Genomic DNA, 62475 nt, shown 5'->3' with positions numbered 1-62475 from the left:
CTACCCATGGGATCATATAACATGCTTTTTTGAAAAGTTGAAAGTCATTTAATGTAGCATTTAAAGCATTTCGTATGTAAAATAAAGATTTATTCTCATTGAAAAAATTACATTAAATGCTTTTGGGAATTAGACAGAAGTTATAACTTGTTATTTTGTTAATTCACTACTTTGATGGCAAGGTATTCCCTATATTTATATATAGGAAAAGAATGTTATCAGGATACATTGCAACACTTGCGCCTCCTTGTGTCTATTTCTCTCCTCCCTCATATGAAATAACATATCTGTCCACACTCTATCCAAAAAATGGATTGATTGGAGTAGAGTCATCCAAGCCAAGCCAATTTTGACTAGGGGTGTCAAATGGTCGGTTAAGCCCAGTTTTGATTGGGTTGAATCGGTTTCGGTTTGGGGATGAGTGAGACCAAAACAAAATAGTTAAAGAGCTTTGATTTTTGGTCGGTTCAGGTTTTAGTTTGGTATGGTTTCGATTTATTTCATTTTTTTTTTAATATCGGGTTAAGACCAATTCAGATCAGTTTGTTTTCAGACTTAAATCACAATGAAATATTATGTTCATAACCTGTACTAAGGAAACATTCGGTAGCAACACTTTAAATCAACTTCCCCAAGTCAAACAAGTAAACAACCAAGAATAGGGAAATTGATTTGATATGTTCATGCCATAATCGGAATAATGAAGAATAAATTGTAAGGGGAAGATGACTAATATTGAAATCAATGGATAACTAAACTGTGAAAAAATAACCAATATTGAAATAAAAAAATTAATCTTACTATCAAATCATTCATTCAATTATCCTACTAATTTTGTTAATGAACAAGAATATCAATAGAAACATTGATACAAATCAATTTCTTTATTCATAACTTCACACTCATTGATTTGTAACAATTCCCCTTAGAGCCAAATATCTTCTCACGTACATTGGGATCAATGAATAATCAACTCACCTATTCATAACCTCAAACTCAATGACTTTTTATTGGTTTCATTCAGTTTGATTTTCGATCTAGAAATCGATTGGTTCGTTGCGATCCGATTTTCAGCTGATCCCATCATACCCCAGTCCAAATTAGTCCGATAAGTATCAGTTCAATTTGATACTGGTTTTTTTAGTCGGTTTAATTCAGTCAGTTTTTACCAGTTCAGTTAGGTTTTAACATCCCTAATTTTGACCAATCCTGATTGGAATCAAATAGGAATCACCGACCTATTCTACTTACTAAAACCTTGTATGTCACATATGACCCAAAGTTTTGACACCAGAGGGAGATGGTTAGAAGTAATCTTACATTCGTTCTCTTGAAAAAGCTTCAAGCACCCCTGGACACAGCCATCCTAAGCATGGTTTTAAAAATCGGGAATTGGATCAGTGAATCGGCAGTGACCGATCCCAATTTCCATCTATCCAACATGGTCGATTCATATCAAAAAACCCTAAAATTCCTTATTTTTGGATATGAGGACCGATTCAGGGGTTCTTGAGCATCGATTCAGATTGATTCTGATCCGATCCAGATCGGAGTTGTCAATGACTTATTTTGTCCCCTATTCCGTGTTTAACCCTGACGTAACAGGTTCCACGGTTTTCATGGCCTAGATTTTTCCTGGTCCATGTGGGTTGTAGGGTCCTACAGGGCCGAAGGGTGTCCCCTCCAAGCTGGGTTTGTCAATAAATTAAAAAAAAGGAAAAAGGATTGTTCTGGAGTGTAGCTTCTACACCCATACACATAATGACACGAAATGACAGCCCCACCACCTATGAAAGGCAAAACTCCCACTTGCGTTGTTGCTTTCTCTTGTGCTCTTATTGGCTCCCACACTAGCACAAGGTTCAAGCTCCTAAATAGAAAACTCTTTCCCTTTAAAAAAAAGGAAAAGAGAATGCTATCAAGGCATGTGTAGTGTGTTGCCCCTGCGCCCAGACATAGGGGCGTGAGAAAATGACTGTTACATCCCCCAAATTTTCCACCTTTCCAGGGATGGGGCGATCATTTGTTGCACCCCTATGCCTAAGCTGGGCAAAATGGTAATGTATCACACATTCGCACATGCCTAAATAGTATTCTTTCTCCCAAAAAAAAAATGAAAAAATGAAAAAGAACCCTGTTTGAGAGCGGTGCCTACGCTAAACAGAAAAAGAATGTCAAAAATCCAAAAAAAATCTCATCCAATTCCCTACCCGGCCTAATTCTCTAGTTTCTCTAATAGAGAGGTGGTGCCGTGGTGGACCCTATTCGAACAGAGTATTCGAGCAAAAATAGATAGGTCATTCCACCCCTTATTAGTGGAACTGGGGAACTGGGACAGGCAGAAACTGGTGGGGATAAAGATCCCAAAAATCCCGTTCTTTTCCCATTCTGGCGAGTTACCGCCTACCGGACAGAGAACCCTCTCCCAAAAGCAAAGGGGACAAAATGCAAAAAACAAAAAAAATCCGGGATCTCGGAAATTCGTCCATACACGTCTCCGTCCACGTGGTGACAGAATGATATCTTACTCATTTCCCAAGAAGGATCTTCTCGCCCTGCAACTTATTCATCCACTTCTCTCACTCTCAGTCTTTCACACACTCGCTCTCCTCTGTATCCAGCGATTTTCTCGTCTTCTGAACTAAAAATATCTATGCTTCTCCTTTCCTAGCTCGCAAAAACTAATCTAACAATATTATGGCTTCTCTTCGTCTGCTCCACTTCTGTACCTGCAAAGACGATCAGTTTCAACTGCAACACTTTCACCAATGGCGAAACAACCTCTCCAGCATCTCCATTCACAAACGTCGAATCTCACTTCTTCATGATTCATTGTTTCTGGACAAATCCCGATCTCCTGACAGACAGTCATGTCGAATAGTTTGCCGTGTTTCTTCCCAAAGGTAATTAATTCCATTCCTTTTTTCCTCCTCTCTTCCCGAATCTCCTGAATTTTTTTCTCTCAATGTTATTTCATACTCGGGTATAAAGTATCTGCTAAATAGAGGGAATTTTACGAATTTGGCAGCATAGAGGAAGAGAAGAAGAAGATGGTGACGTTGACACCTGGACGAGGAAAAGTGTGGCTCTGTGTTCGATTGGATCACCAAGTTGAGTTTGGCGAGCACGTCGCTCTGTTAGGTTCGACCAAGGAGTTGGGATCATGGAAAAATAAAGTGAAGATGAATTGGACGGAGAATGGATGGGTATCTGAGTTGGAATTGAAAGGGGATCAATCAGTTGAATTCAAATTCATGATTGTGGGGAATAGTAATAAGAGTGTGGTTTGGGAAAATGGCGATAATCGTGCACTGAAGCTGCCCAAAGAAGGCGTTTTTAAGATGTTATGTCACTGGAATATGACTGGAGAGACTGTGAATTTATTGCCTTTGGAGGGAGAGGGTACTAGTAGCAATGGTTCTGTATTTGTCGATTCTGCTCCTGTGTCAGGAGGAGAGGGGAGTCCTTTCGTCAAGCAGTGGCAAGGGAGGGCTGCGTCGTTTATGCAATCGAATGTGCATAGAGACAGAGAATCAGAGAGGTCGTGGAACACTGAAGGTCTTGAGGGATTGACGTTAAAGTTAGTTGAAGGTGATCGGAGTGCCAGGAATTGGTGGCAGAAGGTACACAGTCTTGTGCTATCCTTATTAACTTTCACTTTCATGGCAATTGTTTGACACCTTGACTAGTATGGAAAATCTTTTCTTTCTGATAATACTTTTCTCTTCTTACCATTTCTTTATTACTGGTCTATAGTAGTATTTGAATATAATTCCTTGAAACCGCTGAGGTACTATTACAAGATTTTACTGAGTACTCGAATTCTGGCTGTTGAATTGGTCTTATTCAATGTCTTGATCCATATGGAACACCATTAATCTTATCATTGAATTCTTGTTTGTCTGTTTGATTTAATCATCCACACCCTTCATTAGGGAGGTGGAGAACCCTCGAGTCAAATTCCAACTTTAAAATTTTTTTTTCTGCAACTCAGTCACGTCGAAGTTAACATTGCTACTTCCAAACTTTTCTTGCTTTGACTTATTGTTGTTGAACCCTCCTTGTTGTAGTCCTTCTCAAACTTGGCCTTGTCCTTCACTCTTTACCAGAGCCATTGTTTCATTCGTTAACATACCCAAACAATTTTCTCTCTTTGATGAAATCCATGGTCAAATAATACTGTTAGGTATATTTCTGTTCTTTGCAATTTGATTTGTAATGGAAACACTGCGGTAATAAAACAATAGAGAGAGCAGGATCTAGCTAGAAAATCTCTCACCAATTTCAATAAATAATTCAGTAAAATGAAATATTTTAGTAGAAAAGGATAACCCATACTGACCTGTAGCCATCAGTCAAGAATCAAGCTTTGAAATCTATAATCGAGTTAGAACTGTAGTTATGAGTGCTACAGATGGCCTGATGAGGGGAATGGAAGTGATTGACACGGGAGCTCCTCTAAGTGTTCCAGTCGGTGGAGCGACTCTCGGATGAATTTTCAATGTTCTTGGAGAACCTGTTGATAATTTAGGTCCTGTAGATACCCGCACAATATCTCCTATACATATACATAGATCTGTGCCTACCTTTATACAGTTAGATATCAAATTATCTATTTTTGAAACAGGAATTAAGGTAGTGGATCTTTTAGCTCCCTATCACCGTGGAGGAAAAATCGGACTATTCGGGAGAGCTGGGGAAGAAGTTATGCACTTAACATACAAATAATAAAAGACAAAATGATCACATTGTGATAGCAGTAGCATGGTTTGAGAGTTCTCAATGTTTTAGTGGTCTCCTATGGCTGAAGCAACAAATTATGAACCACAACAAGATACATGAGTAAAACTTGATTGTTCTATCAAATAATGAGCTGTGGATATCTCCTAAAATGAAATATGTATTTCGTCACAAATTCAGACTCAAAACTGATTTGTGTATTGGAGATCAACAATAAATGTCTGAAAGTGAGTATAAACTTGGAATTAATGACTTATTACCGACATAATGGTGCAGTAGTACACTGACGCAGTTAACACTTCAATTGCTGGACCAACATAACCTAGTCTGGAAACCCAGACCACGAAGAACCAGGTTCAAAACTGGGTATGGTCAATTTAGGGATATTTAGGAATTTATTTTTATTTGGGTTACTTCTTTATTTTTTTTTATATATGCTTGTTTAGTCATCGATCAGCAGTTGGAGATTGAGTCCAATTTAAGTGTCAAATTCTGTTTTGAGATTTCGATTAGGCAGTTTTGAGTCTATATATGTAATGTAAGCCCTTGATTCTCAGATGATTGGAAGTAATTCAAGAATTTTTTTGGGTTTACCTGCTGATTGTCCGTTGTGAACTATGGTTTCTCTCCCTTCCCTCCATCTTGGTTCTATCCAGAACTGATTCTCCCTCTGTCTCTTTTTTCGTGTTTCTACTTCTCATTCTAAAATCCTTCCTGTTATTGTTGAAACTAATTACCTTTTTTTTCTTATTCTTCCTCGTTTTGGGCTGTAGTTGAAGCTTTATAGTTTGGGGTTCGATTTCCTTTGTCCATAATCTTTTTACCTTTAGATTTGGTACATTGGGAATGCTCTTTGGGGCGATTCTGCCTACAAAACTTGGAGTTAATGTCTTATTGGTCTGAGAATCACAACCTAAAACCAGGGCAAACTCTGAAGTACCGCCTGGTAGTACTTGCAGAGTTCTATCTGCTTTTCTGGTAACTACCATGACTGCTTGTTGTGTGTATTCAGCAGGTCATTTAGTTTCTGACCTTCCCTTAAAATTGCAATCTGATCAGAACCAAAGTCAGTTAAAATGTTTTTTAAACTCTGATTTTTTTTTTTTCTGTTTTCCGAATTGATTCCAATTATACGGAATAAAATGCCCAAAAAAGTAGGAAGTGTTTAAAACGCAGTTGCCGTTTTTTTTAGTAAAAAAACATTTAAAAAAAAATTAGTTTTTATTTTTTATTTTTAAAGAATTAATTTAATATTATATATACCTATAATTAGTACATAAAATCTTAATATATTTAATTAATAAGACAGGAGATGGTCCCACAATTTTATGCGATTTTTCTGTTGAATATTTTTCAAATCTAAACATTTAAAATTCATACCGTCCGCTTTTCGTTTTTGAAATGTTTGACCGTATTTTTGACCGGCCGGTTCAATTTCTAAACTCACTGTACCAATATTATTATTAGCAAACTATATTCAGAACCCATATGAGTGAGTTCCCATACCTACGGGTAAGTTGGTTTGCCACTGGTTAGGTTTTGCCATTTCAGTTGTGATGTAGGCTCTTATAAATTGCAACCAAGGACTATTTCCTCATAAAGCCATAAACGCCTCTTTTTTCAAATCTATTTTGTTCTATTCCCATCTTCCTTTAAAATTCCAGAAAACCCTTAGATTCATAATTTGATTATGTTTAACCCCATTCTGTTCCAAATTCTAATTTCGTCTATCTACCTCTTAGTTTTCTTTTTTTTGGATAGATAGCCCTCAAGGAGAGTTGAACTCATGACCTCTTAATTGTGAGGTGTTGGTCCTTGCCAACAGAGCTACCCCTTGGGGTTTACACCTTTAAATTTTAATTATTTTTACATACTTGATTTTTTTTCTTGTCCAAAAGAGGTCCTGAACTGTTCTGAAAATTTATGAACTTGTCAGTGTGTATTGTAATTGAGTTTGCCATTATTTTAGTGGGCCTATAGTTACCTGAATTAGGGTTTGAAACGCAGGATTGAATTATACACCTTACAGCCTATAACTTTAGTATATAACAGTTGTTGGAAATTATAGTTTTAGCATTTCTTGTATTCATATCTTTATTATGAAATTAAAATATTTGTGGTGGTATGAAGTTAGAATTTTGAAATCTTGTTGACCATGTATAAGTAGTGACACAACAGTGGTAGACTAATCTTATTCTCTAGGGGATTTTTCATATACCTTGTGATGGAATCTGGCTAGGTAACGAATACTTTTGTCTACATTATTATTTTGGGGAATGTTTCAACATGGCCAGTGGAGGAAGCCATTTCTAGATTGATGTTTCTTTCTGCTATGTATATGGTTTTTTTTTTTTTTTAGGGGGGGGGGGGGAATAGGGAGGGGGGAAGGTACCAGCCAGGAGACTCGAACTCGAGACATGCTATGTATATGGCTGATTTGGCCATTTCTGACTGTTGGATAGCTAAGTACCTTATGGATTCGTCCACATGTCAAATTTTGATACCATCCCAATTTTATAATCCATAAAATATTGGACTAATGTCCTTTGTAATTACAGCTTTTAATCACTTTTTTTCACCTCAAAGTTACTAACTTTTCAACCTTTCTTCAAAGTGTTATTCTGCCATGTTGTGGAGTTCTTCTTATCTAAAACTCACTGCCTGATAATTAGATTAGATTCATCTTCAAGTAAGATATATCTTTTTCCAAAAGAGAAAATTCTAAATTCAGAATCATAATTTCTTTCAGCTTTTCATAAATCATTCAACAAATTTTAATTGGAAAATGTTGTAAGTGTTTGCATCTGGTTGATGATGACCCATGCATTTGTGATATGCTGATCACAATCTCTATTGCTTCTGTATTTAAGGAAAAAAAAATTCAGTTTTCCTAAAACTTTAACTTTCCCTAGAAAGTGACAATAAATCCACATGTATTATTGTTATCATTATACTTATTATTACCTTTTTTATTATTAAATTTTCTCTTAGCATCATTGTCATCACCTTTTAATTGGTAACAGAAACAAATTTTTTAATAAGGTGAGAACTATAAAGGGGAGAAGTGTCACTCAAAATAGAAGGTACATGAGATATACAATTTTTTAATATTAATCGTCCCCCAATATTATCCCAATCTCTTCCAGCATCTGTATGCTGTAATTCTCCAAATTCCTCCAAAAGAAAAGCCCAACCAAATAGAAGAGATATGCCGTATGTTCAAATACTTTCCAAGGATCATCCCTTTCATTTTCTCTTTCAATACTTAATTGTAGGCATTAAACTGTATGCTACTAATCCAGGTGTAATAACGCCCGGAATTTCGGGCTACTCGCATGTTTTCTTTTTGTTCTATTAAAAAAGGCAAATTATATTTGCTTCATATTGAACCATAAATTATTGCTTTGTGTTTTTCCCTTAATACTTGTTGATTTTCCTAGAGCTCCATTTCTTTTCTTCTTCCCCTGAAAAGAGCACTCCTTTTTTTTTGTTTTATTACATTCTAGACCTTCTTCATAAATGCAGCAATAATATTTTAGCATGCTTATTTGATTCACCGTCTTCTGTTATCATCATTGTATCAATGATAATGTTAGCACTTGCGATTGACATGCTTCGTAGCAGAAACATCAGTGGTGTTGCATATTATTTAATTTTTCTGATATGTTTACTTCTTGACAGAATAGTTTCTGTCATTGGGATTCTTCTTGTTAGGGTAGAGATGGAGGGAATCCTGTAAGGCCAGGAAATCCTATAAGGCCTTCTTATGTTTCTGTTGTTGTTGCAGTTAGAAGTTGTTCGTGAGCTGCTCGTAGGAAGTCTGGAAAATGAGGATCGCTTAGACGCTCTCATATATTCTGCAATATATCTGAAGGTTATCTCAATCATGATTTTCTGTTCATGTAAAGTGGTGGTTCATATTAATTCTTTGTGGCCCTTAAACTTCTCACTCCTGGTTTTCCTACAGTGGATAAACACAGGACAGATTCCATGCTTTGAAGGTGGAGGTCATCATAGGCCAAACAAGCATGCCGAGATTTCTAGGCTCATATTTCGTGAACTTGAAATAATTTCTTTCAGGGAAGATGCATCACCTCAGGTAAGTTAGGATTTTTTCATGAAGATTTTTGGTTACATCAATTGCCATTACTTCTTCTTTAAAGCAGATATGAAAAGGACATCTCTAGGTGTCCTCTGCAATTCCTTTTATAGTTTTTTACTTTAAAATGGCTTTTGTTATGACCGCTTATCCTAAGAGCTCAAGCTGTTAAGGGAAATAACAATGTATATCAACACCCACCCCACACGTGCAGGCTAACACACAAACACGGCTCTGCACGTGACACCATCATGTGGCTTTGAGAGTACAAGGCATAGGGGCACAACAACACACAACACAAACCCTTTGCACTTAATAGGATTGAAGACCCAACCTCTTGGCTCTTATACCATGTTACAATTGTTATCCTAAAAGCTCTAGCTATTAAGTAAGGGAAACAACAATGTATATCAATAGCTTTTAACCTTTGATTTTGACCATGGTAATCTCTGACTTGACTGTCAGCAGTAAGGATTATTCCATGTATCAGTTTTTATTCTCATGCTGATAGCAAAAATACTATTTCTAATTCTCCTGAACTAAAAGGGTATCCTAAATTGTGGATGAGAAAACCGTTTTTTCAATTCTAGCTTTGCTTATCATGTGATATTTATGGGCATTTTGCCATTGGAAGTTGAAATTAATGGACCATTTTCTCATCAAGGTAGCATTTCCTTTGTCAGTCATTATAATTTTAAAAAATTGAAGTTAATCATCACTTCTTGATTGTGAATGTGGCAATATTTGTTCTTGAGCTTCACTTTTGTCATCCCCCATGTTTTTCTATATATGAAGTGAAGTAGTTACTTAGAAACTTATCCCTTTTTGTCTGGTAAATTTACCAAAAGACAGAAAAGAAAGTAAACCATTTTCATTCTTCTTGAGAGAAGATCACAAGACAGCTCACCCACCTAAGTTATTTAGATGGCATGCCTAATTGTGCCATGTGAAGGATGATGTGGCAATTCCAATTGTTGTATATCGCCACATGTCATTTATCGGACTCGAAGTTCAATCATGTACCCCTTCCATGTATGTCTATGCACACTCTCAGTTGTCCGTGCATGCTCTTGGTAGTCCTAGACTCTTTCATCATTTTGCTACTTGCCCAACTCTGTCTATGCTGAAACTTGACATGTGAGTGGGGAACTTTAGATCTACCAGCCCACCAAATTTCAGCCCTATCCGATCTGCTGCATGGCACAACTAGGTGTGCCATTCAGTGAACCTTTGTTCCTTTTGTTTTCTTTTTGATAGTGTTCCACTGCTAACAGCTTCTATTCAATTTTCTCATATTTTGTATGTTGTTGGGGCTCAAGTGCCATTCGGCCTTTTCCTTTGTAACCAAATCTATTCTATTAAATTATTTGCAGGAAGTTCTTGTCATTCGCAAGATTCATCCGTGTTTACCATCATTCAAGTCAGAATTCACTGCATCTGTTCCCCTGACTCGAATAAGAGATATTGCTCATCGGAATGACATCCCTCATGATCTTAAGGTTATATAGCTAATGGAGTGCTTGGTGACATCTATTAGTTTGGTAAGCAGTATCTGTGGACTGTGGTTTAACTTTTTGGTATAATTTCCAGCAAGAAATCAAGCATACAATTCAAAACAAGCTTCACCGTAATGCTGGCCCGGAAGATTTGATTGCTACGGAGGCAATGCTTGCAAGAATCACCAGGAACCCTGGCGAGTATAATGACGCTTTTGTGGAACAATTCAAGATTTTTTATTATGAACTCAAAGATTTCTTCAATGCTGGAAGGTGTGCTACATGAAATGTTGGACCCTTTATTGGCATCATTTACCTGATGTTACTCTCCTGGCTTAAATGTAGAGTTAATGAGACAATTTAGTTGAACTAGTTGTTAAATATGGTTCTTATCTGCCATTCATGAAATTTTAACATGTAAAATTTTCACACTCAAGCATCCCCTTGGAATTTCGTAGGTTGGCTAACAAAGTTTTCTCTAGGGGATGGTTGGTTAAAGAAGTCCATGTTTGTCATGAAATTTCTCTCCAGGGCTCAGGAATTCAGAATTGGTTACAATTTATTTGGATATTATCCTTATTTACTTCTCAGTGATATGGTCTCCTTGAAGGAATGTATATACATGAAATCCTTTTTCTCACCCAATGAACTGTCATAATACAATTTTCTCATTTCCATTCTATGCATGGCCTTACAATTAATTCATGTTGGCTTTGGAAATTACATAGATTGAATTTGAGAAAAAAAGACTGGATTCAAATGGAAGGTTGTGAAAGTTTTGAACTGGCTGCCAACCTGACTTAACCTTCCTCCATCTTTTGGGCTTGGGACTGGCCCGGGCAGCTATCCATTGTTGAGAAGCTCAGCAGTTATTTATGCATACATTTTCAACAGTAAAAGGCAATCATTACCATGGTTGACCTTCTTTGTCTGCAGTCAAAGCTTCAAGGTAAAGCCTAGTTTTTATGGCTTGATGAAACATCATGTTGGCATCTCACATAAGTGACGTGAAAATATATGATGCCAACAAGCCCACAGGATCCATATCACCAATTCAACTGTCCCCATTGCTCATGTTCCTTCTATACCATATCATCTATCTCTTCAAAGGAGGGAACCTGATTTGTTTACGCAGGTCGTGGGATGATTGGCCGTCCTGTTCCTTTCTTCTTTTTACTTTCCTTACATCCCCTTGTTTATCAACCGTTTTCAATTCTGTGCGAGTCAGCTAAACTTTTAACTAGTGCATATAGAATCCAAGATCTTACTATTAATTGCTGGTCTTACTTTCTAATTGTTGTTTTGCACTTATGCAGCCTTGCTGAACAACTCGAGTCAATCATGGTATCTATGGATGGTCAGGGCTTATCAGCTCTGACTTCATTTTTGGAGTGCAAGAAGGTAGGTATACATTTCTATTTTCTTGTTTTCATTGAAGGATACACTTCCATCATTATTTTATCAGTTTTCAATTATGGTTAGTTTACATCTTTGATGTTTGTAGGTTCTTTGTACTTAATAACATCAATTTAATTATAAAATAGTAAAATATCTGTCTCCAACTAGAGTTTGAATTGGCTTGTGGATTTTCAGGCTTTCTTTATGCATGCATTTTCCTTTTAAAGATGAACTGTATGTCATTTCTTATTTTACCTTTGCAGAGTCTAGACAAATTGGAAGAGTCTACCAATTTCTCAAAAGATGATGGTCTAGATCAATTGATGAAAACCTTGCAATCTTTGGCGTTTCTTAGAGCTGTCCTTTTAAAAGGCCTTGAAAGGGGTCTTCAGAATGATGCTCCTGATACTGCAATAGCGATGCATCAAAAAGTAAGATTCTATTTGTTAAAAAATTATTTATCCACCTGTGTCCCCCTTTGGATAGTCCACCATGTTAGGGCTCCTGTATGATATACTATTGTTTCCTCCCTTTCCTACAAGGTCAGCCTTTTAGAGGAAGCGGTTCCAACATGGTATCAAAGCAGGCAGGGGTTACGGTATCGAGGCCCCCTGAGAGCGGGCAGGTGTTATAAAATTATTTATCCATCCGTGTCCTCCTTTGGATAGTCCGCCGTGTTAGAGCTCTTGTATGATATACATATTGTTTCCTCCTTTTCCTACAAGGTCGGCCTTTTAGAGGAAGTGGTTCCAACACTATTCAATCTAGTACTTTCAATAACATATTCTCTTATTTATAGTATTTTTCAGTAACATATATAGTGGAATGTGTTTCTAAGGTAGACTGTATGATTTTGTTTCTCAATAAATTATTTTGTGCAGTGGCGGCTTTGTGAGATTGGCCTTGAGGATTACTCTTTCGTTCTTTTAAGCAGGTATCTTTAGCTCAGACCTACTTTAGATTCTTCTCTATCTCCTTTCAAGAATTTGGAATAATTTACACATCCTAATATGGTGTATCTTTTCTTATGAAAATGCTTTTGTGGATCACTATTGAATATTTACAAGATATAAAATCGAACTTATATGCTTTTGTCTAGCTTTTTTTTTTTTGTCATAGCTCGGATTAATGACTGAAAGAATTCCCCCCCCCCCCACCCACCCACCCACCTTGTTTATTTGTTTTAATATTTATCCTGCAGTTAGAATGAATGGGATGTATCGAACTTCATTGCCGAAAATGGACGAAGTTCCCCATGTGAGAGGGAATAAGAAAGAACAGCTCCTTTATGTACTTTTTCCCCCCTACATGTTTTGTTAAAAATTGTGTATTTTGAATGAATGGGGATACACCAACTCTTTACCATGAAACAAAATGGAAAACTTTCACCCATCGGAGGGAACACAAAAGAACAGTTTCGTTTATTTGCTTTTCCATTTTTTTTCCCTTATAATTGTTTTGGTATTAATGTATTTGGAATGAATGGGGAATATATCAAAATTTATAATTGAATAAAATGGACGAAGTTTCCTATGTGACAGGAATAGAAAGGAAGAGACATAGTGGAATAATCCTTCTCCCTTCAATGTGTTGATTCAGGACATTTGGGGGCTGCTCCTACTAGTCCTAGCCCAGGCCCAATTAGATACTCCAAGGGATACCATCTCAGGCCCAAGCCCAAGCCCTAGCAGCCCTGCATTTAGTTTTTATTTCAGTTATTGCTGTAGAAGTAGTTATTAAAGGACAGTTATTGCTGTAGAAGTAGTTGTTAGGGAGTTATTTTCTGCAATTTTTTTTGATTTTGAGTTTTTAAAAGACTGTATTTTGAGAAGGAATAGGGAACATAATTGAATAATGGAAAGAATGAATTGAGTTTCTGGCTGTGTGCATGTGCACTCTCCTTCCCCCCCCCCCTCCTTCTCACGGCTTCTTCTCTTTTCCCCCTGCAATTCTGATTTTCCCTCTTCTTCTTCTTTTTCTCACGGTTTCTCCTCTTTCCCCTGCAATTCTGATTTTCTTCCTGATTCTCTTTCTTCCTTACCCCTCCCCTCATTATGTGTATAAGTTGAATGGTGGATGGATGTAAAGAGAACGGTTGATGGGTGGAATTCTCCAATTTCTTTGTCTACAAAGTAGGGGTGCTGGGTGGGAGGACAGCAGTTTAATGTCGGACTATCTACCGAAGGCAACAGTCCCAAACAGTCCTCAAACTCCAAGGAACTCAGGAAGAACAAACTCAGATTTAAACAGAAGAAGTAATAAATAGAAGATAGGAAATAGAAACTGACTGAAAATAGAAGCTAACTGGAAATAGAAACTAACTGAAAATAGAAACTAATAAGGCTTTATAGAATCCAGCCTTCTAAACAAGCAAGGATACTAAAAAGGAAGGAAAACAAAATTAGCAACTAACTAAGCAGCAGCTGAAGTTTGACTAGTCAAAGGCCAGCTGTACCAAAATCGGTGCGGCAGATTTTGGGGCTTCTAGAAGCCCTGATAGGCTGGCTCGAAGGCTGCTTAGGCTGGCTTGACCTGGTCCAATTCTGGCCCCATTAAAACCTGGTTCGATGGGACTGTTGCTGCTGATCCTGGCCCTCAAGTTTGGTTCTTCTTCTCTTTCTTTGGTAGTGTAGGCCAGACATGGAATCTACATCACTGTTGCTAGCTTTCTAAATATATATTGATATACATTGTTATTTCCCTTACATATCAGCTCGAGCTTTTGGGATAAACGGTTGTAATATGGTATCAGAGTAGGGAGATCAAGTGTTCGATCCTTGGGAAGTGCAACGGGGTTCCTTGACATTTTCTCCCCTCGGTGCCACGTGATGTGTTTCCGTGTGTGTGTGTGTGTGTGTGTGTTGCAGGCTGTGTGTTGACAGGCCTGCACATGCGGGGGTGGGGTGTTGATATACATTGTTGTTTCCCTTAACAGCTCGAGCTTTTGGGATAAGCAGGTGTAACAATATAGCTGCTTCGTTTGGAGATTTCCCCCCTCAACATGGTCCTTCTGTTTTTCGTTTTTAGCTGGACCATCATTGCTGACATCTTGGGACTCAAGAATTTTGGACCTTGTTTTCTGTTACTAGATTCCTCAATGCACTTGAAGCCATGGGAGGATCATCTTGGCTTGCCCAAAGTGCAGGTTCAAAAAATGTAAGCTCTTGGAGTGATCCACTTCATGCCCTTATAGTTGGTATTCGCCAGTTGGGACTTTCCTGTTGGAAGCCGAAGGAATGTAATGCTATTGAAAGCGAACTCCTAGCATGGAAACAGAAAGGTCTATCTGAGAGAGAAGGTACCTCAGATTCTTATTTTGTGTTATAATTAACCTTTTGACTAGCATAGTTTCTGGAAAACTCTGATGGTTTTCTAAGCGTGCTTTCTCTCCTCTTGTTCTATTTAATTCTGGCCAGGAAGTGAGGATGGAAAAATCATTTGGGCGTTGAGGCTTAAGGCTACTCTTGATAGAGCACGTAGGTTGACAGAAGAATATTCTGAAGTACTACTGCAGATTTTCCCTCAGAAAGTCCAGGTTTCTGGTTTTTCCTCTCTTGTTGGAGTTTGAATCAGCCAAACTGTAGTGCTAAAATATTCTATTTCTTGCATTATATTTTTCTGCATGTAACATATGCTAGAGTCCAGGCTGCAATATCAAAAATATCCGAGTATTGTTTATTTGTTCCTTTTAGTGGGCCTAGTTTTTCTAGTGTCATGTGCTGCCACTAGGGGTTCGGATCCAAATAAGTTTTCCTGAGCCTTGTGCTTAAATCCAGTCTCTGGCTCCAATAACTGAAACTTATGAACTATAGTGGGTTTCTGAGTCCTAGTTTTGTTTATAAATACTATTATTCTAGATCCAGCTATCCTGGCTGAATCTGAGAACAAGAAGTGACAGTTCTGACATAGGATTTCCTGGGCCTTGCAGATACTAGGAAAAGGGCTTGGGATTCCAGAGAACACTGTAGGGACATATACCGAAGCTGAAATTCGAGCAGGGTATGGATCACTTTTGTTTAACTTGGCTCACTCTTAAGCCTATTGTAACTCATGACAGTTGATAGATCTTGTTGTTTTCGTATATCCTGTTTAAATATCAATATTTATTCAAAATAAAGGTCGTATTCTAAGTTTCTAACTATTTTACTTTCAAATGTCATGTACAGTGTTATTTTTCAGGTCTCGAAACTTTGTACACTGCTTTTAAAAGCTGTACGAAGTACTGTGGGATCTCAAGGTTGGGATGTTCTTGTTCCAGGAGCTGCAGTTGGTACTGTTGTACAGGTATTGCCAATTGCACAAAGTAAGAAACATAAAAAATTAGTATTAATGGGGAAAGAATTCTCCACATGTTTTGAAACATACATTGTAATTTAAAAATTCTGGAGTCGAAATATCCTAGCAAAATTCTTCGTCATGTAATCATTCTCAATCTCAAGAGATAGGATCATTTTCGAGGTAAATACTTTGGGATACCAGTCATTAATATTTTAGCACATCAAAGTCCATGATGGCATTTGCATGCAGAAGCGAGTCCAAACAAGGGCTGTATGAATGGGTTTAAAATGATGTTATTATCATACTCCAATGAAAGCCTGTCTCAGTGCACCCATATTATTATAGTTCGCCTCTAATCCATGTTTTAAGAGAAGGTCATTGAAAAGATATTTCTTCAACACACGATATTACCTTTAGCTAAAGGGTTTTTTGACTATGATCATAGTTGTCAAGGTGACTAGGTGACCCAAGGCGCCCACCTAGGCGTGCATTAATGATATATGTAATATAGCAATGATAATTTTATATAATTATATTTATATGTAACATAGAAGCCATATCAATGCAGCAATAGGATATAGTAATGCTAGTAATGATATTTCTCTCTTCCTCTCTCTATTCTTCTTCCTCCTCCCCCTTTCTCCACTTTTTCTTCCTACATTCGGTACCAACAATGCAGCTTGAAGCACTGTAGTCTCGGGTTGCTCGCTTTGTATGGTCGCCGCCTGGCAGGTCGCCTCTTCTGCTAGGCCTGCCGTTCCCTTGGTTGCCGGCCCTTCTTGTCTGTCACCCCGTTAGATCCCAGGCTCGTTTTGGCAGCACCCGCTCGGTAGCCGCTTCCCAAGCTTCTTCGTCAACTCCTCGTTTGGGTCGGCTTCTCCCTCGTTCATCAGCACCTTCACTGTCATCGTCTGCATCGCTAGTGGTCGCAACCTACCGCCGCTCGGTCGCCTGCCTGCTTGGCCTACTGCCTTGCGTCCGCCAGCCTCGCTTGGCCTCCCTCTTGCCTGTTTGGCTTGGCTCGCTCGGCCTTCGGCCGTTTCGCTGCCAGCTGCAAGGCCGCCTTCTTTGCTCTGCCGGCAGCCTCTTCGCCGTTGCCCTCCCTCATGGCGGTCTCCTTCGCTAGGCCAGCTGCCCGTTTTGGCCATGGCCCTCCGCAAGGCCAGCGCCCCTCCGCCTTGGTTGTCTATGGCCGGCGGTTCCCTGACTTTGTCGTGGCGGCTAGGAAGTTGTCGTGTTGAGATATGTTGTCTAGGGTTTTGGGGGACCCTATCTGGAAATGTCTTTGTTGCCCTTCTTCTTTCTTTGGGCTTCTTTGCTCTTGTTTTAGTCCATGTGGGCTTTGTGTTGCATTGGACATGCCCTTGTGGGCTTTTGTCACCTTGCTTCTTGCTGGCCTTATGGACTTGTGTTGTAGTCCTTAATGGACTTTTGTTTTCCCTTTTGGAGGCTTTAATACATTTTATAATCACCCAAACAAAATGCTAGTAATGGCATAATATGAGAAACCAACATATAATAAACAAAGCATAGAACATAAGTATCAACCAGGCATGTTGTCGCCTTGAACTTGAGAAAGAGCCTGGACATCTAGGGGACGCCTTGGCAACTATGGCTATGATAGAATAGCATAACAGTTGTGAATAGAGAGAAAAAGCAAAATAGCAGATAAAAAGGTCAGCAAAATCTATTCAATGGAAAAAGGGATTACAAGGCTTGTTGCTAAGGAGTCCCTCCACCCAACCCCGAAAAAGAAAACCTGGTAACAACCCATTCCTCAGACAAGTTGTCTGCCATCTTGTTCTAAGATTTGAAGTCTGGAGCAAGATGTTCATAGTAACTACTAATGAAGGGGCTAGTTAGTAATTCTTTTTGGCGGAAACCCAACTCAACTACTTTGGATTGGAATTACCCTCAATCTGGGGCTATATCTTGCGTTCAATCAAAGCACCTAGTATGTTAAAACAAAGAATTTTCAAGGTTCATATTCAAATAGTTAGGTTGAAGATTTTTTACAGAAAAACCATAGTTAAGGCGTTGCCTATGCGTCCAAGTACAGTCTAGGGTCCAAGGCGACAGCACGACTTATTTGATGTAGGTTAGGCGACTGCCTTGTTAACCTAGGCATCGCCTAGACATCACATTGGATGTTATGGCCTGCCTTGTGGCCTGGGCAAATGCCATATTGCATTGTGTGTTTTTATTTTTTATTTTTTACAATATATGAAATTGATTCTAATTCTAACCCCTTTTTTTGGGTGAATAATTCTAACCCTATTATTGGTATGTATACAGGATTATGAAGCACATGGAATCATACTTACATAGTTGCATGCTATACAGATCTGTTTCTTAATTATATGCTATTATGCTCTTAATATATTACTTTGCTTTTTAATGAACATGCTTATATTTTGGTTAGAGTTCATGTAAGAAGGGTACTTCGGATACTGGGATATATTATGTTGTATTGTGCTTTTACTTTTCTGCCTTTTTACCTCTCTTATCTACCTTATATTAGCATGAGGGGTAGGTGTGTAATTTTTCTTTTATTATTGGCTAAGTGAATCAATATAGGGGAGAAGAGACCAATCTTCTCCCACGACTTGCTACCGCCAACCTCTCTCCTTCTTCCTAGTCTCACTTTTTCCCTTGTCCCTTGTCCCTTGTCCCCTTTTTCTCTTACAACCCTTGGATTCCAACTTGGTAATAGAACAGGGAGGTCGATTGTTCGACTCTTGGGAAGTACCAAAATCAGGTACGGGCTAACACTTTTTCTCCCTTGGTGCTGCGCGAAGAAATGCCGTGTGAACTCCATGTGCAAGGACCATGGGATCTTGGCCTGCACATGCGGGGGAGTATTGATGTATACATTGATGCTGCTCTTCCATAACAGTTCAAGCTTTTAGGTGAAACGGTAGCGAACATGGTATCATCCATCTTTCAAAGACAACTTTTTTTGGTAGCATTTTACCATACTTTATTTACCGGGCAAGGTAATGGTACTATCACAGCCCCGATTGTCTATGTGGATGATATTATGGTGACAGGAGATGAAGTCCTACCTTGCTCAACAATTTAAAATCAAGTACCTTGGACCCTTGAAATATTTTTTGGGGATTGAAGTGTCTCGGTCACAAAAGGGAATAAACATCTGCTAAAAGAAGTTTGTGTTGTATTTGTTGAAAGAAACAGGAATGTTGGCTGTAAACCAGCAAACTCTTCTATTAAGCAAAACCACAGGTTAAGAGAAGAGTGGTCCACCTCTTATTGATGCAGGGAAGTACCCGAGACTTGTGGGAAGCTAATCTCTCTCTCTCTCTAACTCGCCCAGATATCACCTATGCAGTTGAGATGGTGAGTCAGTTTATGCTATGCCCCCAAGAGGTGGGCATTTGGATGTTGTATATCACACCAAGTACTTGATGTCCACCTCAGGAAAAAGGCTATTATATGCCAGATACAACCATTTTAGGATAGAAGGCTACACAAATGTCGATTGGGCTGGTTCAGTTTTTGACAGACGGTCTACATTAGGCTATTGTACATTTGTGGGTGGTAACCTGGTCACATGGAGGAGTAAAAAACAGCCAATTGTGGCCCGATCAAGTGCAGAGGCAGTATTCAGGGCTATGGCTCATGGAGTATGTGAACTCTTATACTTGAGAAAGCTGGTCCAAGAGTTGGGGTTTGATATTGAGGCACCTATGCCACTCTATTGCGATAACAAAGCTGCTATAAGCATAGCCCACAATCCTGTGCAACATGACCGGACAAAGCATATTGAGGTGGACAGACATTTCATTAAGAGAAGATTGACTCTGGCTACATATGCACACCTTTTGTGAGGAGAGGTGATCAGTTAACAGATATCTTCACCAAAGGACTCATCCATCATCAGTTCAGAACCCTTTTGTTAGAGTTCATATAATAAGGGTACTTTGGGTACTGGGACATATTATATTGTGTTGTGCTTTTACTTTTTTACCTTTCTACCTCTCTTAGCTTCTTTATATTAGCATGAGGGGTAGGTGTGTAATTTCCCTTTTATTATTGGCTAAGTGAATCAATATAAGGGAGAAGAGACCAATCTTCTCCCATAACTTGCTACAGCCAACCTCTCCCTTCTCCCCTTGTTCTCTTACAACCCTTGGATTCCAACTATTATATCCTATACTTGTTTATTATTTGTTAGTTTTCTCATATTAGGTTATTACCAGCATAATTTTATCATATTGGGTTGATACATTAACATTAAATTGATCATATTGCATTACTATCATAATTATATTTATGGCATAAATATAAAATATAATGCACGGCAAGGGTGCCTAGGCGACGCCTTGTTGGGTGCCTTGTCGCCTAGCTGCCTTGACAACTATGAGAAGACAGCAGTAATTACTTGATTATCAAATTACCGAATATGCAAATGGGTGTGAACCTTGCCTTGTTCCAGGAATTACCAAATGCTGTTTGCAATTGGCTCCACTAACAAACCATCAGGTGGGAGGAGAAGAAACACAAAACATAAGCTGTACTTATAGGAGGATGCATTCTGATTTGATTAGATCTGCTTCTCTTATTATATAAAGTTATATGATAATTTACAGCTTCCATTGACATCATTGATTTATTGATCTCACTGTTATATACATCGTTATAAGATACGCAAGAAAAAATTGGTTTATTGTTACTTCAGGTTGAGAGAATAGTCCCCGGATCATTGCCATCATCCGTCAGAGGACCTGTTATTCTTGTGGTTGACAAAGCTGATGGAGACGAGGAGGTTCTGTTTATTGCTCATCCCCTACCCCACCTTTTCCTGCCAGCTCTAATATACAGAACTCTCATTGTGCTTAATACATTTTGCAGGTAACAGCTGCTGGCAGTAATATAGAAGCTGTGGTGCTTTTACAGGAGCTGGCTCACTTGTCACATCTTGGTGTTAGGGCCCGGCAGGTAAGCCTTTATTGTGTCCTATAAGATTGTTAAATGCTTCTGCCAGAATCAAATTGAAAAAGTAATATCATGTCTAATGGTTATTACAGGAAAAGGTTGTTTTTGTGACATGTGAAGATGATGATAAAATTGCTGGCATAAGAGAACTTACTGGCAAATCTGTGAGGTTAGTTTTTCTAATATATCTCAACTTAAAACAAACTTTTGTTTTCATGATCTAAATATCTGTGGATTTCAATCCATGCTGATGTCATTTATGTTGGTGGAACCTTAGGTTGGAAGCATCCTCTACTGGTGTCGATTTATCCACATCATTGTTAAACAATAGCAAAGATGATTTTTCTGTAATTACAACTGGAAATGGGACTCCATTCACAGTGGAAGCCCCAGGACCCCAGTCCTCATGGTCTTCAGTTAAACCACCTTACTCAAGTCAGGTACTAGTTTTTGGGCTTATTTATAAGTTCCATAAAATCCTGATTTGATGTTGATTATGATTAGGTTGCATAACCAATATGATCTCCTTTGACTTCTGATTTGAATTTGATTCTGATCATAAAATTGCTTATGGAAGTATTTTTCTTCAGGATACCTCTACTGCAGGGGTTATAGCACTTGTAAATTCAGATACTTCCACATCTGGGGCAAAGGCTGCTGCTTGTGGTTGCTTAGCTTCTTTGGCAACTATTTCTGAAAAAGGTAATGTTTCTGATCCATATGTTTCATGCCTGAAAGGTCATAATCACTATCATATCTCAACATTATGAGGGTTAGCTACATGAATATTTTTTGGCCAATCTATTAACTCCAACCCAGTACTCTGTCCAAAAACTTTGAGTCCTTAACCTTTTCATTATCACGATCCACAAATTTTTGGCCTAATTTTTATCTTTAAAGAGTCTTCAACCTTCATTGGTCCTACTATCATTGTCAGTCATTGCACATGACAAAACCATCGATTTCAGCTACTTAAGCCTGCATGATAACACTTCCTGTTTCTGGGCCGCGTTTCTATTCCAGAAATAACTTTTTGTATTTCTATTACTGGGCCAAATTTCTGGACAAAAAAATGTGTTTGGTAATGCATAGTAATTTCTATTTCTAGGCCAGTAAAGAAACAGAAAGGTATTTGTTATGCTCAGTAATTTTTGTTTCTAAAACTTCTATAAATTTTCAAAATTCCATTGAATACCCAAAAATTGGTGGAGGTGGTGGTAGTAGTGGTGGTGGCGGTGGAGGTGGTGGTGGTGGTGGTAGCAGTGGCGGTAGTGGTGGAGGAGGTGGCAGTGGAGGTGATGGTGGTGGTGGTGGTGGTGGTTAAAGTTGGTTTGGAGGTGGTGTTTTATTTTGAATATGAAAATTACTGCTTTGCCCATCAAATTAAGCATGTGCAAAGACCTACTCCAACCCTTTATTTCTCTCTTTTGTTTCTGGAACAGAAAAGTTCCAAATTAAAGCTTCTGTTTCTCTATTTCTCAGCAACTTTTTGTAATTGGTTCATTCCCAGGAATAGAAAAATGAACTGGCGGTAACAAACAAATTTCTATTCTTTTTTTGTTCCCAGGAACAAAATAAAACAGAGAATTTGAGAAACTTAAGTGTTATCATGCAGGCCCTTATTGATTCTATTCCTCATTTCCTCCAGAAGCATTTATTTCTTATTTTGGTGTCCACCGTCTGTGGTGATAATATGTCATATACCTTATTGTTTAGTTTCTTTTGCTTTGGAACCCTGTGTAGTCCATGCATGGATCCTATTCCCATTTACATTGTTGAGTCTATCCCCATATCCCCTGACTCAAAATGCAGATGAGTTTGCTGTATTAAATATTACCAATTGACAATATGGATATGGTCATTGTTAGAGTGGAAATTGAAGAAGTTTAGTGCGGATTTTGAAAGAAAAAGGCATTAGCAACTCAGAGAATATTACCACTTGCAAAATCTTCTGTTTAAGTTTGGTATTGACTTGCAAAACTGTCTTATTTTAGCTTCGATGATTGGAAGAGAAGAATGCAGATTGTTCTCGGTTCTTAAGTTGTTTTCAGTTTGAAAGTGTAGATTGCGAAAAATACCTTCGATAAGAATGTTTTGAGCTTTCTAGCACAAAAGCATTAATTTAGGAGCTGCCTTTAGTTTTCAAACTTTGAGGCTGGAAGGTTCAACTCTTCTGTGACAGGGCATCTAGTGGCAATTTTCCTAGCTGTCATGATTCTGGCTAATCCTAAAACCACTAAATAATCATGTTTCATTGAATTCCCATATCCATTATTCAATTGCTTATTTATATCTACGATGTTGTTCACTTGCAGTTTACAGTGACCAAGGGGTTCCAGCTTCATTCCATGTACCTGCAGGAGCAGTTATACCTTTTGGGTCAATGGAGTGGGCATTAAAAGAAAGCGGATCCATGGAAGCCTTCCAATCACTTCTAGAACAGATAGAGGAAGCTAAAATGGAAGGCGGTGAATTGGACAAAGCATGCTCTGAACTGCAAGAACTGATCACAGCTCAGCGCCCTTCAAACAATATCATCAAGAGTATAGCTGAAATTTTCCCCGACAATGCTTGCTTGATTGTCCGCTCAAGTGCCAATGTTGAAGACTTGGTGGGGATGTCAGCTGCTGGACTATATGAGTCGATTCCTAATGTCAGCCCTTCAAATCCTGAGGTTTTTGGGCATGCTATTGGCAGGGTATGGGCTTCTCTATACACTAGGAGAGCAGTTTTAAGTCGTCGAGCTGCAGGTGTGCCCCAGAAGGATGCTGTAATGGCTATACTAGTACAGGAAATGCTATCACCAGAGTTGTCCTTTGTCCTTCACACCCTTAGCCCAACAGACCGTGATAACAGCCTGGTTGAGGCTGAGATTGCTCCTGGACTTGGTGAAACTCTGGCATCAGGCATCCGTGGTACTCCTTGGCGTTTATCTTCTGGGAAGTTTGATGGCAAAGTGACCACAATAGCATTTGCTAATTTCAGTGAGGAGATGTTGGTGCATGGTTCAGGCCCTGCCGATGGGGAAGTAATCCGTTTGACTGTAGACTACAGCAAGAAGCCATTGACAGTTGACCCGATTTTCCGCCAACAGCTCGGTCAGCGCCTATGTGCTGTTGGTTTCTTCCTTGAGCAGAAGTTTGGCTGTCCTCAGGATGTGGAAGGATGTGTGGTTGGCACAGACATTTTTATAGTTCAGACACGACCACAGCCTTTGTAAGAGGAGCTTCATTGTTGATTCTGGCTTTCATCTGATATAAAGCTTTGACGCAGAGCCTTCTGGGTTATACTTGCATAATGATCACCCACTTTAGTGATGAGAACTGCCTGCATTTATCAGTATAAGCATGTAAAATGTCATAGTAATAAGTTGTGCGTGGACAGCTGCCTAGCGCAGCTGGAATGGGCTAGCGTGGTTGGTGCTTAGGCCTCCTGAGGTATTAGCTTTTAGCCTCAGTTCCACACGTAGTATCCTCTCTCAATCCTCCTTGTAACATTCAATAAAAAAAGTACAAAGTTGTGCAACTGAAGGCAAAAGGATCTGTAGACTTGCATGTCTAAAGAGTTTTCTAAGATGAGTTTATTTTTCCACGTGGAAGGGTTATTTGGTAATGTTGACAGTTGAATATGTAGTGAATGGTCTTGTAGGGCTCGGCCTTGCTTGGCCAAACTTGCACTCTTATTGCCCCAAGAAAAGAAAAAATGTATATAATTTGATTGATTGGGCCTCTCCACGTTATCTTTTTGGTTAAATGTTTGAACATTGTATTAGAGCCAATATTAGAGCCAATAGCCCACTATGTTTATGATAAAGTCATGTACGGCCACCCAAAAATAGCGGGCAGCACATGAGAGGAAGTGTTGAGAATAATCTCATATCGACTAAATTTGGGACCTTGGATGACTTCATATACCAGTTGGGCTTCTCTCTCTCTCTCTAATAGCTTACGTTTTTTTATTAGAAACTTCAACAATCACATATGGTTGGTCCAAGTTCTTCATCACCTATTCAACACTCAAAATGACCAAATGAGTAGTCCACATGTAAAAACTAGCTATTTCAGTTGAAAATCCTCCCCCAATTGTGCTTCAGTCCGCTACAATTTCTCCAATAAACATGTCTCAATTAGGCAACTGAACACACTTAAGTGCATTTGGGTCAGCAATTCCGTAGGTTTGGCTGTTTTACAGGCTGGCCTGAATTGTTCTTCAACCATTTTGATATATACAGGATCGGCACTCAAATAGACAGATGAAATGCGCACCTGACGTATGCCCAGGACCACTTGGCCCTGAATCTTACTTGGACTTGAGACATTCCTTCTTGGAGACATAAATACAGCCGCAATGACTGAACGAGACAAGGTGAACTTTCTATTGTTCTTTCTATCTTAGTTCCGCAATTTATGTTTCTTTGAGATCTGACTTAAGCAACAGAGAGTCCCCAGAACCCACTTCGGTTAGCTCCACCATGTTTGTTTGTTGACTTTCCGATGTGCAGGTTCACCTCTCGAATCTCGGCAGCAACACATTTCATAGTAAAAAAGCTTGTGGGCTAACTACTTCAAGAACAGACCCATTTATTAACCGGGACAGGTTTGAGCTTGTTGGTTCAGAAGGGCTAGGCAGATCTGCCTAGGATTGCAACACCTTTGCCCTGCTTTCAGTAAACCAAAACTAAAAGGCTTTATTGGACTTGTATTTAATCATATAATTGAAAGAATGTGCTCATAATAATGCATATGCCTTGACACTATTATGAAGTTTTCTCTTTCCATGTGTTCATCTCATCATTTTGTCCATTTTGTTTGGAGGAATCACTTTAGTTCTTGAAACCATTAAGGAGTCAGCTCTTCCACAAATACCAAATAGTGAGTAGGCACACTCACCCAGAGTTTTTGTTTAGGTTCCACAGTACAAACAATTATCCCAAGGGACTTTACGGAGTAATTTTTGGAAATTAGCATAAACAAATCACACTATTAGGTTGTAAAAATTTTAGAAATGTCAACCTACTTATATCATATGACGATCTGGTGGGGTTTCCATCCGTGACTAAATCATGAACTGATATGATTTCTTCTATGTCTACTTTAACCAAAAAAATCTTACCAGATAGATTCAGGCGGTCTTTGGTATGATTTCATGGGATTATAAATTGAAATTAATATTAATTTCATCTGAAACAATTTTACTTATTCACTGAATTCACTTTAAACATTTTTGTGTTTTAATGTTTAGGGAGAATGTTCTCTGTGCCGCAGCGTAGGCTGCGCCCAGACACATGGGCAACCTGTGTAGGGAGACAGGGTGGTCAGTGCACCCACCCCCATGTGTCTGGCCGCAGCCTGTGCTGCGGCACAGAGAACAGCGCCTCAAATGTTTAATAATGAGCACATGTTTGCAACAGGGATAAACATGTCATTTAATTCTAACCATACAACTATCTCTTTATATCTATTGATTTTTTACAAAAGAAGAAGCGGAGCAGGTAATCCCCCACCCCCTTGCTTTTAGGTCTCCTGCCTCACCCCTCTCTCTCTCTCTACCATGTTTTGGTTTGGTTTGGTTTGAGTTGGGAGATTTGAATGCTTGTTTGGTAGAGGAAGAAGAAAGATGAAATTGGGTTGGTAGATTTGGATGCTTGTTCAATACAGGCACAAGAAGTGATGAAATCTATTTTAAAAAATTAGAATTACGAAATAAATTTTTATTCATGAAAAATTTTTCAGTGTTTGCAACAATATAATTTCAACACTTTTTTTTTTTACCAAAAATCTATTTGTTGACTTATTTCAAGAAATCAAATTGAATTATACCAAAGTGAGCCTCAATCAAAACTATAAAATGAAATTAGAAGAGGAAAGCTTGTCTTTGGTTCCCAAGGTCGGATCTTTGACCAAATTGGGCTTCTAAATAAATCAATTATCCTAAAACTTATCTTTGAATTAAGTTGTTAATAATTTAATAATGTTGGAAAAATTCACGTAAAGCATACATGATAATACATGTAATAAGGAGATAGCTTACTTATCTGAATCATAGACAAACCTAGTCGATCACGTTGACAATAAACAGCAAACACGGTAGTCTCAAGTACCATATAAAGCGTCACGAATCTAGAAAAACATGAGGAATTAGTAGGGTTGAGTCGTGCCAAATGGATACTCTTCTTAAGACTATAGATGCCCTTATGGTGCAAATTGGGTTCTTATGAATCAACCTCTTAGATAAAACAATATCTCAAACATGAGGCTGTCTAGTAATGATGCACTTCACTTACTAGACCACTACGAGCACAAGAGTTGTACTCAATTGGAAATAAACAATAAAGAGAGAAACCAAAACAAGTAAATTGTGAATATCTTATAAAATTGTTAGTGAAATACGCTAAACCCGAGAGATATCAACAAGAAATGTCTCCGAAAAAACATTTTCATAAACATCAAGTTTTTTCTCACGAGACATGTTTTTTGACCATTCGTCTTCCAATAGACACACCTATTGGTTATTTAGGTGTTTATTAAAAAAAATAGGGAAAAAAAAAATAATAACCCTCAAATATTTGTAATCATATATTCTGATTCATTTAAAATTCTAACAAATAACTTCACACATGGGGATGGTCATGTTTTGGGTGGAGTCATATTTGGGTTTGATCGAAAGAAGCTTGTATTGAACCCATTCAAATGCTGACCAGATTATTCCCACCCAAAATTTTGGACAGGAGGAGAAGGAAAAATGTTCCATCACCCCTAGATTAGGAACCCCATATATCCATTCTATCAATCACTTTTCGGCCACGTGGACAGGTAATTTGCTAAGCTGACCTCTAGATAGGTTTTTGGTACCCTTGGTAGGTCTATTATCAAATTTGGTGACCCAACTCAATCATATGGTTCACGTAATTTATATGAACATTTTTTTTTATTTTAATAATTCCTATACAATTATGTTGCGTTCACTTGAATTTTCATGATTTTTTTAGTTTATCCTGATTTGAGCTAGAATCATTCATGAATTAACTAACTAGCTTAGGGTGTAAGAATTAAGCCTTGTTTGAACCAAACCAATGTCATTGATGTTGATCCCCCAACCACTTAATTTGGGAATAATCATTAAAAAAAAAATTAAAAATAAAAGTTAACTTGGTCTCTTGGTTTTCCGTTTAAAGGAATATTTCAATTGTCTTTTTTGACTGGTTGAACCCGATCAATGATGGCCAATCAAAACAGGTCAATTAGGATCAGACTGTGTTTCGGACATTAATCTAAACCAAACCGGCCCAACTTCCAACCAAGGAATCAAATCCCTTGGGTATCGAAATAAAGACCCTTGGATTTGTCAGTTTTTGGTATTGAAGTTGAATTAAGGTGCGAAACAAAGTTGAAAAGGGATATCCAAATTAATAATCCATTTTTCATTTGACTTACCTTCTTGGATGTATTTCACTACTTCAAGTTCATCTTCCATTCTTTATTCTTTTAGCTGTTAGTCCGTGACCTCAATGCCGTTTTCTTTGGATCTATGAAAAAAAACATCGGTTGTTTATTCTACTCGGACATTTGTGTGTACCACTTGTTGGAAATATGTGTCCTATTCAAATTTGAATGTAATTAAATAAATAATTTATCTTTTTTTATATTATATTAGTTAACGGGTTTAGAATTTTGTTCCATGGGTTCGTTTGTTTCGGCTTAAAATTTTACTTGAAAATTTTCACTTCAAAAATTATAAAAGTAAAATTTCAAATGTTGAAAAATGTGATAAAAAAAAAACGAACATTAGAAAAATTTTCAACATGTAAAATTTGTCGCGTAAAAATTTTCAAGTAAAATTTTACGTTGAAACAAACGGAGTCAAATAGGTTTTCACCTAGGGATGAAAATGAACATCCTTTTATAGTCATTACATTGTATGTCACTGGAAATATTGTTCAAATCATAAATGTAATTAATTATATATTATGTATGTGTATAGAAAAAAATCTGGTATGAATTTGTCACTATTTGTAGTATAAGGACGAGATTTGTGTTCGTCATCAGTTGACCCTTTGACTTGAGAGATCTTTATCATTACGATTTTACATCACAGGTTTTGGTACACTAAAAGGTTGATGTCCTTCAAACTACATATTGGTGCGTTGGATTCATAGAGACCTATTGTGAACAAAAGACATGCTCAACATGAAATCCACTACCCTTGATTGAAAAATATAAAATAGAGAGAATGTATCGAGCAGACTAGAATCTAGATCCAATGGTATTTTTATAAAATTTCACATTATCAAATTTATTATCATATTATTTAAATGATATTTGATCGCATTTTATTTTTTTTGGTGTGTGTGTGTCTGATCATGGTCACGAAATCTCTGATAAGAATATGTACAATGAATTGGAGTTTGATAGTATATAGTTGCATGTCCTATAGTTCATTACAAGATATCGTTTAGTTATCTCTTTAATTATGACAACATGACATACTCTAATTAAATTAGATTCTTAGCCATAATTATAAGGGGTGAATATCTTTTTTAGATTCTACCTATTTATTCATCTTAAAAAAAGATTTTACATCTTCCCACTTTAGAAGCAAAATTGTGTGTGTAATATTTCGGAGCCCTATCTCTCACCAAAGTAGTAGGTTTAATTTAGGAAACTGAACATTGTGAAGCGTAAAAAAGTAGGTACTGTTTAAAAAACTGACCGTTGCGCATCACCCAAGCCCTAATAGGGTTTTACTATAAAAATCAAAGAGAGAAAAAGAGGCTATACAAATTTTCCAGCATCCTCTCTCTCTCTCTCTCCTTTTGAGTGGAGATTTATGTTTGGTGCTTAAGATTTGGAATCCCAACTTTGGTGAAAATATTGTTTGTGATAGTGTGGCAGATTGAAAATTCAAAGTGTTTGAACCATTCAATCTCGTTTGTTACTCTAGTGAGGAATAACTATTATCTGGTGGAGGAATTACAATTGTGGATCTCAGGTAATCTCACGTTTCTTATATCAATTTGTTTGAATATTCTCAAATTCAAATGCAAAGATGTAATATTTGATCTAAATCCGATACGCACTCGGATGGATTCGGCTCCTCTCCAGGGAACTCAGTGTCCAAGGAGTGTCCAAAGGGGCATCCAAGGGCTGGGCTGTGTTGCACATATCCCAGTGTGCACCCAATCAACATAGGGATGTGTGCGATACAACCCAACGGCAGAATGCCCCCTAGGTACTGGGCTCCCTAGAGAGGAGCTCAATCCGCTACCGGATCCAATTCCTTTAATTCACTACTATTTTATGTGAAAGCTATTTATTGCATGTTCGAGTAAGTTTCAACGTGGTTTCTAATGAGTCAGCTTACAGGGTTTACAATCGTATAGCTATCAGATAATTTCGAGAAGCTAGAAAATTTGCTCTTGTGATTCTGACCATTTTAATTGAACATAAATTTTTTAAATTGAAAAGCTGGTTTCTGGCAGCCCACAAGTAGAAGCACAAATTTAACCAAATTTGCCCTTGGAGGAAATATGAAGCATGTGGATGTGGTAAGGGTAAAATTAGTCTTTAAGCTAGTGAAAAAAAACATTAACCCATTAATCAGATATCAAATACAAACCTACTTGCTGAAACAAAATCGATTATTTATTTATCAAATTAATAAATAAGAACCAAGAGTTAAGGGGTCTTTATAAACTTCATAAACCATTATTTTGTGTGTGCCTGGGTTTTTTATATGAAAGGTCTGTCAAAGATTTTTCTTTCTAAAATAATCTTAAATATCTAAAAGTTTATTGTTGAATTAAAACTTTCAGACATTATATTAAAAGCAAGAGATCTCTACTTGGTCGCATGGTCTCTACACAAACGTCTGGGCTAATGGGTGAATACGATTGAGTATCTACACAAGAGTAGAGGCATCATCTCATAGTGCCATGTGAGAGGGTGTCGAAAACACCACCCAGTAGATATTTTTTTCACTAATAATATTAAATAGAACATACTATGTCATCCTTTTTTTAAACTTTATGAACCAAGTATATAATTTTATAATTTTTAGAATTATTTTTTCTTTATAATGAAAATATTTCTTTTGGAAGATGGATGGAAAGTAAAATTTTCATGATTTTATTTTAATAATATATTAAAAGTTATAAAATGTTTATCTTTCACTTCTTGATGAATGTTGCATATTTCAACTATTAATAAACTAATATCCTCATCATTCAGCATCATGATGAAAGAAGAATTTTTTTTCCCAACCCAGAGGAGAGAGAGTCATGTAGTGTAAGAAGAATTTTTTTTTTCTATTTATGTAAAACAATTTTTTAATAGAATCCAATCATCGATTAAGGAACTTATATCAAAGGTATTTACATAACTAACCTTTTTCCAAAGTGCATTATAATCTTATGGGAAAAAAGATCCCTGCCACGCTGTGTAACCTGTGTCCAAACATCAAATTGAGCAAAATGACTATTCCATCTCTTTAAATAAAAAAATCTCATTCATGTTGATGCCTTTGCATGCACTCTCATTGGCCCACGTACTTTATACAAGGTCTACACAGCATGGTAGAGATCTTCTTCCCTAATCTTATTTACAAAATGGGCTGATGTTCTCTGTGCCGCAGTGCAACGTTCGCCTAAACACATGGGTTGAGTATTCCTGTCATTCAAGGGTGCAGGGTGATCATTTTGCCCACCCTATGTGTCTGGGCGCAGTCTGCCCCTGACACAGAGAACATTTGGCCTTGCAAAATACTCATAAGATTCCTTCGTAAAATAAATGGTTGGCTCCATGCAGGACCAACGGATAGTAACAACCAGAATGTGATTTGTAACGGTCAATAAACTGAATCCTGAAATGACTTTCAAATTCCAAGAACTGAATCTCATATGAGATCATCCTCTAAAGCCGTTTGATTAGAACCCATGATGGAACCACCAATCCAACGGCACCAAGTCCAACCTCACGTAAGATCGTTCTTTTGTTGAGTTTGATTACCAAAAATTACCAATAAACAATCCAAATGACAGACAAAGCTAACTGCCCATCACCTGCCCCAAATTTAGCAGTTTCTCCTTTGTTTCACTTTCTTCGGAAATCTTCCAACTGCTCTTCCCTCCAGATAAGGTCCTCCATTCTAACACTCTCTCTCACTCTCCAAATTCCAAAATCAACCAAAACCCATCTGGCCGTCTCTTTCTCTTCTCAATTTGAAGAGAAAAACCCGCCAAGTTTAGAGAAAATTCTCTTAGTATAGCGTAAATCAAGGTTCCAAGACTTTGAACGAAGACCAGATCTTCTTCTAAACTTCCCTCCTTTGGTCGTTTTTTAGGAAAATGTCGGCGGTTATGGAAACTTTGTCTGGCTTCAAGGCCATTCCCTTCAATACTGCTGGAATGGAGAAGAAAGAAGAGAAAAGCAACAACGACAACAGTGGCCCCAAACAGAGGGAGGTCCCTGAAAGTGAAGAAAATGCAGAGAAACTTAGAAGAGAAAACAGCAGTGCTTCTAATTGTTCTACAGAGAATGGAGATGATGATGACCCAGAAGATGATGATGAAGATGATGCTGATGATGATGATGATGATGATGCCAAGTCTAAAGTAGAGAAAGAAGAATTAGATCTTGGTCCCCAATGCTCCCTCAAAGAACAGCTCGAGAAAGATAAGGTCTTATAAAACTCTTTTTTACTTTTCTAAAAGAAAAAACACAAAAATTTTGTTCTCCAATTTCGTTCTTTTTCTTCTTTTGATTTCTGCTTTCCTGTTTTGATTGTTCAAATGTGTGTTCTTTGATTATGCAAACAAAATTTAGGATGATGAGAGCCTGAGGAGATGGAAAGAACAACTTCTTGGAAGTGTAGATATCGATGCTGTTGGAGGTACATTGCTCTAGAAAGTTCTTTTCTATCTATCCCCTGAAGAGTGGGAGGGAGATTTGTTCTGTACATAGATCAAGAACCCATTTCTGAATTTTGATAGGTTTGATGTTTTTTTCAAGAACCCATTTATGAATTTTATTGGGCTTGATGTTTTATTCAAGAACCCATTTATGAATTTTAATGGGCTTGATGTTTTATTCAAGAACCCATTTATGAATTTTAATGGGCTTGATGTTTTATTCAAGAACCCAATTCACCAAGAAATCAACTTGGACACTGGCTATCTATATTAGAAAGAACTTTGTTTTTCTTACTGTGTTTCAATTCTTAAAAATTGATTCTTTTACACTTTTTTTTTTTTGTTCTGTACATAAATCATGATCCCATTTGTGAATTTTAATGGGTTTGATGTTTTATTCAAGAACCCAATTCAACAGAAATTCAACTTCTGACATTGGCTATTTATATTAGATACAACTCTGTTTTTTTCTTACCATGTTTCCATTCTAAAAATTTGATTTACCCCCTTTTTTTTTGGTTGAAAATGGAAACAGAGAATGCAGAACCAGAAGTACAGGTACTGAGCCTCACCATCCTGTCTCCAGACCGGCCGAATCTAGTGTTGCCAATTCCATTTGTTCCCAATTCAAAGGGCCATGCTTTTGCTCTCAAGGAGGAATCCCGCTATCGTCTTAAATTCTCCTTTGTCGTCTCCAACAACATTGTTTCTGGTCTTAAATATACTAATACTGTGTGGAAGACTGGGATGAGAGGTAAAACTAAAATTCCTCATTCCTTGATTGTTTTTTTTTCCCCCCTTCTGTCAGTTGCTTTCTTTCTAAACAATTTACCCTTCTGGTTTCTTATTAAATTAATTCATGGCAGTTGATAATAGAAAGGTAATGCTGGGAACATTTAGTCCTCAGCAGGAGCCTTACACTTATGAATTGGAAGAAGATACAACCCCTTCTGGTATTTTTGCAAGGGGTTCCTACTCTGCAAGAACCAAGGTAAATATACAGGCCCAGTAAGCTATATATATATATATATATTCTGTGTACCAGTTTATCTCTGGAAGCTCATCTGATTCATTTGCTTTATTATTATTATTATTATTTTCTTTTTTCTTTTCCTCTGTGTTCAGCTTGTAGATGATGATGGCAAGTGCTATTTGAACATCAATTACAGTTTCGAAATCCGAAAGGACTGGCCATCACCTTCTTGAGATTTTTCTCTTCCCCTTCCATTCCAATCTAGCTTGGGGACTTCAAACAATGACCAATGTAGAGATGATATTCCAATAGGGAGAAATTAAAACCCCAGTTATGAAGTTCTTTTTTTTTTTTTTTTTTTTTTTTTCTTTCATTAGTAAGAGGATTAGACCAATGGTGTTGGTGGTTGACACAATGGATAATTCATGTAACATTCTCATTGTATGTGGCAAGTTTTATTGTACTAAAAATGTTATAGTGCCTTGCCTTGAAGTTGGTTCTTTACTGAACTTGGGAAACTATAGTTTTGTTGGGAGCAAGGGCTCTTAACCTCTGATGTATATCACTTCCTCATATGTTTTGCTGGAGAATGTTTGTTCTGCTATATGGTTTCTAATTCATGTTTGTTTCTGTTCTTTCTTTATTGTTTTATTTATTTTTTCAGTTTTTTAATTCCAATACATCTGAGAAATGTTTGATTATTACTTACCAAATGTAGTCACCAGTGAAGGTTTTAGGAATCGGTATCGGATCGGTATCGATATTAAATGGTTTACAAAACGTAGAGGGCATACCAAGAAAGAAAAAAAAAAATGATATCGAAATCTTGGGAAGCAAAATAATCTGATCCGGCCCGATAGGGCCGTAATTATCGATATCGATATTGGTGGTGATCGATAATGCACTGATACAGTGAAATAAATCCCCGGGACCTATGTTCACTGTCTTCTAGAAACCCATCAAACGGTTCTAAAGATTAAATTATCTTGGATGGGCACAACTCAGAAACTATGTGAGGAACCATTAGAAACCAAGGTAACTAACCAAATTTCAAAGAACTTAATAGAGACGTCAAATAATTTCCCTAAGATTTCCTGCCTATTGGTGATGAGGAATGGCAAATCAAAATTTGATTGTTTGGGAACGCCTCTTTGTATGCGTTAAGATATTTACCATTAAATTAATAAAGAAGGGTTAGGGTTATCTTAACAAAGAAGGGTTAGGGTTATCTTGAGATTCATAAAGGCAAATCTTCCAACGGAAAGTAACAATTATTTCCATCACCATCCGATGAAAGAAGCTCCTTCAATAGTGAAACCTTAATGGAGAAGAGTGTATCTCTTCCTTTCTTTGTTATCCTCCCACAATTCTGAATTATCAATTCCTTAAGAGTCATTAGGATTTTTTTATGTCCCATCATATTTATAACATGGCCTCTTCTAATCCAACGGTTGTGATCGGCCCAAGTGTTATAAACAGAAAAAGTAATCTCGTATCTTGTGACTGCTGGAGTGATAAAATGCTGATTTCCCGATCCCGTGGTGAGTTTGCAATTGTGAACTCTCCGGTAACCCAGCCTTTCTAATAGATGAAATGAATAACCTAATACTACATGAAACATGATTCAAGGGTTTTTTTTTTTTTAATTATTATTTTTAAGTAGCATGTTTATATGATTTTTATCTCTAAACATTCTAAATTATCAGTTTATTTGATTAATAATTCCTATTTCCCTTATGTCAGATGTCTTTCCCTCTCTTCTGACTTCTATTACTAGAAGCTGTTTCAGACCCCTCAACCTCAAGTGTTCTACATACCCAAGAGTTCAGCAGAAAGCAGATTATCCTTATCTTACATAACATTCTGTTATGGCAGAGTCTTAAGCTCCAGGTTCTCTTTGATTTGAAACTGTTTTTCAGTTTTTGAGCCTCTGATGAGCTTCCCCGTACCGTGCTATCGCTTCTACTGTGATAGAAACTAATGACAATTCTATATGCACCAAAACATCACAACTGCAGAGTTGTGCTTCAGCTCCATTAACACTTCCCAAGTAAAACGGGATCTTTGGATTCTTATTAAGAAAACAAACAAACAAGTAAAACAAAGATGATTGGAAAACCATGGCTTCCTGATTGTCTTTGCATTTACAGAGGATTTGTATATGTACAAGAGATAAGAAGCAAACAATACTCTACTTCTAAGGAAACAAGGTTGTGTTAATTGAAAGTTAAAACTTCCAATTACATCCGACTGTCTTCTGCCCAACACATGAGGTGTAACTCATGGTTTTATCAGGGAGAATCTTCTTGGACCAACTGTGCACAAAAAACATCGGCAGCCATTTGTAACATCAGATCTCACCCTCAATCCACACAATTGTGTAGAGTTAAACAAAATGAGTCTCATCTTTGCATGCCAATTTCTGCATTTTTACAATTCTTTATCAACTCTCACTAACAAATATAATTACAATGAAAAAATCAAACACATAGATCAATCATTTATGCAGCCATTTTATATATACACCAACTATTCCTTGCTCATGAGGGATAATTTAACAAGGCAAATTTAGTTTGCAAAGCAATCTTGCCGCCTTCAATTACAAGCTTTGCAGCTGTTACCAGCCAATGTCCTGGGTTATCATGAGGACCACGCACCACCTCTGCTGTCTCAACATACCGTAATAGCTTGCGAGCATTAGCAGGCAATGGTGGACCATCGGGGTATATCCCTGAGTTCAGTTGAGCAGGCACTTGCTTTGGGGGACCTGTCACTTCACTTCGCAGGAAGGTTGTACTCAGGTTTGCAAGGAAGTTTGACTTCTGAGAAACAGCTGGTACAGTAGCCCAATCAGTCTTCCGGATGCTGCAATAGGGCAGGTAGGTAAAAAGTAGACGAAGATGAAGCACCGTCTTTGGCCACTTCCCTCTGGTGACAAGCTGGCCGCCTGTTACCACAAAAACACCATCATTTTCACCCCGCAACCATTTAGGGTCATGCTCGACAGCCAGTGTGCATATGTTTGAGTATCTCCTCCATTGGACTCGCTCCAAGTATTGACTGCTAATCTCATAGTCATCAGACCCTCTCCACTCGGATGGCCTTGATGTTTTGGAAACTGCCCACAAAGATTCTAGAATATTTGGAATACTGGACAAATGCTGTAAATGTAAGGCTAACCGGTTGCATTTTTCCCCTTCTAAATACAAGCGCAAACCAGTCACTGGCTTTCGATCAGTTGACACCTGAAATGATACTAAAGAAGATTAGGAAGAAGAAAAAAGAGAGACCACTAAAAATATGCTCTGGACATTATTTTCCATCATTGGGCTGTGATGAAGCAAATGTCTAGACCAAATTACTATGCACCAAAATAGCAAGATTCAAAACAGGCAAAGTCTGAAAAGAAATTTTCTAAGAAGCGTGTCATACTATATAAACGGTAAAAGCATTCTTCTTTTTCTGTCAAGAAAAAGTTCTCCAAGTTCATCCACCCTCAACTTTTACTATACACTTAGATTGCAAGTCTTAACATTTCCCAACTCTGTTGATCAGGGAGGCCAGGACTTCACTTCAAACTTTGGTTTCTAAAGGCAAACACACACTTCTAATTCTACCTAAAGAGTAGAATTTTGAAGAGCTTGATGAAATGCAATAATTTTCAACAGGAGCCAAGGAAGACAGCCAATATAACAGTGAGACTACTTTCAGATGATAGCCCACCTTCAACAATGTCATATCGACGTCTGAGACACATGCTGTACTACTTTGACAAAATTAATTTATCACACAACTGCCACCCTTCTTATATTACATCTGTGCTACTTATTTACCATCTGTATAATTCTCCATGTAATAGCATATTCTAAGTTTATTACTTTTATATTCTGCACTTCAAGAATAAATCAACATGTAAATAATAAAGAAAAGCGAAGAGGATGAGAAGAAGAAGAATGAGAATTGGGTAAACTTCGGAAACTTTGTAGTGTCTCACTTAATGTGAGAGCTCCACATTTCAATATATATAATGACTTAAGAGACATAATAGGAAATAAGAAAACTGAAAATACCTAAAATACCTCTAAACATATCGAGACATAAAAAAATCCCTACTAATACTCCCCCTCAAGTTGGAGCATAGATATTAATCATGCCCAACTTGTTACAAATATAATTCACTCTAACACTCCCCAAGACTTTGTAAATAAAACTGCAAGTTGTGCTCCTGTACGAACATGAGTACGTGACTAGGAGAGACTAGTCCCTGTTGCAGCTTCTCTCAAACAAAGTGACAATCTACTCAATATGTTTCGTTCTTTCATGAAACACAGAATTTGAAGCAATATGAACAGCAGCTTGATTATCACACCATAATTGCATGGGAGAATCATCCCTAAATCCAAGCTCAGTCAACAACTGTTTCACCCACATCAACTCACAAGTAACATGTGCCATGGCTCGATATTCTGACTTTGCACTCAATCTGGCCACGACAGTCTGTTTCTTGCACTTCCACAACACAAGATTTCCACCAACAAAAATATAGTAACCAGTAGTTGATCTCCTATCAATGGGAGATCCAGCCCAGTCAGCATCCGAGAAACCTTCAACACGCCCATGTCCATGATTAGAGTAAAGTAATCCACGTCCAGGAACCTTCTTGAGATACCTCAAGATACGTATAATAGCATCCCAATGAGATGTACGAGGAGCAGATAGAAACTCACTCACAACACTGACAAGAAAGGCAATGTCAGGTCAAGTCACAGTCAAATAGTTTAGTTTCCCAACTAGTCTTTAATACTTCTCAGAATCATTAAAAACATCACCAACATCAGCTGTAAGCTTTAAATTAGGACCCATAGGAGTATCCAAAGGTTTGGATCCTAACAATCTTGTCTCTGAAAGAAGATCAAGAACATACTTTCGCTGTGAGAGCGAAATTTCTTTCCTAGATTGAGTTACTTCCATATCTAGAAATTATTTCAATCTTCCCAAGTCTTCAGTTTGAAACTTCTATTGTAAATGCATCTTCAACTTCTCAATTCCTGAAGAGTCATCTCTTGTAATGACAATATCATCCACATATACAATAAGAAATATTCTTCCTGCATCAGAATGCCAGAAAAATACAGAATGGTCACTACTACAACATTTAAGTCCAAATTCTAAAACAGCTTCAATAAACCGACCAAACCAAGCTCGGGGGCGATTGTTGCAGCCTATACAAAGACTTTTTGAGCTTACACACCATCCCATACTCCCCCTGAGCAACAAATCCAAGACGTTGCTCCATTTAAACCTCCTCATGGAGATCTCCATGCAAGAATGCATTTTTAACATCTAACTGAAATAGAGGCCAATGATGTGTGACAGCAAGAGAAATTAATATACGAAATTACGAACAGAAGTAAGCTTAGCCACAGGAGAAAAAGCGTCCACATACTCAACACCATACACTTGGGCATAGCCCTTGGCAACAAGGCAAGCCAAAGAAACATCATGATTCACCTTCACCACCAAGATCCATCGACAACCAATAGCTGATTTACCAGAGAGTAAAGGAACAAGATCTCATGTTTGATTTTCCTCTAAAGTCAACAGTTCCTCAGCCATAGTAGCCCTTCAGCCAAGACTATATAATGCCTCTACAACAGACTTAGGAATAGGGTGGTGCTCAATAGTAGTCAAGCAAGTATGGAAAGTAGAAGATAAACCAAAGTAGGACACAAAGTTAGAGAGAGGATGTTGGGTACAACTCTAAACACTCTTGCGAAATGCAATAGGCACATCAAGGTTAGAAGGAACATCAAGAGAAGAAGAAGGATTATCAGGGGCAGGATCAGCCGACGAAGAAGATGCGGTTGAAGTTGGAGCGGGGGGCGCCCAAACTTTCCGAAGATGGTGCTGGTATATAACAGGAGGTGGCGACGGTGGAGGTGTTGGAGGAACCTGTGGAGCAGAAGACTAAACAACATACAAAGGAAGATCATCATCCAATTCAGAAGCAACAAAAGGAGAATCAGCATAACGGGTAGACTCAAAGAATGAAACATCAGCTGTGACAAAGTATTTATGTAACTCAAAGGAATAGCATCGATAGCCCTTTTGAGTACAAGAATAACCAACGAAGATGCATTTAAGAGCTTTGGGATCTAACTTAATGACACCTGGGCGATGATCACGAATGAAACAAACACTACCAAAAAACGTGGTGATAAGGCAAATAAGGAGCAGAAGGAAACAAGAAAGAATGAGGTATCCCACCACATAAGACAGAGGAAGGCATGTGATTGATTAGAAAACATGTTGTCAGAATAGCGTCAGCCCAAAAAGGTTTGGCCACCCTCATCTCAAATAAAAGAGACCGCGTGGCCTCCATCAAATGTTTATTCTTTCTTTCTGCCACACCATTTTGTTGTGGGGTGTCAACACAAGAAGATTGATGTATAAAGCCATGGTGAGTCATAAAATCTGTGAAAAGGGCCGAAAAGTATTCTTTAGTATTATCACTACGAAGAATGCGCAAAGGAGTACTAAATTGAGTCTAAACTTCATTCACAAAAGCACAAAAAATATAGAACTCAGAACAATTCTTCATTCAATAAAACCAAGAAACTCTGGAATAGTCATTAACAAAAGTAACAAAATAACGAAATCCCAATTTAAAGGCAACCGGACAAGGGCCCCATACATCGGAATGAACTAAAGCAAAAGGTTGATTAGACCTTTGATTGACTCTAGGAGGATAGCTTACATGGTGAAGCTTCCCAAACTGACAAGATTCACAATTTAAACTAGAGACTAAAAACGAGGATCTAAAATCCGTAAACTCTACAAGGATGGATGACCCAAACGACAATGTACTTGGTGAGGAGACACCAAACTCGAACATGTCACAGACAAAGTGTCTTCAAAAAGATACAGCCTCCCCGACTCACGACCTCTACCAATTGTCTTCTTAGTCGTAAGGTCCTAAAAGACACATGAATCATATAGAAAAAGTTACAAAACGGTTATAAGTTTTAGTAAACTTAGTAACAGGAAGGAAGTTAAAGGGAAACTCAGGTAAATAAAGAACAGAAGATAAAGATAGAGAAGGAGTGACCTGAACAGTGCATATACCAGTTACTTTAGCTAAAGAACCGTCACCTAAGGTAAAACTAGAGGACGATGCGCGAAAGGAAGAAAAAATATACCTAAGACTCTAGTCATGTGGCCCGATGCTCCTAAATCAATGATCCAGGGGTGGGAAGCAATCGAAAGACATGCAGTGGCTTTTCCTGTCTGACCAAAAGTAGCAGTAGAAGACTAGGAAAATTGAAAAATCTGGAACTGTGTAAAGCGAGCATAATCCTCATCAGACATCATCACAGTCTTACCCTCTAAATGAGAAGATGATAGAATAGTAGAATCAGTAATGGCATTTGCCATGAAGTTTCCAGTAGAAGCGTTGGATATGTCCAGTGCGACCACAATGGTGATATGTCTTCACTATGCCTGAAGAATCTGAGCCAGAAGTAGGTGCTTTCCCAGATATAGGGGCTTTGCTAGAACCACCCCGACGACCATGGCCGCCACCAGCCCCTATCCCACTACTAGGACCACGCCTAGGTGTGAAAGAGGCCAAGGTTGAACTATCCAGAATAGTAGAATCATGAGAAGTCTCACGAGATACTTGTAGAACTCGTGAAAAAGTGTCAAAAAGTGTGGCTACCTTATCACCACCAAGTATCTGGGAACGAACATAGTCAAACTCCTTCCCAAGACTACCTCGAAACCCCCTAACTGCGAGCTGCTCTCGCTGGTTCTGCATCTGTTGCACATCTGAGGTGATAGGTAGCAGGGAATTCAGCTCCTCATACATCCTCTTAAAATCAGCAAAGTATTGGTTCAAGGGGCGACCCTTTAATAAGCACTATAGAAATCTTGAGATAACTCACAGATACGAGATAAGTTGTTCTACTTAGAATATAGAACATTCAGATAATCCCATAGCTCCCTGACTGTATCAATGTGAGTTACCAGATCAACAATCTAGTTGTCCATAGAGATCAGCAGTTGTCCAAAATTGCGTACATCAACTGTATTCCATGAGGCATCACTTGCAGGTTTGGTCTTGGTCAAATGATCCTGTTGATCACTACCAATCAACACCAATCTAACAATCTTCTTCCATGGTTGGAAGTTGTTGATTCCCTCTAACTTCTTCTCAGTGATACGGTAAGATGAAGAAGACAACTTCACTGACAACATTCTTCGATGGATCAGACATTTCAACAAACACAAAGTTAACGGAATGCAACACTTACCAAAGGATGCAAAAAATAGAAGAAGACTCCTGAGAAAATCGATCTCAGCTCCTAAAATCCTGAATGTCGATCTCAACTTCCAAAACCCTGAAAGTCAACTTCAAAACCCTTAAAAGGGGAATCCAATCTTCAAACCTCAAAGTAAGGTTGATCTCCAACTCCAAATACCAGAAGAATCAATCTCTAGCCACTGTGGTGAAGAAACCAATCACAAACATGCAACCAAAACTCGATTTCAACCATAGTTGTCAAGGCGGCCTACGATGGTAGAGGGGTGCCTAAGCACTTAGGCGACAAGGCGCCCACCTAGGCAATGCCTAGGTGCCCAAGTGTTATTTTTTATTTCCCCTCTTTTCTAACATTATTTAGTATGCTACAATATGTACCTTATATCATAAAAAAATCAACATTAAGCCACATCAAGTCATAAAAAATCAATATTAAGCAACATCAAGTCATCCAAAAAATCAACATTAAGTCACATTAAGTAATAAAAATCAATATTAAGCCACATAAAATCATCAAAAATGAACATAGAACTAGAAGACAACAGAACTGAAGAAGCAAGCCATTGGAAGTTTGAAACAATCAAAACATACATTTGGTTTATATTGTTCCTAGAAAATATGATCTTATCAATAAATAAGTAAGCTGCCCTCGATTTAGAAAAGTGTTTTTGTTCTCTAAGAAGTTTGACTAATCAAATGATTTTATTTTTACATCAGACTTTTTGTATTAGGTAGAACACAACCAGGTTTCCAACAAATCCAAGATTGCTTAAATCTGATTTGTGTTGAAGGAGTTATGTTCCGGTCAAACCTTATTTGGTTGACGCGAATGCTGTCAAAACAAATGAATATTTTACCGCACTTCGGGTTTTTAGCAATGTTTTACCATATGAAGATTTATGAAATTTTTAGATTTGAGAAAAAATTCAGCATTAGAAAGTTGAAAATTTCACCTATCACCAAAAATCCAGTTTTTGTTCGTGAACTGGGGGTTAACTTTTTATCCTTTTGAATTTTATTTTTAAACTATTTTATTGGATTCAAATAGGGGGTATTTGTTTATTTATGAATAAATGAATAATATCTTAAGTAAATGAAATACAAATAAATAAGTGCCAGAACCTAGTCCGATACCAATTAAACCAGTGCAAGGCGCCCTACACTATGGCACCAGTCGCCTAGGCCCCTACAAATCCGCCTGGACGCCTAGGCAATGCCTTGACAACTATGATTCAACCCCTTTGTGCAAAAGTCAATATCAAAACCCTGACAAAATCCTGACAGAAAATCGGCTTTCAGTTTTGCCCCAAAGATTGATGCAAAAACCTTCAACAAAACTGGATTTATATGGTCGTGACTGTATTCTGCACTCCATAGATCAATCTCTACAAACAGAGAAGACCTAGTTCTCAATCTCCAGTGAGGAACTAGTCTCTAAACAGTCCGAAAATACAGCATAAGGTGCTGCAGCCCTTTCACATGAAAGCCAAAGAGCCTCTCAAGACTTTGAACTGAGATGAATCAATCAATGATGATTGAAACCTAGAAGGGGAGGAGATAAGATGCTAGGAAGTTTGTAGCAGTCCCTAGAGATCTTGCTCTGATACTGTGTAAACAATAAAGAGAAGCGAAGAGAAGAGGAGAAGAAGAAGAATGAGAATCGGGTAAACTGTGGAAACTTTGGAGTGTCTCACTTAATGTGAGAGCTCCACATTCATTCACTATATATAATGACTTAAGAGACACAATAGGAAATAAGAAAACTGAAAATACCTAGACTACCCCTGAACATACCAAGACATAAAACAATCCCTACTAAGGCAGCTTCAGTTCCCACTCCGCTTGGGATATGGTTAGACATAGAGGGACCCCTTGTCCTTGGTACAAAGTTGTTTGGTTCAAAGGGCACATCCCTCGTCACAGTCTCACAGCTTGGCGCGCTCTTGCAAACTGCCTCCCTACTCAGGCTTTCCTCATTCACCGGCACTTGCAGGTCCCTCCCAGCTGCTGCCTCTGCTGGAATGGCATTGAAGATATAGATCATCTGTTTTTCTCTTGCCCCTTCGCCGCCTCCATTTGGACCCGTGTTCTCCGGCATTGCTGGCCTAGCTGCCGTAACCCTCTTCCTCTCTACAAAGAATGGGTTTGGATTGATATGACGTTCGGAGGGAAGACGATTTGTGATTCGGTTGGCAAGCTTGCCTTTTGTGCCGCTATCTCTCACATTTGGATGGAACGCAATCTTAGAAGATGGACGTCCAAATCCCGCTCTTCGACCAGATTTGGAATGCCATCTTTTTTGATGTCTCATCTAAAGTTAGCTCCCTTCCCCACTCTTGTGTTTTGGATACTCCAAGGAACAGGCTCATTGTTGTCTCCTGGGGCCTCCCTCTTTCCTTTTTGCACCCTAGCTAGCCTCTAGCTTCGGTTGTTTGCCTTCGGGCTTGTATATTCCTTCTCCTTTCTTCGTAATTTAATTGTTATTCATCCAATTAAAAAAAAACACAACAAAAATAGAACATATTGATCATATACAGAATCAACTGCACAGATATCTATTTAACAGCTTCAGACACCAATTGGGCACTGATTACTTTCTTTTGAACTCCAAAATTTCTCACAATTTCATCATTGGGTGCAACTTTAGGAGATCATGTGTAATACACTTTAATTAAAATGTCAAATTTAGAAGGATTTTCATGAAGTGAACGCAAAATACAAAATTCAGGACAACTTAGGGTTAACCCTAAAATAAAGAATGCCCTCTTCCATGACACTTAGTTGTGATTAGTGGGTATCTTGCATTTCCTTCCGCTCGCTCATTTTCTGAAGTCGGGCCTGTTAGTCATGTTGTGATTAGGCACCCCCTATTGGTGTGTGAAGGGAGGTATCATGCCCTCTGCCGTGACAGTTAGCAGTGATTAGCGGGCTATCTTGCATTTCCTTCCGTTCACCCATTTTCTGAAATCAGGCCTGTTAGTCATGTTGTGATTAGGCACGCCTTATTGGCGTGTAGCCTTCCTTGTATGTTTGTTGTGTTTGCTAAGGGTTCTCCCCCTTTTTCCTCTTTCAGACCCTTGCCTCCCCCTTTGTAAAGGCAGGATCTTGTAGTTTGCTTGTTATTTGTTTGTCCCCCCGCCCCCTTTCTTTCCTTTGGTAATGAATTTGTATTCGTCCAAAACAACACGACTCTTTTAAAAGTAAAGAGGATCAAAGGAAACTTCAGAAAAAAGGACCATAACAAAGTGCGATTCACGCTTTTGCAGGGTACCAGGGGGTGGATTTATAACATTAGGCATTTTTTGCACTAAGTGGCCACCCTCAGACTTAACCCAGCATCTTGGTGCTGGCAGCCCAAGCTTTTAACATCACATCAAACGAAGGCCCCTGAGTAAAGGAAAGCTGAGGTAAGATTTATGCCACATAATTATCAGAGGTTAAGGATAAAAATTGGGCCGAGGTTCCTGGGCCCTTATTATAAGCTTTTCTAACTAATGCCCTAGTTGAATTACAAAACTTAAACCAAAGATTGTCTTAGCCGACTTCTAATATGAATTGACAGGAACATAACCTACAACAAAAAGCCTTTTCTATTATAGTTGGACTTGAGACTGGTCCATCAAATAGGGTCTAGTTGGAAGTATTAATGGTTATAGAAGGTTCTTCATTTTGGTCAGTAGATAAAATTGTTTGAAGTATTCATGATTTTTTCAGGTACAGCGGCATTATCATAAATAAATATTGGCTTCTGTGGGGATTTGAAATTTGGTTGTCCGGTGTGACTTTTGTAATTAATCAAATATATTTGGTGCACTAGGCTGGGCCAGCCGCCAGCTTACTCTGCATGTTCTCTTTATTTTGTTTTTCAGTTTGGGAGGTCCACTTTATGCAGCCTAATTGCCCTCCCTTCCACCAATGTGGGTTTATTGTTTTCATGGGTGGATTCCTACTGCCTCGGTAGATTCCAAGATCGTGCTTTATCTGTTTGTTTTCACTTCTCTTCAATCTTGAAGCACATCCTGACCTCCCTATTCTCCTGTTTTGCTTTTACGAAAACTACCATCAATTCATGTCTTATACCTCTTGAACTCCATTAGCGGTGAACAAACAATAAAAATTGGTTGTCTTCCCTTGAAATGCTTGTGTATAAAACCTGTTACACCTGCTAATACAAGCCGCATCAACTAGGCTTCACCAAAATTCAGACTTTCTTCAAAAGGTCACCATGATTTATTTTAGTTGTCTGGCCCTCCATAAACCTTAAATTCTATTCATTCTAGGCAGTTTAAGATCCTAGGATTTATAATTAATATTAAGCAAAACCACGGTTCAATGATATGAAATGCAGCAAGAGGAATATGTGGGTGTAGATTCAAGTCAAGGGGGAGTGAGTTTGACACGAAGTGAGGTTTTCTAGAGAAAATTGTAGCACTTGTAGCTTGGGCTGAATATGAAAACTAGGATTAGGGGTTGATTTTGAGATGTAACTCGTTAAGATGATAGAAAAATGGGAAAACTAAGTCGAGAAGCTGCAGAGGGTGGACCTTGGAGCAACTGTAAGGTTGCCCCATTGTGACCAAGTGGTCATGGGTTCAAGTCTCAGGAAACAGCCTCTCCGCAAAGCTGGGGTAAGGCTGCGTACATTATGACCCTCCCCAGATCCCGCAGCAGTGGGAGCCTCATGCACTGTGTATGCCCTTTTTTAAAGTTGACAAGCTGCCCAGTGGGGGGAGGGGAAGATTAGTGCTAGGAGGACCTTAGGGTCAGCTATCTAGTAGACTCAACCCCCCCCCCACCCACCCTCCAAAAAAAAAATGCACTGCCCAAGCATGGTATATCATATTTCAATACCTTTTTTTGTAGGGAACTCTTAGGCCCAATCCACTTCCGGGTCCTCTAGATGGCTGACCCTTGGCCCCCTAGAAATTTCCCAGAAAAGAAGATTAACATTTTGAAGAGATCTTCAATATACGGATTTAGGTCTGCAAAATATAAAGGTTCAGAAAATACTAGAATCTAGGGACTTGTATTTTCTCTAATCAGCAGTTATTCATTCCTGTAATTCACTTGACTGACTAGTATAACTATTCTCTTTTACCATTCTCTTCACTCTTTGAGAAAAATTTCTATGGACCAACACTATCTCCTACATTGTTCACTCTATAACACTCTTTAAATATTACAGATAAAAGACGGGATTAAATTACAACAAAATACCAAATAAAGAATATCGCAATATTTACCAAAGACACTGCAGCAGCCATACCTGGGTGGAGCTGACACGAAGCTTGGGACCCATGATTCGAAACTGCAAGGCAGGACCGGAAACCTTTCTTCTTTGAGGGCCAAGAGGCAGCTCAGAAAACATAGGTGCATATTGAAGAGGAACTTGAAACTCCAAAAAGTACCGTAAATCCTCTGGCGGGGGTTTATCTGATCAAGCATCAGGGTATCGTTTATCAGCAGAAAGCAAAATATAATTGAACAATTTATTCGGACCACATTCATTTGGTGCAAAGCTAAAATAAGCCAAATGACAGAATATCATTACTCATACAGAAGGTAGGGGGGAAGGTGGGGGATAAGGAATTCCCAAAAGCCACAACCCGACAAAGCTGTGAACTGGACACACTCACACAAGAGGCATTCAGGATTCAGAAACATAAATTTAATTTGTCATAATGGAACTCCACTGTTCCATCCATGTCATCGTAGTCATAATATACAATCTTTTTCCCTATCCTAAATATTCTAATGGACAGAATGCACCAAAAAATTCCCTGCCAGGGCAGCTACGCAGTACCAATAGCAATCAATATAAACTACAGAAAAATGCAACATAAATATCCACCAATTTGGCTTCTAGGAACTCACAGCGAAGATAGAGATTGATTGCATGACTGAGATAGCCACTGCCCGGAATCCCAGTAAGAAGAGAAGTAATAGGCACAAACTTGAAGAGTATAACATCAGGGTTAGAAGGAACTGTCTGTAGCCAGTCGCAGTGACTATACAAAAATGCATTCCCTCCCCTTTTGGAGCAAATGATGGTGAGGCCCTGTATAGATTAGGTCAAAATATGTTTAAACCTGAAGAAAACACATGAGTCCAGAGCAGAAAGCAGATACAAGGTGCTGGACTCACATCCTTGCTTGATGATTCTGAAATGCTGGTCAAATGCATGGTATTTGACTGCAAGATACGGTAGAAGACCTCCGGAACCTATACGAAAAGAAACAAAATTGTCAAAGTAAACCAGGGGAGGAGCAGAGGCTTTGGCTAGAGAAGCAAAACATTAAAGTGAATAGTGAAAAAAAAAAAAAAAAAAACCTTCTGCTTGGCATCTCTGGTTTTCCCTAGTGGCAAGGGCCTCCTTCCATCTGCAAACAGGCGATCTCCAAGATCCTCCAAGTATCCTTTGAGATCAGCTGGAGGAACCGATGAAAAGGGCTTTTGTCTAACACAAACTAGATCCTGACCTCCAACGCCCATTCCTACAATTATGTGTGTCCCATATGTCTGGATGAACCTGATAAGGCAAGTATCATTAGAATTTAAGTACAAAATCACCAAGACAGGTTATGATCCTGCTGACTCCAAGATATCTTTTTTTTTTGTTTTCTTTTTTCTTTTAACAGTAAAGAAGAACAACAGGACCTTAACAGTAGAGACCCCAAAGTATCTATGCTGAGTATTTGATTGGCAAACTAGATCTTACTGATGCAAGTCCAAGTTCCAAAGAGGGGAAGGTAATCAAACTTGACTAAATTATTAATAAGGAATCAAGGAAATGAAAAAGAGCTTCAGGAGCACCCAGAGATCCAAGTGGGGAACCTCTAAGCAGCCACTACTCAATTGAGGCTGCCTTCAACAATCTGGAAGAAAATCAGGGTCTAATCTGGTCATGAAGTATTCCACTAATATAAAAAACTGGAAGATAATTGGATCTCTAGATCAAGGATTAAAGTTTAGCAAATCTGGACTATCTCAGAGAGAGCTTCTGTGTTTGTCAGTTCTTGAAAGTGGATTTCCTAGCGAGAAACAAATTCAATATTATTAGCCCATTTGGACCCACATGTTAGAGTTAAAAACAAAATTTTTTTGTTATGTTCTCCTAGAAATTAGTAAATCGATTATACGGTTTAAACGTGTGTCAATTGGATTAATATAGGTCTTGTAAAATGAAAGTATTTGTGGACATCCAAGATTTCCACCCTTTTAGGTTAGCAATCAAAATTTAGCACCTAGAGTTGTAAGCAAAGTCCTTAGGCCTTCATTTATTTTCTCCCTTTCCCAGCTTCAATATTATTATTCACACCAACTCTCCTCTAGTTCACTGACTACTTTTACCAACCCAAAACTATGTTTCTTGAGATCATTAGGATGGAATTTATTTTACTAGTCTACTTCCCTTAACTAGTATAGGAAGTGTATACGTCCTAGCATCAATGTCCTCATGGTTCGTAATGAAAAATCCTATAATTCCAATAAAGTAGTTAATCAATAGTTAAAACACCAATAGATATATTTTGATCTCAAAACTGACATCCAAGAAATACCCCATGCTCAAAAACAACAACCAAAAAAAAAGACAACTACCTTGCTAATGATGCTGGGTCCCAGATAGATGGGACAGCTTTCTTTACTTTCTCTTGGAGAAGTAATGGAGATGCCGTTAGGTGCAAATAATACAGTGAAACAAAGTAACCGTCAAAAGCGAGGTGTTTAGTGTCTGTGGCATCCTGCAACCAGGCTCCACTTAATTCAAAAATAGAATTAAAATATCCTGAAGGAACCTTCCCTTGTATCGAAGATTTCTGATTGAGTAACTCTGACATCTGCAGGGGAACAATAAGGAGCCAAATAGATCACAACATAGAAGACAACAGCGAGTATACAACTCAAAAGACATTATGTGGAAAGTATTCACAGATAGAAAAAGGAATTTAAAATAAAAAAAAAAGAAGAAGAAGAAAAGGAACTATTGGCACCAACTAAAATTCAAAGGCAAACAAAATCCAACAATTTATTCACTTTAACCACACAATAAGTAGCACCACAAAAGGTAGGATATGCCCTGAAGGAACCATGATGATAAAAAACAGTGTTTTCCTACTTATTAAGCAAAAGTAGTAATCTCTTTCGGTCTTTCCTTTTAATTGGTCAGTTAGACGGACTAGAAAACATGATCTCATCAACAATTGAGCCATAGTATCAACTATCAACCCACCATAAGATGTAAATCTCTTGTTTGATGGAAAGTGAGAGGTATCCTAAACCATGCTAATACAGCAAAAAAAGATACAGATTCACAAGTGAGCTGTCCAACACCAATTGCTGTCAGCAGTAGTTATTGTAATCTAGTGGCACCACTCCAGTGCCTGCATTTGTATTGACTATGAAGATTCTAAGCAGTGACTGAATTCGAATTGATTTTGAAGAATCTAAGATTACTATCCAACCCCACCTTTAATTGCAAATTCAAGCTTTTCAACATGGTTACTGCAGATACGACATTACCAAGTCAGAATTCCTGACACAGATAGTGGGGTACAAGATAAGGACCATTGGCAAAAGTAAGTTTTCTCAGAAGGAACTCCTTTTCTTTTGTTCAATATTCAGCACATAGTATTTCCAATTTCAAAATATCCCAACAGCCAGATCATCAGCTCAGAGAAGGCTGACAACACCAATGAAGTTAGAAAAATGCTGGGATTGTCCCCTGTCCTGTAGTTTGGGGAATTTGCAAAGAATTAAATGCTTGATGGTTGGGAATCATTGTAAGGATGCTAACACGAGGTTACCAATCAGTAAACAGATCCAAGAAATATTGGATCGAAGTGAAACAGTGCTATCGATTTGCGCAAACAACTTAATCAGTATCTAAAAGGTGGAAATAGAAATCTTATTCTACTGAAGACCTTGCATTCAATGGATGAATATCAACAGCATAAGCCTATAGATGAAGGAGGAGGGCTAGGTTAAAGGTCAAAACGACCAGTCAGAATGTTCAAATTAAATGTGGAGGAGCAATTAGAGGAAATCCAGTGTTGAAAAGATGTGAAATACTCCTAGGTAACAATGGCAACCTGATACCAGCTGTCCTTCATCACTACGAAAAATAAGATCTGAGTGCTTTCAAAGAATTGTCCATTTTTGCAACTGAACACTCTCTCTAGTCTCTAGCACAAGTCATATGAAGATAATGGGAATTAAATGGAACTCATGATTGCTCCATTGCTGTTAGGACAACAATATCCAAATACACTTGGTTCAGTTTCCCACTCAAATTTCCAAAAAAAATGGTTTTTTTTTCTCAAGGTCTAAAGCCCAAGTCCCAACCTTCCTCCTCCCACACCCCCAAAGGGGGGGGGGGGGGGGGGAAGAAGAAATAAGAAGCGAATAAGACGTCTGCAAGTTCTTCTGTTGCTCACTACTACATTATTTGTGAAAACTTGTCTCCTACCTCATTTTTTTCATTTCTCAATGTCACCTCAATCTGATGGCTTCTCAAGATATGGATGACCATCCAATCCATTGTGACCCAGAGGCAGCGGGTTCGAGTCAGGAAACAGCCTCTCCGCGAAGCAGGGGTAAGGATGCGTACATTATGACCCTCCCCAGACCCCACAGTGTCAGGAGCCTTGGGTACTGCATACGCCTTTTTTTACTGGTCAGACAGAAACCTGGATTCTAGCTCCAAGTTGGATTACAATATGAACGTGGTTTAGTAAATGTAAATTAATCCAGACTTGTATCAGACATGATGAAGTTTAAGAGGAAACTGAAAAAGAACAAGTAACTTCTCCTGGAGAAGAAACAGTGACACTCAACCATTATAACTACTTCCTTCCCCCCCCCCCCCCAACCAAATTTCTGAGTTGATGTACTTCTTTTCTTTTTTCCGTTCTTACTCATTTCTCCTCTTTCCCTCTTTGGAGATCAACCCCTTAATTTTCAGCTTCCTCATATTCTTATCCAATTCTAATAAAGTTCTTTGGCCGACTTTCCAATCAAAGGAGGAGAGATGGAAGACAAAGTGATTACTGCACAGCAGTCTTCCCCTACACTATTATCACCTTCAAGTAAATGGTGATGGCTCAATTCAATGAATTATCATTGGTGTTGAAAAGAAAGGAAACTCTGATGTTCTTTTGTTCCTCCAGCTACTTCATTGAATGGGTGATGGCTCAATTCTCTCCACGTCAAACACACCAATTATTTCCTTACGATCAGCTTAGGTGATGCAAATAGAATTGGATTTATACTGTACTCACAGAAGTTAGTAGTTAATTATTCTTGGTTGATTGCAATTCATGAGTCGTTTGTCGGAGAAGTCCCTGCTCTTGCGTTTACATGAAATGAGTTTTCAGCTCTATTGCTGTTTGATTGCAAATGATAAGTCCTTTACTGGAAAAGTCCATAAATGGGTTTTGTTGCAATTGCATAATTACACGAAATTCCATTACAATTTCACTTCCTCTGACATAGAATACCATCGAAGTCCAATTAAGCATTTATTTCCTCTTGCTTAAGACTTAATCCAAGCAAACACCCATTGCCGTAAACGAATTCTTATAATACAAAAGACAAATTTTGAACAACGGACCTAGCTCAACCTCATCGGTATAATACAGATAAACCCAAAATCCAATCAAATAAACAAAATCAGGAAAAAAGAAAAAAAAAAAAACAGAAGGGGGATGGGGCAAAGAAGTTGACCTGATTGAACTCGAGCACATCAGATTGGAAGCGAACAGTATCCCCTTTATCACACCTGATATCATTGGACACATTCTCAATCGTCTTCCCACCAGGAATCACAATGTCTCTCGTGTTCGCCTCATTGATGACCACCAACCGTTCACCTGGATTCCCCTTAGCGAACTTCACTCTGAAATCGTTGGTCAAATCGAACCCTAACCCTAGAGACTGCACTGCCCTAAGCTCAATCGGCAGTTCTCGCTCCTCCATTGCTTCGATCATCTCTGAATAAGAGAAGATGAAGCAAAAGAAGAAGAAAAAGAAAAGGAGATGCAGAAACAGAAGAAAAAGAAGAAGAAGAAGAGGAGACGCAGAAGAAGAAAGAGAGAAGGCGTGAGGATGGTTGAGCTGACTATCTAGGGTTTCTGGAAGAAGGGGGGTTTAAAGGACGATGACGTGGTTCTCTGGTTGTAATTGCGTCGCCTAGCGTTGACCTTTAGCGGTGCCATTCGCGACTTCTGCGGATTGATGATTTGAATTTGAAAATCTTCCTCTTTACCAAAAAAAAAAAAAAAGAATTTGAAAATCTTCCCCCAGCAGATACAGGCATGGAATGGGAGATTATTTATTTTTTATATATTGGGATATTTATATATTTATTTATATTTGGGATTTATATGAGATTTGAGATGAGATTACCTGATCTGACTCTAGCTTTCAAGGTTTCTTAAGTTTCTGTCTCGGTTATTACCAAAAAACAAAGGTTTCTGTCTCGGTTATCCTTCTTAAGAAGGAAATCGACTTTGACTTTATGTTTTATTAGGCAAAACGCTAAGAGGAGAGATGGTGACGTCTCACTCCTTTATTTCCTTTTTGTAAGTTTCACACGTGAACGACTTACACGAATGTCACCACTCAGACCTGATCAGTTCTTGCTTCCTTCCTGGAACATTCGTTCGTGAATGGAGAGAGAGTGCAGAACGTCACGTCCCTCCGGTCGAGGCTGGTACGCGCTGGAGTGGGAGCGTGACAGCCTGACAGCATGGCATTTTATGCTACACAGACGAACGGTAGTAAATACCTGTGGGATTCTTATGAAAGAGCAGTACTACATCGTGCGGTATAACAGAGACCTTGTGGTACAATGAGTCTTACATGATGCACATGGCCTTTACAATCATTATATGATACAGTATTATATTATACAATACAGTAACTGCATAGGATAAAAATTCAATGTCTACATAGGGTTGACTGCTGATTTAGTAGCAGCCGTCAATCACGTAGATTGGTCAGGTCAGACGAAAAAAGGTAGCTTAATCCAAAATGATCTGCTCCAATGGGAGTGTATTCTTTTTGTTGGTGGGAATGGGGGTGTATTCAATGAACTTATTAGAAGTGTCTCTGAAATCGAAAAACATTACAAACAACCGACTAAGCTCCATTATTATGCATTAGAGGTGTCATGGCATTCTTGTAAATTTTTATAACTCCAAACCGTGATTTTACCCACTTTATTGGACTGAAAAAATTCAATAGTGACATAGGTGCAGTATGTAAGGGGTGTCAACCGGTCAAACCTAATCACTTCCCACAAATTTAAGGCCTCACATTGTTTTCGTGCGTACCTTATTGGTTAGGGTACGGACACATTTCTATTTGATTGGTTGGTTACCGGTACATAATTAGACTCAAGATAATCAGGCCTTTTAATCGGGCTACAAACGGTCCTTAAATGGCCATAATAGGCTATGATCGAGTGAAATGGATTTAAATGGGCTAATCGAACTATAAATTGATGATTATCAGTCGATCACAATATTCAATAGGTCTCGGTCGGGCTACCGTTAGGACACCATCTCGCACTGGATATCAATTTGTGCTTAAGCCCAACACTTTCAATAATAGATCGAGCCAGTCTCAGGCTTCAACTGTTCGATTTAGGTCTGGCCTACGGTGCAGGCCAACATTTGACACCCCTAGGTGTAAGATCCTCCATAACATTGTCCCACCCATATCCACCATTGTTTGCCACATGGCAAGTGGTGAACTCCACAATGTTCACCTACTTTGGTGAAAATTAACATTTCTCTTCTTTATACATCCCAAGTATAGTAGTTGAGGACATATAATCAGCTACAACATAGTTAACTAATGAATCATCAATAGAGATAATCTAAAGTTTCACTAGCTTTTGCAACTATGTTTTCAGTTACAGTAGTAATCATTTTCTTCAATTAAGATTGATTTTTGGAGGCTTATGGATAATGTCTCATTTTTTTTTATTTCAAAACAATTTTCCTCTCGCTCCATATATTTCGTAGTAGCCACAAAATTTTAGTTATTCTTTATCTTATTTTGGGGTTAAAATTGATAGATATGCTCAACATATTTAGTCTCTATAAAGGAAATTGATATGACTCACAACATTAGGGAAGACAGTAACATTTCAATTGTGCCTTGTCAGATGATATGACCCTTTATTTTTTGGTATGGCTTACGCAATTAATACTAACGTGATAATTGTATAAAGCCACTCACAGATACAATTAATTTTACGGGATAAAGTTCTCTAAACTAGGGGTGCTGGGTGCGCCCAGACACATGGAGAGTGGGTGAAATGAATGGCCTGCCCCTGATGACCCAAACCCCACCCATGTCCCGCCCCATCTGTCTAGGCACAACCTATGCCTAGATACACTCCCAGACAAAGAACGTGTGCCGCTTTACTTTACATTGTGAAGTCCATCAGCTCCCTTAGTGGCAAGTAAAGTGTAGAGCATAAATAAAATCAATTTTGAAATGAAAACGGAAAGTTTTGTAATTCTGATTGCGTATCCTACCTAAAACTTTTATCATATTTAGTAATTATATAAAATTCTTATCATATTTAGTAATTATATTTTTATATGTGTTATTTTACTTTTAAATTTTAAAAAATTGATTATATAGTAAAGTAAAATTTAATAATCAAATTAGAATATTTTGGATAAGATTTATTGAATTGAGTTAAAATAAGAAATTAGGTTGACTTAAGTATAAATATTAGGAACAATAAAATAGTAGAGAACTAAAATAAGGTGATTAATAGCTTTGTGAAGTTTTTAAATCTAATTTTATGCCCTTATGGAGTTAACAAAATGATTGAATCTCAATCTTCTCTAAATATTCTCCCCTCTTTTAGATACATCTCTTAACAAAATATTCCATAAATCTTAAGTATGATCTCTCTTCGTCCCAATTTTAAATAGAGAAATGAACACTAAGAGAAAACTATGGTTGCAATGACTCTTCCCGCACCCATGGAGAAAGGTTACAAACACAAATATATAAATTGATGATTATCAGTCGGGTCACAATATTTAGTGAGTCTTGGTCGGGCTACCGTTGGGCCACTACCTTGCATTGGAAACATCTGATTATTAATCAATTGAAGCTTAATCCCAACACGTTCAGTAATAGATTGAGCCAATCTCGGGCTTCAACCGTTCGATTCAAGTCCAGCCTACCGGCACAGGCCAACGTTTGACACCCTTAGGTATAAGATCCTCTATAACATTGTCCCACCATTGTTTGCCACATGGCAAGTGGTGAACTCCACATTGTTCATCTAGTTTGGTGAAAGTTAACATCTTCCTTTGTAAGTACCACGGTCCTCGGGACGAGGGTTCCTCAGCCTTATGGCGATAAGGATTGGTTTCGATGAGTAATGGCATATCGTTCCGACATATCATCATGGGGATTGGGATCATACTTCATAAAGAAATTGAGTCACCGCCTAGGATTAGGGCCTAGGACCCAATGGGTGTAACCCCATCTGGGATCAGCGGAAAGAGCTACATGATTCCATATGGTCTGGCCAGAGATTCAGTGTAAGTAGTCAGGTTACGAGAGTGGAAAGGTATTAGGCACCCACCTCGTCCGAATAAACCGGTCTTTCTACTAGATGCTTGTTTTTTAATAGTCTCCCTTAATAATACATCATATATTAACATGCAAAGCTAGATTTTGATGTACTAAACATGACAAAGAAAGAAAAAAATCATTTACTATGTACACTAAAGCAAGTTACTTTAATGGTCTACATTATGCCAAAAATAATAAGAAGGAAAGAGACAAATACCTGTCAAGAAATACAATAAATAAATGAAAATGTACCAAATACGAAATATGCAATGTCCCACAGCTCAGGTGGAGACGGACGATCGGCTTGCCTCTCTCTTGTCGGACAGAGTAAGGACTACATGAGATGGGTTTCGTTACTCAGACTTCGGACAGAGCAACGGCTGTATAAGGGATTCTCGTTATCTGTATACAGACAGAATAATGGCTATAAAAGGAGGCTTTTGTTATCCGTATGCAAACGGAATAACATCTTGACTAGGAGGTGAGCGCTCTTCACTCAAGCGGGTAATCGATGGATCTACCCACAACTCGAAATATTGCTCAAAACTCACTTACAAAGGCTTAAAAGAGGGCAAAAACTGAACTGGGAGGGTCTCCTTAGGCTTGGAATCCATGAAATGAGGGGAGGGGGACCCTCCTATTTATAGGGGGTACCCCACTTCTCACGGCACCGGATAAGCCCTCCACGGTGTCGTGGAGGACCTCAACGGCACCGTGGAGGACCTATCCATAGCGCTGTGGATGACGTCAGCAGGCTCACTTCACAGCCCCCCACGGTGACGTGGTTTTTTGCCATGCTGCCAGGGGAGGCCTCCACAATGCCGTGGGGGACTGACCACGGCGTCGTGGACAGTTTGGGCCATTCCTCCTACTTTTTGGGCCTTAAATGGGCTTCTTTGGTTGGTTTAGGTTTGTCTGGTCCTATTAGGCTTCTTTCTTTGAGTTTTATCTTCCCTTTTGACTCTTCATAAAATTTTCCATCGAAGACCGCCGTGGCTGGGGAAGGCGAGCAGTAACTCCTTCAGCATTTGGTAAAAGGGTCTTATAAGTTATTTTAGGGATGTTCGGGTGATTTGGCTTAGATGTAGGGACAAGACTCCTTCTTGAAGAGATACCGATGTCTATCCGTGTCCTGTTGTCATCATCACTGGGGGGGGTGACAAAATTTAATGTCTACACCCTTCTTTATATATCTCAAGTGTAGCTGTTGAGGACATATAATCAGCTACAACATAGTTAACTAATGAATCATCAATAAAGATAATCTAAAGTTTCACTAGCTTTTGCAACAATACTTTCATTTATTGTAGCAATCATTTTCTTCAATTAAGATTGATTTTTGGAGGCTTAAGGATAGTGTCTCATTTTTTTTCTTCTTTCAAATCAATTTTCCTCTCTCTCCATGTATTACGTAGTTGCCACAAAATTTTTGTTGTTCTTCATCTTACTTGTGGGTTAGATAGATATACTCAAGATATTTAATCTCTATAAAGGAAATTGATATGACTCACAGCATTAGGGAAGACGAAAACATTTCAATTGAGTCTTGTAGATGATATGATCATTTCTTTATGGAATAATGGATGGACACGCATGTATGGCTGACGTAGTACTAATATGATACTTGCACAAAGCCACTCATAGATACAATTAACTTTACGAGATAAAGTTCTTTGCACTGGGGTTACAGGGTGCGCCTAGACACATGGGGAGTGGGTGAAATGACCGGCCCCTATTTCCCAAACCCCACCCATTTCCCACTAAATGTGTCAGGGTGCAGCCTGCGCCTAGATGAGCTCCCTGACAGAGAACATGCGCCCCTTTACTTTACATTGTGAATTCCATAGCTCCATTAGTGGCAAATAAAGTGCAGGGAATGTAAGTAAGCTCAATTTTGATATGAAAATGGGAAGTTTTGATAATTATGATTGCGTATCCTACCTAAAACTCGAATCATATTTGGTAATTATATAAAACTCTTATCATATTTAGTAATTATATTTTTATATATATTATTAAAAAATTTATGAAACACCCCCTGAAAATGAGCCGATACTTAGATCACCCCCTCATATTTGAAAATACTCAGATCACCCCCTCTACACTAACGGTGTTAGTCTGCTATTAGTTATTGGTGTAAAAGGACTATTTTACCCTTGTACATTGAAAAGACAATTTTAACCCCAAAATCAAGTGGGATGAAGGACTAAAGTGTTTCACCTTCTCCAAGTGTCATATCTTCTCCTTCTCCATCTCCATCTCCGACCAACCTGCATCTTCAGGCAATTGATTAATAAAAGTCCTTAGAGGAGGCGACGATGTCTCATCTTCCTTCCTCAAAACTTCTGTACATGTCGCCAGACTTACCGGGGTACCATTGATCTTATGAGGAGCATGGGCATTTGTCTTAACCTGCAAACCACCGGAAGAAGAAGCAAATTTCGACTTAATTCCTCGACTATCCAAATTGTCTGATGCTCCTCCAAGCACCATTGATGTCTTCCCCGATGATGCCTGGGTAATGGGGAAGAATGCTGAGCTGGCGGCTGCGGCAACCATGATGGAAAGAATGAGACCGTCCAACGTAATTAAAAATTTCACGCAGATCAGAACACTTCCACGAATGATTCTCACATCAAGTGCCCAAAATATGAAGTCAAGTCTCAAATATTAGAACATTCACCATAATCCATCAGTTTCTGACATTTTTCATCTGCAAACAATGTAAGAAATATTTCAAGCAGAAGCTCGAAAGAACCACACAAAGCTTCTCCGTTTCTGCTCCTTCCAGTAGAATATTTTGAACAGAGAGAGAGAGAGAGAGCAAGGCTAAATGCGGCGGATCTCAAAGGATAGAAATAATTCCAAAGAAATGCTAGAAGACTTGAACCACCGCCACCGCCGCTGTCGTCTTCGAGAGAGAGAGAGAGAGAGAGAGAGATGGAGATGGAGAGCAGGTGGCCACTCCGGTAAACCGCAAGGGTTTTTGAAACCCCTGTAAATCGCAAGGGTTTTTTTCCGATATCCTTCGCCGGCATACTGGTCGCCGTATGAGGTTATCCCTTCGTCGGGAGTTGTAGAGCAGGTGGCCACTCCGGTTAACCACGATTTGCAGGTTTCTACCTGCAATTTTGAAACCCTATAAGTTGTAGAGATTAAGTTGTAGGTCATGTGAGGAAGAAGATGGATATTGGGGGTTTTAGGCTCAAGGGTAAAATAGTAACTCTACATTTGGGGAAGAAGGAGAGGGAATATTCCCTCTCTGATTCCTTATTTTAATTAAGAAAAAAAAAAAAGAGTACATGTTAGGTTTTTAGATCTAAGGGTAAACTAGAAATTATACTCTTCTCAAGGGTAGTTTAGGGTTTTCAAAAAATTTAACTAGCTGACTTCATCAGTTAACTAACGGTAGGGTCTAATTTGAGTATAGGGCTCTAATGCAGGGGGCGATTTGAGTATTTTCAAATATGAAGGGGTGATCTGAGTATCAGCTCATTTTCAGGGGGTGTTTCATAAATTTCCCTATATTATTTTACTTATTTTACTTTTAAAATTTTGATTATAAAGTAAAATAAAATTTAATAACCAAATTCGAATATTTTGGATAAGGTTTATAGAATTGAGTTAAAATAAGAAATTAAGTTGACCTAAGTTTAAATATTAGGAATAATAAAATAGTAGAACTAAAATGAGGTGATTAATAGTTTTTCAAAATTTTTTAATCTAATTTATACTCTTATACAGTTAACAAAATGATTGAATCTTAACCTACCCTAAATTTTCTCCCCTCTTTAAGATACATCCCTTAACAAAATATTCTATAAATCTAAAGTATGATCTCTCTTAGTCCCAACTTTAAATAAAGAAATGAACACAAAGAGAAAATCATGGTTGCAATGAGTCTTCCCACCGATATATATACAAGTGTCGTGCCGCTATCATATATATATATGATAGCGGCACGACACTTGTATTGCTCTCCCACAACCCTGTTCATGGTTTAGGCTGCTCCCATTTCGCTCGCCGCTACTACGGGAATCACTTTTGCTTTTTTTTCCTCTGGCTACTAAGATGTTTCAATTCGCCAGGTTGTCTCTTGCCTGCCCATGGATTTAGCAGCAGTTCGAAAGGTTGACCTATTTGGAAATCTTCTATGCTTATTTTCAACTCCCCGAAGCATTTCTATAATTATAAGTATATATATGATATCAGACATTCCATCAATATTCCATTCAACAATCGAATGTCCATCCTACTGCTGTGAATATGTCTCTTCTTCAAATTGCAAATGAACATGGGATGGTCTAGGATAAGAGATGTTTGTGGGAATAATAATTTATTGACTTCAAATCTTGCTCAATCTTTGAGATTTTATCATTTGAAAATTCATTATCGTATTTGTCAGACGAACGTACCAACACTTGAGATTTCTCCTTTTCATTTCCCTTGTCTGTTGAGGTTTTGATGTGTAATTTTGAAAGCCTAGAAACCAGAGCATCGATGAATTCTGAATCAATTTTTCTAGGGGCAGATATTGTAGCGGATGATCCTAAATTAGGAGGAGGTTTAAATAAAACCGGTTTTTCTTTGGGTTTCTCTAAATCTAATTTAGATTTAGGAGTGGCAGAAAGGATATTCTCTATTTTGGTAGTCTACTTCCAAATAGAGTGTAGACACAAATTTGTATAATTGTTTTGTTCTATAAGATGATTTATGTATTCGGCCTTAATTAGGCCTTGCTTGTCAAATTCGGCTTTATATGGAGCGGCTTTTATAAATGTTGTGCACAACGCCAACTCAAAAATGAAATTGCACACCCCCTCACGTGAAATTGTTCATGTGACGGGTGAAATGTCGTAAATGCCTCTCCCCCTATTGTCAGATTCCAAAGGGGGTTCTCTCATTCGCCTAAAACTACACCTAGACTGTGTAGGAACTTAGAAGTTGTAACCTCACTTTTTTGTTGCTTATCTTATTCCCAAAATGTATTTAATGTAGGGGTGCATCTTGTTGTCAATGGTTAAAACTCTTACCAAATTTGGTAATTATACTTTCTAATATAATATTTAATTTTCTTTTCAAATTTAAATAATTTGGTTGTAAAGTAAAGTAAACTTTGTAACCAAATTTGAAATGTTTTGCCGTTAGTTACACAATTATGTTAATGTGAAAATAATGAATTTCCTAACGACAAAAATAGGGAGAAAAAGCCATAAGTTGGAGAAGAAAATCAATAAATTGCTTATATAGCATACCCTTCAGACCTTTTCGAAGAAGGTTCTGTTACAAAAACATGTTTACAATTTCTGTTACGAAAACATGTTTACAATACTTTTGTGTTTACAAGCCAAAGTTCTAGCACCCGAAAGTCGAAGTATATACTTTATTCGGTACAATTTTTTTTTTCTTCGAGGATCCATTGTGATATTGAGAAATATTTTTGGAAGCTTTCACCGAGTTGGAAGTCTATGATCCGATAGGATTAAAATCAAGCGCTCACAGTGTTGGTTTAGCTAAATTGATAGAAGTCATGGTAGTTAGTTTTGCTTTGGGAGATTCTAAAATGGAGGTGAGAACACTCTTGTAGAGCTTTTTATTCATATATCGACATGCAGGGAAGTACACCTACTCTCTTCTCTTTTACTTAGTTTTCGATGGAAGTTGAAACTGGTCTTATCCATTTAGTTAAGAGTATCGAAC

The 62475-nt window shown here is 38.2% G+C and overlaps 3 protein-coding genes and 2 long non-coding RNA genes across 6 annotated transcripts in view; 2 read left to right on the top strand and 3 right to left on the bottom strand.

Annotated features, from left to right (window-relative positions):
* The first annotated feature begins 2609 nt into the window (after positions 1 to 2609).
* LOC122667098 (phosphoglucan, water dikinase, chloroplastic-like) lies at positions 2610 to 24306 on the top strand. The gene is made up of 19 exons (XM_043863292.1): positions 2610 to 2903; positions 3029 to 3623; positions 8528 to 8614; positions 8708 to 8839; positions 10213 to 10338; positions 10430 to 10608; positions 11652 to 11736; positions 11997 to 12164; positions 12615 to 12667; positions 14823 to 15031; positions 15150 to 15268; positions 15662 to 15732; positions 15900 to 16017; positions 20711 to 20797; positions 20884 to 20970; positions 21060 to 21136; positions 21245 to 21407; positions 21558 to 21669; positions 23283 to 24306. Exons 1-19 carry the CDS (start codon positions 2698 to 2700, stop codon positions 24185 to 24187), a joined length of 3579 nt encoding a protein of 1192 aa, XP_043719227.1. The 5' UTR covers positions 2610 to 2697; the 3' UTR covers positions 24188 to 24306.
* Positions 6494 to 11979, bottom strand: LOC122667100. Its single transcript, XR_006333756.1, has 3 exons — positions 11967 to 11979; positions 11623 to 11625; positions 6494 to 6587 (listed from the first exon to the last, which is right to left on the bottom strand). It is a non-coding gene; the product is annotated as an uncharacterized LOC122667100 (long non-coding RNA).
* Positions 24307 to 29757: 5451 nt separating the features above from the next.
* LOC122666961 (rho GDP-dissociation inhibitor 1-like) lies at positions 29758 to 34337 on the top strand. 2 transcript variants are annotated; one of them, XM_043863095.1, is made up of 7 exons: positions 29758 to 29775; positions 32194 to 32521; positions 32552 to 32641; positions 32787 to 32853; positions 33408 to 33626; positions 33739 to 33863; positions 33998 to 34337. In XM_043863095.1, the coding sequence occupies exons 2-7, from the start codon at positions 32309 to 32311 to the stop codon at positions 34076 to 34078; spliced, it is 795 nt and encodes a 264-aa protein (XP_043719030.1). In that variant the 5' UTR covers positions 29758 to 29775; positions 32194 to 32308; the 3' UTR covers positions 34079 to 34337. The 2 variants fall into 2 exon arrangements, with proteins under 2 accessions (XP_043719030.1, XP_043719029.1); XM_043863094.1 differs by having other exon boundaries at positions 32194 to 32641.
* Positions 34338 to 36228: 1891 nt separating this feature from the next.
* Positions 36229 to 53414, bottom strand: LOC122669449 (MACPF domain-containing protein At4g24290-like). Its single transcript, XM_043866215.1, has 7 exons — positions 52888 to 53414; positions 49765 to 50003; positions 48496 to 48694; positions 48310 to 48387; positions 48040 to 48223; positions 47432 to 47598; positions 36229 to 37090 (listed from the first exon to the last, which is right to left on the bottom strand). The coding sequence occupies exons 1-7, from the start codon at positions 53149 to 53151 to the stop codon at positions 36386 to 36388; spliced, it is 1836 nt and encodes a 611-aa protein (XP_043722150.1). The 5' UTR covers positions 53152 to 53414; the 3' UTR covers positions 36229 to 36385.
* A 7358-nt stretch (positions 53415 to 60772) lies between these two features.
* LOC122669350 overlaps positions 60773 to 62475 on the bottom strand; it is a 23346-nt gene continuing 21643 nt past the window's right edge. Inside the window, exon 4 of the long non-coding RNA XR_006333999.1 lies at positions 60773 to 60911. This is a non-coding gene — a long non-coding RNA (uncharacterized LOC122669350). The remainder of the gene's footprint in view (positions 60912 to 62475) is intronic.

The sequence above is a fragment of the Telopea speciosissima genome, chromosome 7 (assembly GCF_018873765.1).
Source record: "Telopea speciosissima isolate NSW1024214 ecotype Mountain lineage chromosome 7, Tspe_v1, whole genome shotgun sequence".
NCBI classification, from domain to species: Eukaryota; Viridiplantae; Streptophyta; class Magnoliopsida; order Proteales; family Proteaceae; genus Telopea; species Telopea speciosissima.
This window is presented reverse-complemented; position numbering and strand designations above follow the sequence as displayed.

Bases quoted from the DNA above. Each gene is read 5' to 3' on its own strand.
- LOC122669449 (XM_043866215.1), bottom strand. From the start codon at position 53,151: ATGATCGAAGCAATGGAGGAGCGAGAACTGCCGATTGAGCTTAGGGCA. The intron at 48,695-49,764 runs GTAGTTGTCTTT...TTGCCTTATCAG, and splicing joins GACCCAGCATCATTAGCAAG to GTTCATCCAGACATATGGGA. The intron at 48,224-48,309 runs GTGAGTCCAGCA...TAATCTATACAG, and splicing joins CAGAATCATCAAGCAAGGAT to GGCCTCACCATCATTTGCTC.
- LOC122667098 (XM_043863292.1), top strand. From the start codon at position 2,698: ATGGCTTCTCTTCGTCTGCTCCACTTCTGTACCTGCAAAGACGATCAG. The intron at 3,624-8,527 runs GTACACAGTCTT...TTGTTGTTGCAG, and splicing joins CCAGGAATTGGTGGCAGAAG to TTAGAAGTTGTTCGTGAGCT. The intron at 15,032-15,149 runs GTACCTCAGATT...AATTCTGGCCAG, and splicing joins AGGTCTATCTGAGAGAGAAG to GAAGTGAGGATGGAAAAATC.
- LOC122666961 (XM_043863094.1), top strand. From the start codon at position 32,309: ATGTCGGCGGTTATGGAAACTTTGTCTGGCTTCAAGGCCATTCCCTTC. The intron at 32,642-32,786 runs GTCTTATAAAAC...AACAAAATTTAG, and splicing joins AACAGCTCGAGAAAGATAAG to GATGATGAGAGCCTGAGGAG. The intron at 32,854-33,407 runs GTACATTGCTCT...AAATGGAAACAG, and splicing joins AGATATCGATGCTGTTGGAG to AGAATGCAGAACCAGAAGTA.